Genomic DNA, 72,089 nt, shown 5'->3' with positions numbered 1-72,089 from the left:
ACCTTTAGTTTTCAGAAAATCTCTCTGGATAGCCATTTCTCTCTCGCGTCTCTCTGGGGTTTCCCGTGGTCAAAATCGTCCACGAAAATTCCTAGATGAAGGTAAGGTTCTAAAGAATTTGTGGTGAAAATCTCCCTAGTCTTATTTTGGCTGTGTTGTGCTCGGTTTTCTGTTTTCTAACATGCAGATTCTGAACTTGAAAACAGAAATCTCTCTGGATAGCCAATTCTCTCTCGCGTCTCTTTGGGGTTTCCCGTGGTCAAAATCGTCCACGAAAATTTCTAGATGTAGGTAAGGTCCTGAAGAATTGATGGTGAAAATCTCCCTAGTCTTTTTGTGCTTGTAACCAGCCCAGTTTTCTTCGTTTTTGACTTGAAGATTCTGATGTCGAAAAACAGCAAGGTGGTGATGGTTGTGGTGATTTGAAAGGGTTTTTGGAGGAGGTTTAAGGAGGGTATTTGGAGGGTGTTTGCAGATTATTTTGAGATTGGAAGGAGGTTAATATAAGGGAGGTGTTTGGTGGTAAATGGTGTGATGAACAAGGATAGTGAAGATGAAGAACCTTGAGTTTCAATGAAGAAGATGAAGATGGTTGATGGTGTTCTTCATTTAGCTTGTTGATGATCTTGGTGTTCTTCACTTCATTGTTGTTTGATCTTGGTGTTCTTCATTTTCTCCAGGGATTTGTCTTTGTTCTTGAAGAAGATGATGATTTGTGATGTTCTTGGGAGTGTTTGTAGTTTTTAGGAAGTGTTACAAGATTACAAAAATGAACACACACAAACTCATGTATACATATATGCATGAAACAAATATCTTCTAGTGCACTTGAGTATATGGAGAGTTGGCTGCAAGTTGATGTAGAGTAGGAGGCAAAAACGTGGGGGTTCTTTTGCTTCTCATTTCCTTGACTTTGTTGACCATTTCTTGTAGACTATTCAACATATATACATATATAATACATATATACATATATAATACATACATATGTATATAATACACACACACACACACACACACACACATATATATATATATATATATATATATATATATATATATTGTTGAAATTGTTTAGTCACACATATGTGTTTTCGTCATTCGCGTGTTTTCGTATTTTCCGTTTTATCACGCATTTGTGCAACCTGAAATAACTGATAATATTTGTTAGATTGTATAAAAACAGTTCATCTTATTTCAGTGATGGTCACATACTAGGTTACATAAGAACATTTTTCAACATGGTTCATTAGTATACATTTTTAGGACTTTATCCCATAAGAAGAGTTTGATAATTAATGAAACCATAAAATCATGGTAATGAAAATTGGATTGGTATTATGTTTTACAAACCATGATGTGTTCCCAAGAGGATGTGGTGTGTAATGTAAATTATGTTGCCTAATAATGGAATCTGTGCATGATGCATAATGAAGAACTCGACGCGTACTCCAACGCATAATGTCTTTTGTGAAGATGCAATATTTCACATTTTATGGGGTTTGGGTTATATATTTGTCCTAATTTCACTTCAATAATTCCTAAATAGGTTAATAAGGAAAATGAGAGTTTGGGAATTTTATGACCCAATGATATTTTGGTGATTTTTAGTAACCACTTTATCTCTTGTATGTGATGTTTTATGAAAACTTTCACTAAAGTAAAGAGTAAGTTATGAATCCAGACTTTTAGGTGAGTTATTAGGAGCACACATCCCTAATGTCATATTGACTAAATATAAATCTTTCCAGAATTGATATTTCTTACTAATTGCTACTATATGTATTGTTGTATTCATGAAATGTCATTTTTGGAAGCAATCTTATTATAAAAGCAAAAAACTGATATTCTTTGAAAAATATTTAAGCATCCTACTTATTAATTATCATGCTAGAATGGGTGTGACTTTAAGAAGTCGAGTAACCAAAATGAACTCTCTGTTTATTTTGTGAATAGATTTCTAGATAATCTTCATGTGTATAAGTAGATTCTAGCTACCACTTGTATAGACTAGGATGATGGCCTCTAGTGCCTAGTTTGTGGATATTAGTGGAAAACTTCACAATTACATCTATCATGAGCTCTACATATCCAACCATCAATAATTATGACAACTGGGAATTTCCTATCACCAATCATCACTATATATTTTTATCAACAACTGATGATAATAGAACTTTTCATATTGAAGGAAAAATATGATCAGTAAGATAATAATAGGGTCAAAAGTAAGTAACAGAAGAGTTACATCACTTGTAATAATGGGCAATGTATTTGGAAAGTACGCAACAAAGTGATCCCAAGGATATAACCATTGTAGAAAAATAAACAAAAGACAGTTAGGAATAAGTTAGATCTATTAAATGTTGCTTAAGATGTAGAAATGGATCAGACGCACAACATGTGCGATGCGTGCGAGCGCACACATCACACATTCATCTACGCGACGTGCTCCATGAACACGAAGAACAACAGGCATGGTACCATGTCGTTTTGTCCAATTTTCAACACAAAAACCATATAGGAATGTTTGAATAGGATTCTAGAACACAAATAAGTAACCCATTTCATCTAAAACATCACCAACTTACGGATTTAGCTAAAAATTTAGAAAAATTTTAAAATTTCAAAAATTCAAAATGGCGATCAGTGGATGAATTTAACTCGAAAATGAGTATCTAGGAAGTAAAATCAGCTGTATGAGATGCTAAATTATACATCTATTTCACAATAACCAACCAAAAACTCATCAACTGACAAAAACCTCAAAAACCCAAAAACTCAAATTTTAGCCTAAGTTAGGATATAGGATTAAGCCTGTAAGTCACTTGGAAGTGGGAGAGTCGAAGAAGATGAAGAAATCGAAGATTGGAAGTGGGCATGTGAAGCGTGTATCGTGCATATGGGACCTAGTCGAGGCAAATCAGGGGGGACCAGAAGGAATGTTGGAAAAGTGTTGAATGAAGCCAAAATTCTACTTTAGTGCTGATCTGCTGCAAGTGCGTGGCGTGAAAATCGTGTGTCCGACACGCATATTCAAGATTTTCAAAATTGACAATTTTCACCCCCAAAAACCTTTAGATACCCTACATATTAAAAATCTTTAGGAATTTAACCTAATTAGAAGAATTACGAGTAAGGAAGAAAGGATTTCCTTGAAATAATAAGAGGTTTCCATAATAAGTGTTGCTAGGAAAGCAATAGTAATAAGGGAACCCCGTTCATAATAAGAGTTGCTAGGAAAGCAACAGTAATACAAGAAACCTGTTCATAATTAGAGTTGCTAGGAAAGCAACAATAGCATGTCGTGATAAGAAGGAAAATGACAATAAAAGAAAACATACCAATAAAGTCTCTATTTAAGCAAGCGATAAGTAGACAGGTTCCCAGGAAAGAAATATTAACCTTGATTGACACGACCAGTAGTTAGACCATGATTCAACGTCAAGTCTCAGATGCATTACAAAATCTCAGAGGTAATAAGGATGAGGGAAGCAATAGGGAAGGTTGCCAAATGATAAGAACCTATCAATATTTTCTTAACAGTAAGCCGAGTTATTTTTTGTGGAGACAGGGGAGTCTATATTTTGATCCACTAGATAAAAGATATAGAAAGAAAGTGTGCTAGTAAACATAGAGTTAAGTTTGAAACATGCATGTTCATGGAAAGAGCTCTCCTTTGAGTGTTCAAGTCAAGGCTTTTGGCATAGACGAAGCCTATGCAACTCCCTAGGAAGAGTTAAAGAAGAAGATAATAAATGAATTCCATTCTAGAAGAGACATGGCACAAGCAGAGCATGAATTCAATCATCTGAGCACCAAGGAGCATGACCTATCTTTCTACATGATACGCTTTGAGTACCTAGTCATCATATGCCTTGAGTTGGTCAACTAGGAGATCCAGAAAATCAATGCGTATCTCCAAGGGTTAACTCCCCATATCAGAGTCGAAGTGTAATCACACCAACCTAATACCGATGAGGAAGCTAAATATTTAGCCTTCAGTCTCAAGGAGCCTATGTGTTAGAACCAAACAAGGAGTAAAAAGAAATCCAAATAACTTAAGAAAAGGTGGGAAGGAATTGTCAAGGGAAAATCTAGTCAAGCCTTGTGAAAAGAAAGAGAGGAAAGTAAGCCTCATGAGATATCACCAACTTCACCAAGGAGAAACTTGGGAAGAATCCCCTTGTGCAGTAATTGCAGACTTCATCATCTAGGAAAATGTAAGAAGTTTAGGTATAACAACTACGAAAGACCAAGGCACATCACAAACGTTTGCAAGAATCAACCAAGAGAGTAGAAAGAAATATTGGGTGTTAAAAGTAAAGTGGTTTAGGAAAATGTCTCATAGGAATGATCATGTGAAGTTTGAACAAGGGAATTAGAAACCAGTGAAGTTGTATTCAACATTATTATATGAAAAGATCTACTTTGAATATAGGTAGTAATAAACAAATAATCAAAAAATATCCTTCTAGAAATTCACACCAGTATTAAGAGAAAAGATTTAGGTTTCTGTTAGTGTAAAATAAGGATAAAATCGTAAAGGATTTCAAGAGACAAATATTAGGCTCTAATAATAAAGTTGAAGAGTTAGAAGTATGAAACTAACAAGGAAATTTAGTTACCACAATAAATAGGAAAACAGAATCGATTCTTGATTAAGAAACCGCCCTCCCCTAGTAAGATTATCTTGAGGTCTGGATTTTGGGAGGAAATTACTAAAACATGGGGAGAATGTGAGAATTAGGAATTTACTGTTACCAGTTGTCACTAGAGATTTTCATTAACCACTGATGATAATAGAAATTTTCATATTGAATGAAGAATATGATCAGTTGGATAATAATAGGATAAAAAATATGTGACCAAAGAGTTATATCACTTTTAATAATGATCAGTGTATTTGGAAAGTATAGAACAAAGTGACCCCTAGGATATAACCGTTCTAAAAATCTAACTCCGATTGGAAGAGTTATGATTTTATAGAAGATAAATATCAACCACATTAATAATGCTATTAACATAAAAATGGCACAAAGAAATCGGTTGAGTTTTTGTAGATGTCAAATATTGTTGTGAGGTGTCGAAGGTGATGGATAATTTCAATAGGTTGTTATTTTATTATAAGGGCACTTATGTATCGAAGTTTTTAGTGTTCAGTCCCTTATAGGTAGGAGTAGACACTCATTAAACCACCATTTTATAGGTAGTAACCTTATACCCCCCCCCCCCTTATAGACCGGCTTCGTGAATGAGGCCTACTAACGGTAAGACTTACTTGTCTTATACATATATATATATATATATATATATATATATATATATATATATATATATATATATATAATTATTAAACTTTTAATATTATATTAGTATAAGGGTTGAATTTTAAACTTTTAAAATTCTAAGGTTTGGAATTAAAGTATTCATAAGTGTGACTTTACAAATTCCAAAACTTGAGGGCAAGTTTTGAAACTCTTCAAAACTAATCATTTCCATAGTTTATGTGTTTAATGACTTTAAAAGAAAAAACTTTTCATTTTCCATAACTTGAGGACAAGTTACGGAGTCCATTAAAGGCATTTAGATCATTATTTTAATTAACACAATAATCAAATAATTTATCTATGATCTAGTTAAATTCATAAGTCAAGATAATGCATATCAATAATTTGCAAGAAATTAGCCTAATCATATAAACTAACAAATCTTGAAATTTTGACAATTATCTTTTAATTGGATAAGCATGACCACTACCATATCAAGAAAACAGATTTCATGTTTCAAAAAACAGTTTGTGGTAATGATCCTAATCCAATTCTAGCCAAAAACTAGAAATCCAGCACCCAGAGCCATCAACTCGACAAGTGCATGAATCTGACTACTGGAGTTGGTTTGTTACTGAGTGGACTCGTCGAGTCAGCCAGTGGACTTGGCGAGTTCACCAATCAGAAGCCAGAAAATCAATTTTTTACAAGTTGGAAAATTAATAAGCATCAAGTATAACATACAACAATTCTAGGCTCTGATACGACTGATGGGTTTTGAGAACTCTAACAACCTTATGGTGCACATGCAACCCTAGATGCTTTGGATCATTGTTTTCTCTAATTATACATGCAATTTGATTTCCAAACCATTCATCCTAACTAGCATACATTTGAACAAAATTACTAGTTTGATAACTTACCTCTTAATAGCACTTGTAGTTCTTAGCCTTCAAAAGCTTTAGCACCTCAAATGTGATGCCTCTAATGTGTCACAAAAACCAAGTGCAAAAGTAGGCTTGAGAGAATAAGTCACTTAGCTCAAAATCAATACACACTCTCTAAGAATGTTGTGGCAACCGATTTTGGCTCTAGGGGGTCTATTTATAGTGTGGCAAGTACTAGTGTTACATCCATGTAAACCCTAATGCACCATGACTCTTCATCTTACTTAGGCTCCATGGGTTAACCTCCATGGACTATCCATGTTGGCTTACCCACTCAAATAACCATGGATCATTAGCCCACACTATACGAATCGTTGATTTGCCAATCATTCCCCGTATATTTAATTAGTGTCTTTTGATTACTAAAATAATTCCAAATTAATTCTTGATCAATACTAATTAAATAATATGATTTCATATTAATACATTATACTTGTAACATATTAACAAATCACAAATAACCTTATTCTCAAAATTCTATCCTATCAATTTGCATTGAGGAAGGAAACCTAAAAGGACCATGCTACTCTTTCGTCAAGTACATACAAATTATATATATGGGCTTAAACACTAAATCCAACAGAAAACACTAAAGGAAATGGGTTCAAGATATAAACAGATACATACTTGTATCAACTATTTCATTTTATTCAGGAATAACTATTTAGATTTGAATAAATGTACCATTTATGAGGACTCAAGATGGAAGGTGGAAAAACAGTAAAATAAAAGTACTCTAATATTCTAGCTAAAGTATTATGGTACTTTCCCATCTCTTTAAACTAAAGTGCATTCCAAAGGATCTAATATGGAACAAGCTTGGTTGTGGTAGGAAAGATGATGGTCTATTATGTCACCCGAAGGACACACCAGAATACCATAACATAGATGATAGGTTCCTCGATATTGGTAACGATGCAATAAATGTACGACTTGGCATTTCAGCTGATGAGGTTAACATAAACACATGAAACAAACATCACAGTGTTTATTTTGAACCTTTGATTGATGATCTTCATGTATTAAAGGATGTTTAAGTATCAACTGTCATTTATAACTTTCCACCGTGGTTGTGTATGAAAGGAAATTCATGATGTTGTCATTACTAATATCCAGTTCACCATGTAATGATATTGATGTTTATTTAGAACCTTTGATTGATGATCTTCAAGTATTAATTGAACATGTGGGTTGAAACATATGATGCATATGCAGGAGAGAAGTTTACTATACACGCAATTGTTTTATGGACTATAAATGATTACCCTACACTAGGTGTACTATGTGGATGTCCCTACATCGGTTACTAAGGTTGTGTAGTGTGTTGAAAAAAACACACATTCTATTGGACTTCCTAGATCAAATAAACATAGTTATGTCAGTCATAGGCGTTATCTTCTATATGACCATCCATTCAGATGTTAAAACATTGGTTTCAATGGAAATAGGGAGCTGGAATAAGCCCCATAGCCTATGAATGGGGAACATATATAGAACGAAGTGCAATCTATACAGAATAAATGGGGGAATTCTACTTCACCTTCTAATGGAAAAGGTGGGAAGTGTAAGAAGAAAAGGAAAACTTCAAAAGAAGATTGCTCGACATTAGGGGAAAGAAGGAAAAGTATTGGAAAAAATTACAACACTTGGTATAAACGCCTTAAGTATTGATGGTTTCATTCCATCCAAAACTATATACTTCATGCATGTTGAAAAGAATGCGGTTGAGAGTCTTACCGGTACAATGCTAAACCTACCTAACAAGAACAAAGACGGATTGAAAGCTCGCAAAGACCTCAAAACCTTGGGGTTACAAACAGAGTTGGTACCAAAAAAAAATATAAGGTTGTTAGTTACTCATGCCCGTATCAAGATGCACATTAACTCCAAAAGAAACGGACAATTTTTTTCAAACGCTTAAATATTTAAGGGTTCCACAAGGCTAGTGTTCAAAATTTTCCTTTGGTAAGTAAAAAGAGCATAAGCTTATTGGACGTAAATCGCATGACTATCATATGCTAATGCAACAGTTTTTCCAATTGCAATATGATTGATAATGCAGAAATCCACAAGAGATGCTATTACCAGATTATGTTTTTTGTTAATTATATTTCTCGAAAATAAATGATAGGGGCAGAGCTCGATGACTTGGAAGTAGATATGTGTGTCACACTGTGCTTGCTAGAGAAACACTTTCCACCATCTTTTTTTTACTATGGTTCACTTAATCGTTCACCTTACTAGTGAAGTAAGAATATGTGGTCCAATATGTTTCTGATGGATGTATCCATTTGAAAGATACATGAAGGTAATAAAAGGTCATGTTCGGAACCAAAACAACCAGGAAGGATGCATTGTAGAAGAGAATGTTGCAGAGTAGAGAATTGAGTTCTTAAATGAATACCACAAAAACATACAACATGTTTATATTCCACATGATATGCATAACACAATTAATAATGTCGAGGAAATAGCACTATCAGAGATGTATCCGTCTGAAGTTTGTCTAGAACTCTTCATCATAACACATTTTTTATACTGCAAACCACACTTGAAGTGCATCTATATATCGAGTAAGTATGTTACTAACTATATATTCATTATTAATTTGTTTGATTAGTTGTCCATTTATTTATACAATCAAGATTAAGAGCTTAGTTCATTAATACATTATTAAAACTTTCACTTAATATGGATACATGTAAGAGTATGTTCATTAATTAAACACTTAGACCGGAAAAGTATATAATACATTTAGCCCATATATAAAATATATGGATAGCTATATATAATACGCTAACACAATGATGTATATATACATGCATAAAGTATGTAGGGGCCTTAATACATTAAGCCAATACTTTTGGCTTAACCCATTTACTCATTCTGTCCATAGCAGGTAAAAATACATATTCTAACTTTACTGTTCATCAATGTAAGTATATGTGACACAATATGCATCTGAAAAATAAACATCCCATGAAAAGACAAGCATTGCTGGAGAAAGGGCACAGTGAAGCTTCCCATCATTGGTTAAAAGAGGAAGTAAAATATTGTTTTTTTTTTTTTTAAATTTGCACACTTTTTCCCTATCGTTCATTAATTGCTTGAATAAAACAGAAACTGATCAATCTGCCCCCTCATACTTATCCTTTTAATGATATTTAGGTAGAGCACGAGATGGCAATCGACGTACATAGTATTTCAGAGGACTTAAGGTGGGTTTCTCATGGCCCACAACACGTCATAACGATATATGTTGTATATAACATTAATGGTTACCTATTTTATACACAATCCCGTGAAAGATATAATTAACCAAATAGTGGGGTTTGCGTAGAGTCGACTAGCACGCACATATCTAGAAAAGAAGAAGTATCATATGACAACACATTTTATTATGGTGTTCTACAAGATATATGAGTTGTAGAATCTCATATAAGGAAAAATCATATTTTCAAGTGTGACTCGGTTCATATTAAAAAAGACGGTTAAAAAGACTCTCTTGGCTACACCTTAGTAGACCTAGATACATTAAGACAAAAGGACGATCCGATCATACTTGCCTCACAAGCACGACATGTATTCTATGTGAGAGACTCGGAGGACAATAAAAAGTCATTTGTGATCATGTCAAAAAAGCTATACATATGCATATGAAAGAGATGATGAGGAATACAATACAATAGTTTTCCCACGCAAAGATAAATATATAATGTCACACGTAGATAAACTTGATATGGATGTTGAATCATGTGATGATTACTTTCGGTCGAACTATAAGGGTATAAAAATACGTAAGGGCAAAAAGAAGTTGTGAAGATACAGTAGCTGCAGGAAAAAACCTGACACTATTCTTTTATCTTTTATAAGTAGTGTAAATATTTTTGGTTAGTTTTTCTTTTTGTTAATTTTCAGTATATATACAAAGTATAATGAGGTTTGTTGTTGTATAACTAATATTTTACTAATAATTGATTTGATATTTTAGGTTTTTATTAAGATTTACCTATGTTAAAATATTAGACTGGTAAATTCTTCCTAGCTCGTATGATCCTTTTTTTTCCCATGAGGTTCATGAGAAGAATAATATAATTAGAAGGTGACGAAAAAACCTAACACTATTCTTTTATCTTTTATAAGTAGTGTAAATATTTTTGGTTAGTTTTTCTTTTTGTTAATTTTCAGTATATATACAAAGTATAGTGAGGTTTGTTGTTATATAACTAATATTTTACTAATAATTGATTTGATATTTTAGGTTTTTATTAAGATTTACCTATGTTAAAATATTAGACTGGTAAATCCTTCGTAGCTCGTATGATCCTTTTTTTTTTCCTCCGTATGCGTGTGGAGTAGATCATATTTATTTAGAACATGAGGTGCATCAGAAGAAGAATATAATTAGAATGTGACGAATAATTTGAATGAACAAAAAGTGTTTATAGCTAGGCTGATATTTTACATCTTGTAGTGACAAATTATAATATTATGTCCGATGTTTTTGAAACAGGTTCGAACCAGAAACCGGGGATGCGAGCGGTTCAACAACAACCAGTTTTATGTTAACTTTTATAACCGATCGAAACATACAGTTTTTAAAAACTCAGGCTAAACCGGTGTGATAAATATGTTAAAAAACATTTGAACCATTAAGGTACATATAACATAAAAAACTTGTTATAAAAGTTTACATTTGGCCACCGTTTTCGGCCGTTGTACGATTAGTTACAAGTTTTTTCATGTTAGAAACTTCAATATAAGAGTTGATCACTTAAATGAAATTTCAAAACCTTATGTCTTGCTTAATAACCGATACAAGGTAAAGATGCGTATAAAATAACAAAACTCGTCAGTACAGAGGACATTTGGCCACTGTTTTAGGTCATCACAGGACATGTTACTTATTTTTTTTATGTAAAACTGATGTTAATGTCTGAAGTCTAATTTGCAATGATAACTCATTTTCAATAAAATATTATGGAAACAATAATGTGAATTACTTTATGACTTTTAGTGATGAAAAATATAAAAACTGATCATCCAGTTTTTAAAAACCGATGCCAAAAAGCGATTTTATACTCCCTCTGTTTCAATATTATAGTTCATCATTCCTTCTTGGTTTCTCTCAAAATAATAATCCACTTTTAAAAATAAATAACATTTTTAACAAAATACCCTCTCATTATTACTTAACCAACTAAGCATTTAATGGAACATTAAATACAAAGTAATGACAAAATTATTATTTTATTGTATAAAGTTAATGATAATTAATGCTTCTTTAATCTGTGTGTTTTTATCTATGGACAATAATATTGAAACGGAAGGAATATTAATCATAATAACCTTTTTATGTTAATCGATAGGTATAATATAGGGTCTTATAACTAGTAACTAATTAATAAAAATATAAGAGCATCGAGAAAATCACAAATCACCCAAAGTTATGTTATTGACAATATGAAGTCAAATATGTCGTATAAGATAATGGATTGGTGCAATAAATTCAAAGTATGGCTAATGCATGACGAAATAGACCCACACGGCCTCATGTATATCTTTTTTCTTTATTAATCGCTTTTAATTTAATATTGAATGGCTTCACCACAGTTAAAAATATCATTAAAGAAAGGAAAACAGAATTCTTTTATTTAAGAACTAATACGTAAAAAGTTTGCTTACGACAAAATACGTAAAAGTTCTCTTTATTTTGGATTTTTAAATATTCTAAACTAATTTTAAATAGTTTTTTTGTTTTTAATTCTTTTCTAAGTCCATGCTAGTTTTTATTTATTTATTTATTTATTCTTTTTAAAACAATAAATCTAAACTATATATTTTTTTTTTTAAACCACAAATATACTATACTTTTCGACTTTAACAAGGAATGACAACATCGGATACCGTTGAACTAAAAAAATGACTATTTAGATCTGTTTTTGGAATATTTAAAAACCCAAACGACTATTTAGATTAGTTTTTGGAATATTTAAAAACCCTTCGTTGATGTGTTAAAATATAATTTAATGGGAATTCATATATTTACCTTTTTTTATTACATGTAATAAGTATTTTAGTCCGTATATGACTCTTACAAGCTTCTTTCCTTTCAAATCCCAAGTCACTTTTCATATTTCTACCTTCTTTAGTCATAATTAAGCGACTATAATTAACATGTTTATGATCATGCTTCCATGTCTATTGTATGTACACCGGATAAACAATAACATGAATAGATATATTGGTCAACAAAAGTGAATATTGGTCAACAAAAGTGAACACTTAAATCCATGTCAATAGTTGCCCTCTAAACGAGTACCAAGCGAATCTGACCTTGTGCGGTCCACACAAACATGATGTCAAAATTTTTGAATTGTAACTTTTCCATCTTTAGATCGGTTTGTGATGTATGTGATTTTAAATAAACTTTGAAATTTTATTTGTTTAAAATTATTATGGTTTGAGACCTGTATCTTATGCATTCATATTTACATATATCCCATGCCACAGGCATTTCATCTCTAACAAAACTTCTTATCTTATGCATTCATATTTACATATATCCCATGCCACAGGCATTTCATCTCTAACAAAACTTCTTACTATAGTTTATTCTTTTCAACCATAATCATGTAATACATTTCGGTACAAAATATGCCCATCGGCATAGATTGTCTAAGCTTTATCAATATATGACTAATACAGTGAATCAACTTATTTAATAGAAAATTTGTTGGGAGAGAATGGGTACATGCATGTAATACATCACAGAACGTGATTTACCCATCGACATTGATTTTTCACATGCTGAATCATAAAATTCTAAAAAAGAAAATAAGGCAAGAATGGATCATTGTGTGTGATAAGCTACGGTACATAGCCTAACCATCGACACATTGTTAAGCTCTCATCAGCGTATGGTATGTTACGTTGAATCAGTAGGCTTTTAAGAAGAATTTAAGGGCAAGAAGGGATTGATGCGTGTGATAGCGTATAGTACATAGACTAACCATCAACATAGAGTTTTAAACTTGTATCATTGCATGGTATATCACAGTGAATCATTAAGTTTTATAAAGAAGAGTTTAAGGAGATAATTGAAAGTTTCAATCATGCTACAGTGAAATCAATGTGAATCATAAATAGAGTTAAACCATCAACAAGAAGTGGTATAATCATTACATCATAAAGTTAGTTGCAGTCTAGAATCAAGATTCACCGTCAATTTGTCCAATGGTATCATGTCATACCTCAGTCTACGAGGTCAAGGACATAAGAAAATAGATTGGCTAAGAGAGGGGATAACATCCTTGCCTTATAAGAATTTTCATTTGGGACAATGCAAATATCTCTAGGTGAAGAATAGACATTGTTATCAGTTTCAATACAATAGATGGATGGCTCATTTAGTCTCAACAAATAAGATCATGACCTATTGGGTTAAAGGCATATGCAGAAACATTTGTTCTACGGAAAATGAATTGTCAAAAATTACATATTTTGCTTATGAAATGCCACCGTCAAAATATAAATGGTACAATGATCTTTTAGAAAAAATGACAAAACCTGATGAAGCATAAGTCTCAACATTAAAAACCATTTCTATCTAAGTGCCAGTTTTTAGCTCATTTGACTTTGTTAAACTTGAATGCTCCTCCTAAGCGTGTGGTTCAATAACAACTTCAGTTTTAGCTCATAAAGCATGACATCTTCGAACACATAGTTCACTGTCAAAGAGTTCTAAAATGGAGTAATGAAATTGCAAATCTTGAACCAAATTTGTATCGACACATTAGGTAGATCGTCACCAAGACCCACTTGAAACTATCTAAAAACATCACATGATTAAACATCCATACTTTCTCTTATTCAACTACGAGTCAATATCAAGATAATACTTTGTCTTTGTTGCTCCACTTTGATGATGATTCCTATATGTGCATTCTCCCTCTTATATTTCTATCAGGGTGATAGAAAATATACACCTAAAACTTTTCTCGAAAATAAATTTAAATATAAATAAAAATAAAAGATATAATTAAATTTGTTAATAAAATAAAATATACACCTAAAACTGCACAAATACTTAAAAGCACTCTTTTTGTTGTTGATAAAATAAATTTGTGTAAAATAAATAAAAATAAAATTAAAAAATAAAAGACATAATTAAAAAGATCAAGATAATTAAAAGAAACATTTATTTTAATAAAAACGAGTTTAAAAAGTATTTTCTTTATCTCAATCAAAGTAACTTTTTACCTTTTGTCTTTGTGATCTAATAAAACTAGGCCAAGAATTTCTTGATAAGCTTTCATGAGAAACCGTCAATTTGATTCAGTAAACCACATGGATCCTTCACCCAATAATGATTCGGTATAGCAGCCCTAATATCAGTCAATTTGAATGGCGATGTTGCCCCTGCATCAAAATTTCTCTTCTTTATCCACAATCTCTATATTGGAATAGCTTCTATTCCGTACTCTGAATTTTCTCCATCTACATTGCCTCCTTCAATCACATGTTTCTAAAACACTCAAAAATTTTAGTGAAATATGGCATCCAAGTCATTCAAAGTGACGTGCTCCAGTCTATCTATAAGCTCCGATGAAACAAATTCAAAGCCTACCAAACCTTTTTTCCCACTACAAGTCATATTTACCCGTTGCGGTGATCTCCATAGTGAACTCGGAAGTCAAGATTTCATGAACTAAATAGTCCACCGTCATGTCAAGTTTCCTTTTCTTGAAATAACAACAATTATCTTTTCATTTTATCCTTTTTATTGGTCTTGATAACCTACAAAAGAAAACTGTAACATCTTGTTTTGAGGTAGTTTCATTCTTGATCTTTATATCGAGATTTATTGCATATCGGTCCGTAAGTAAATGAAAGAGTGCAAAAGGGGCCCATAGTGGAACTTTGGTAAATTTGTCCATGGAAAGTACATTAAGAGTATGTGTGTACGCTAAGCGTACTAGGGCGAGCCTTAGTACGCTGGGTGTACACCTCGTATATAGGGCGTACGTGAAGTTCATGAAAACCCTAATTTTTTTATAGTTTTAGCCCTATATAAATGTCATTATAACCTCATGTCCCCTTCGTTTGTCATCCACTCTCTGTGAGATCGACCGCTAAGCAACCCTAAGTGAAAGGGTGCCTTTTGGAGCCCATTGGAGTCTTTAGAGGAGTTTTTGAATGTGGAGAGTGAAGTGTGAAGAGCTTGGAGTTGGGAAGCACTTCAGATCTATGATTTATACCTTTATTACAACCTCTAGGAGGTATAAAGCTTTCAACTTTACCACTCCATCTTCTAGATCTATACTTTTGTTCTTACAAGACACCTTTTGGTCCAAAAATGGTGCTTCTAGAGCATGACATGTTCTTGACCCATTAAGTCATCCTTTCAAACCTTAAGAAGGGTCTTGAGTCATAAAAATGGGGTCTTAATGCTTGGTTTTGCTCCATGCATTATTTAGAATGTCTTAATGTATTAAGATGTCAAGTGAAGCACTTAATGGACATGCAAAGTCACAAATCTTGAAACTTTATGATTCTTAAGGATGGTTTGGCCTTGGATCAAGAAGTTAAACATAAGAGCTTAATGCATTAAGCTCTTAATTTGTTTTTGGGAAGACTGGGCTTACTCCCTACATAATTTGAGTACGTAGTGCGTACGTGGTCAACATCCGCGGCGATAGTCAATGCTTTAGTACACCCCGTGTACCTTTAGAGTACGCTCCGTGTGTGCATTTTGTGTTGACGCGGTTGAGTTGACTTGGCCGGGTTGAATCAGTTGACTTGACCAAGTTTGACCTAGGGATATTTTTGGTATTTTGGATGGTGTTTGAGAATTTGGTCATTTGGATGCATATGTGTCGATTAGAGCTGAGATTTGGAGTCGAGACCTCGTCAGCTATTATTTAGACTAGAGGTGAGTTTTCCTCACTGTACTTATGGGTCGAATGCACCAAGGCCGGACCATTGGATTAATATACTACTATACATTGATATGTTGAGTATGGGATTAATCTATATGATTATATGCTAGTCGCTGATATGCATAGACCGGTAGATCCGTAGGACAACCTGTTATTTTTTTCTTCATGATTATATGTCTATTGCTTATGTTCGTTATCTGTTATACGTTGACACACAATGTTGGGTTGAGGTTGTTCTGCTTTGTGTTGTGGCCAACAAACCCTGAAGCATTGTAGATATGAGATGAGGGTTGGTTGGCATGCCAGACTCATACTGAAGGCTCGGGAGCATTCTAGATACCAGCAAAGGGCTAGTTGACATGCTAGACTCGTACTGGGGGCCTGAAGGAATTCCTGTCCGATGACTAAATTGTTGGGTTTTGAGCAATCTAACACTCCTAAGTGTACATGCAACCCTAAATACCTTGGATCTATGTTTTCTCTATTATACATGCAAATATCAACTTTCCAAGGTATTGTACTATTCTAGCATACAAAACTTTGAATAACACAAGTTAGAATAACATACCTTTTTGTTGGTGCTTGTCTTCATGAAGCTTGAGTACCTAGTGCCCCAAGTGTGACACCTCAAATGGTTTACACAACACCATAAGCACTTGGAATAACTTAGAGAGAAATTAGAACACTTCATGAAATCGTTTTTCCCTCACCCTCACACACATAGTGTACGATTTCTTGAGCCATGGGATTCTTTTATATGGTGGCTATTAGGGTTACACCATGTAACTCGTGACTTTATCCATTCCTTATGCTCCATGGATTTTAACCTCCATGGAGCATCCATGGGTCACCCCATGGACTTAGCCCAACATAAGGAATCTTGTATCACAAGCCCACATATATAAGAATGAATGATTTACACAATCAACCCATATATTTAATTAGTCTCCTTTTGATCACTTAATTAATTCCAAATTAATTCTTGATCAATACTAATTAAATAACCTTATTAATATATTAGAACTTATAATATATTAATAAACTTTAAGTGTTATTTCTCTCATTTTAGTCTATCCAGGTGCATGATGCCATGCAACCCAAATGGACCATGCCGGGTCGGGTCAAGTTTTACCAATTATAGTTATGGACTTAGACATTAATCCAACAGTCTTCCACTTGGATAAGTCTAAAACTATTATTGCAAGTATGACTTCAAAACTCGACTAGCAATCGTAGCTCTCAAAAGCTTCTGTCGAACTCTGACCTTGTAGATGAACTCTGACCTTTGTCAATGACTTGTCCATTAGATAAGGGATCATATATTCCTCCATTCTAGATATCATATGGCCTGAGACATGGATTATAATCATTTTCTCTGTCCATTTGTTGTTTCCCGATTTCTGATTTATGACAACTGACTAATTGAACAAATCAAATCAGTCCTGGCCCGACCGAGCACTTCCATTTGTCATCATCAAATCATCGAGGGGTCCACAGATATCGCTTTTATCCCGAAGGTAAAAGGAATGGATAAACTTCAACTCCTATGCTTGTACTAACTATTTGTTGAATCATACACAAAGGCACATTTTATAACATCGAGTTACTAATGCGTTTACGTGCAATCAATGTATAACCATCTCATAGTCAACAACTCATATCTCTAGGTTTGAAGAATATAAGATATTATCATCTCATGATTCACTCGTGATAAAATCCATGAAGTGAATCCAAATGAGCGTGGGTTAAATCCAATACTCAGCCCGTATGAGTACTCATGAATGTTGTTGCAACTATTGCATTGTCTAAAGCACTTTAGACAAATCATACAAGCCAAATTCACGACAGTCTTGATTCATATCTACTTCCAACATATGACCGACTGTGGATGGTTTGAATAACTTGGTCATTCGGGAGAATGACCTAGTTATTCTGGAAGTCAAAACATGCAAAGTGAAACACAAAATAATACTAGTCCTATATGGCCTCAACACTTTGAGCGTAAATAAAACACCTTTTATCTAAGCACCATATTGATCACTCATTATTCATGTTTCGATTAATCAACTAAATACTTGAATTGAAACAGTAGTGATGCCATGCTCCAAGCATGCATCCTATGTTTCTCTAAACAATAGCTATGCCATACTCCAAGTATGCACACTATGTTTACATATGGTCATCTCTTTGTGAAATGTATATCAATTGAACATGACTTCTATGATTCTCATTTCACAATCCCAATCCTTATTGTAAATGTAAGAATACCAAGTTCTTGTCATTTACCGTAATCTATGCAATGATCCTCTTGTAATGATATTCACACAAGTCACAAAGACTTGGCAACAAACATTACAAAGTATTCCAATGGAAAGCAATTCCATGGAGATGAAGTCTCAAATTCAAAGTACATTCCTTTGAACATCCTTCTTTGCATAGATTCAAAGAATAACTTCCACCTATGGAAAAATTTCATATTCCCATCTTGACCATCACTTTTGAACAACATTTGCCTCTTTCCAAAATATGTCAATAAGATCCTTACTCTATACTTCCAATTGTCCATGAGTAACCAAACTTTGGAAAACCCCAAATTGTTCTCGACAATTGCTTAATCATCTTAGTCATATCCAGTTCTAATCCCTTTTCCCTTCTTAACGCCTTAAGCATTAGGAAAATATAGAATGGATGAATATTATAACACATGCAATCGATCCTATATCTGAAGCATATGGGATATGATTCATGCTATAATATTTTTATTTGCCATGTTCTCATAATTTGAACTATGAAGAGGGATGCCGTAATCATAATCGAATTTTGAGAAAGCAACATATATAGAAATTCCTTATATTGAACCATTTCAACATAACATTCATATATATTCTGGACTAAAGTTGATAAAAATCTCAATCTAAGCTTGTAGAATTGAAATGAAGTATAAATTTCTCTCCCTTAATTATAGTAAAACAACTTTTTCAAAGCGAGTTGAAACTTTTTGTTTTCTATAATTAACATTGCTAACTTTCAACATAATCATCATGCTCCCACTAGCATAATGACTATTATCTATCTAGCATAACACTTTATGCTCCCACTAGCTTTGACATGTACCTAGAAATCAGTCAGATTTCTGATATTAGATTGTCTTGATAAGACTTTATCAAATCATACACCTGGAGTCTAACCCTTTCCATAGATAGCTCACATGTGAGTCTAAACCTTTGCCATTCTCATTAGTTAGTGTGCCGGTTAACCACGCACACTCCACTAACGACATGAGAATGCAAACTTCACACTTGCTATCCACTTAAATCTACTTAGTGAAAGAGTTTCCTCACTATCATTTTCATGAATCGGAGAGAAACCTTATGACACTTAGATTTAATGGTGTATGTGTTCTTATCCATGTGAATTGTCAAAACCATAGTCACAAGACAAGGATAATGACAAATCCAAACTCATATGGACTAAACTCAATCTAATTTCTTGCCACCTGGCAGCTCAAGGGCCTACCATTGCTTCCAAATTGTTATGCAACCAGGTGAGAACTCTTAAAACTCCAATGCAAAACCAACTTTAACTGGAATGGGCACAGAATATGTCAACACGATAGGTTACAAACCTCAAGTCGTGGTCTAGTGATTAACAAAACTCTTGATTAGTTCTTGAATCTATCTTAAGATCCTTTTAAGGCTCCCACTAACCTCTTGACATATAAGATTCTCTTTGTCAAGAACCATTCCTTGACAAAACGAATATTCAAGAGTTAGTGTAGATTCTTATCAAGTTAAACACTTCTCACAATTGGTCTTAGTTGGTCTTTGTTCTATCCAAAACGTCACAACTTACCAATTTCAAATGTACAAGAGTAAGAACACATTTTACTCTACATTTAACAAGTGTTATAAACCTTTCTTAAGATTATGTCACTCAAGGCTTAATCTTGGAGTATGACTCTAAGATTTAATTTTGGAACGAAGTATAATTTATCTTTTGATCTAACCATTTCAACAATTCACGATTCCTCTCCTTAGTCAAAGAAAACGAACTAAGGTGTCCTCAGAGGATCAATTGTGACATGGTTTCATAATCACTAAGATAATCATAACACAAAATACACAAGTACTCTCCCATCTCTTCAGATTGGAGAAACTTTTATCTTTCTGCCTTATTTGATTCTTCTTTTTCATTCTGCCATACATTGAAACTTTTCCAATGTTTCAGAATTACACTTAAACTTGTAAGCATAATCATATTTACTAAACTTTAGTAAATCTTATCAACCTTTGTGGTGGACCTGACCAGCACACAACCAAGTGTACCCAATCCTTTAGTCCTTCACTTGACTCACATGCAAATGTGAACAAGGAATTAGTCTTAATTTACCAAAGATGAAAATTCTCATTCATCACATAATACAACTTGCATTATTCCAAGTTTCTATCCAACTGAAACTTGGGTGATGAGAATCTTTCCTTATTTGGTAAACTATGACACTACCACAAATGAAAGAATCAAATCCATTTCCTATATTGCTTATCAATGGAAACATATAATCAACAATTTTTCACAAATGCCATTGTAAGGATACTTAAAATAAATTAAATCAAAACCATTTTTCTTTTATTTAAAACTTTGCAGAAAAATTAATCCTTACAATCCATATGGAAAACTTGTTGTTATCTATTCCTAAGCAATATATCATAACTCTTAAGTAACAGCTCAAAATTCTGATCATTGAACCATGCGATCGAAATCCATCTTCGCGATTAGAATCAGCATATACTTCCTTTAAGTTTCTTCACTTTTTCTTTGATTCTTAAAACATCAACATGTGACCTCGTCACATTATGCAATAAGAATCTCGAAATAGAAACTTAATAGAGTTACACAATGGACTTTACCTGAAGTAGAGTCAAACCTATTGACTTTGCCATCCTTAAGATGTTTCAGGTAAATTTAGCAGCTTCGCAACCAAAATCTTTCCTTTGGCAACAGAATCATATGGACTCTTTGGAAACGTACATGGAACTATCACAAACTTAACCTTTCTCTTTACCATTTGGTCAATCGAGTTGACTATGGCCGATCCCTTTCCATTGGGAAGAGAAAGTTTTTCCTGGACCTCCAATGTTACCATTTTCAATGTCCAAATAGGTTTGGAAAGTAGATCTTCCAATCCAATTTGTTTTACTAATGCTCCAAATCATTGCTGATTTAGCATCATAGAGCAAATAGGTAAGATCATTAAGGGTCTTGTCGTGAACTGTCATCAGGGAGTGACTGAAGAACCAAGTCAGCAGCCAGCTACCTCGAGACTTCGACACCTGACTCTACCGACTTGTCAATATGTGGCTTAATCCCCAAGATCTAAGCACATATAAACTTTGCTTGCCAATAGGGATTGAGTGACTTAGAACTTATCAAGTCTTAAAACTTGTAGGATAGGGAGATTTATTGGAGGAGGTGGATTAAGTGAAGTATGATTTCTGGTCCCACAAATGCCCAACAAAGGGATTGATCTTTCACCTTCATTGCCATTTGGGATATCATCTTCATTAGGAAGCTTGTTCCTAAATATTTGGGAAGACCATAGCTGTCTAAACTAGACATCTATAATGGGAGAAATTCAAGTTAGTTGATTTAAAGTCCTTAATACAACACCCAATATGAAGTATTAAGGCTAGGACCCAATAACCTATTTATAACTGGAAAAGGGATGCCGTAATCCAAGTTATAAACTAGTTAAAGGTAGGCAAATGATGATTTACCAATTTCCACCATGAAAACGAAATATTTTATTATTAGGTTTTATTGGTTTTGAAACTCCTAGATCTTTTGAGATACATTGAACTTTTCAATGGCATGTTTGAATCTCGATTGTGCCCTTTCAAATTTGTGACTGGGATGCCGAGGATCACAAACAAGGTGTGAATAACCATACAAATTGACTTGGTACCCTTAACAATATTACCTAATCGATGTGCCGGTTAACCACACACGCTCCACCGATCTATAATAAAGTCAAGTTACCCTTTGCCACTCTTACTAGTCCATATTAGTGTGTCGGTTAACCACACACGCTCCACTAACGACTTGGTAAGGTACAAAGTGTAATTTTATGGGCTAGCACCTTTTCACATTTTCCTAAATAACTAAGATTGAGAATTTATAAGTGTTTAGTTACTTAGTATTTTTCATTATACTTTTAATGAATATTTAAAGTCGTATCCTACCAGTTCGGCTAACGACCCTCCACCAGTCAAGGAAGCGGTGGGTGAGAATGGACACCCATTAAACTGCCATTTTATAGGCAGTAACCTTATACCCCCCTTATAGACCGGCTTCGTGAATGAGGCCTACTAACGGTAAGATTGACTTCCTCTTATACATATCTATATAATTAAAATTATAATAATAGTATAAGGGTTGAATTTTAAACTTTTAAAAATTCAATGTTCAATTTGGAATTAAAGTATACATGAGGAGTAATTTTTCAAATTCCAAAACTTGAGGGCAAGTTTTGAAACTATTTCAAGACTCTTTAAATCATAACTTATGAGTTTAATGGTTCATTAAAATGAAGACTCTTCATTTTAATGTAACCCCTTATTCTTTAAAAACACTTTAAAGAAGTGTCTCTTCAACATCCATAACTTGAGGACAAGTTATGGAGTCATTAAAGTATTTAATGGAAAAAACTCTTACATTTTATGTAACCTACAAACCTTTTATGAGTTTTTAATATTCATAAATATGACTTTTCACATAACTTGAAGACAAGTTACAAAAACATATTTTATGAACTTCTTTTAGACTAATATGGATTGAAAACAACTAAAACATAATTTTTCATTATCAATCTAAACTAACTCATAAATCAAGGAAACATAAAATTCTTGAAAATTCATAACTTGAGGACAAGTTATGAACTCAAAACAATTTTCAACAACATCATGAATTATATCAACAAACAATTTGCACACAATTCCTATGATCTAGCAAAACTCATAAGCATGATTATTCATAATCAACAATTTTCAAGAATAACATGAACACATATAAACTTGAAACTTTTATTATCGCATTGAAATTGGTTTAACATAATCATTACCACATTCAAAACAAGTTTTATAAGCCCAAAACAGTCAAAGGTAATGATTTTAGACCAATTCCAACACCAAAACTCGAGAATATGTTGTCTGGGGGTCCAACTCGTCGAGTGCATGAACAAACTCGGCGAGTTGGATGCATTTTGCCTTGGACTCATCGAGTCCCTTCATGGACTCGGTGAGTCTGTTGGGCAGACAGCACCAAAAGTCGATTTTTAAGCAGTTTAAGCAAGTACAACAAGAAAACAAGCCTTGGCTCTGATACCACTGTTGGGTTTTGATCAATCTACCACTCCTAAGTGTACATGCAACCCTAAATACCTTGGATCTATGTTTTCTCTATTATACATGAAAATATCAACTTTCCAAGGTATTGTACTATTCTAGCATACAAAACTTTAAATAACACAAGTTAGAATAACATACCTTTTTGTTGGTGCTTGTCATCATGAAGCTCTAGTGCCTAGTGCCCCAAGTGTGACACCTCAAATGGTTCACACAACACCATAAGCACTTGGAATAACTTAGAGAGAAATTAGAACACTTCATGAAATCATTTTGCCCTCACCCTCACACACATAGTGTACGATTTCTTAAGCCATGGGATTCTTTTATATGGTCGCTATTAGGGTTACACCATGTAACTCGTGACTTTACCCATTCCTTATGCTCCATGGATTTTAAACTCCATGGAGCATCCATGGGTCACCCCATGGACTTAGTCCAACATAAGGAATCTTGGATCACAAGCCCACATATATAAGAATGAATGATTTACACAATCAACCCATATATTTAATTAGTCTCCTTTTGATCACTTAATTAATTCCAAATTAATTCTTGATCAATACTAATTAAATAACCTTATCAATATATATGAACTTATAATATATTAATAAACCTTAAGTGTTATTTCTCTCATTTTAGTCTATCCAGGTGCATGATGCCATGCAACCCAAATGGACCATGTCGGGTCGGGTCAAGTTTTACCAATTATAGTTATGGACTTAGACATTAATCCAACATAAATGGACCCGTTGTATATTGGCATTCCGACCTGGGGTCTTCCATTGTGAGAATGACTGGAACTAGAGGTTTACTGGGCTTGGGGTATGCCAACCTGATGGTTGATTGGACCCGACATGTTGTTGTATTATTTGTGTGTTGCTACTTTGGGGGAACTCACTAAGCTTTGGCTTACTGTTTTTAGTTGTTGTCTTAGGTACTTCTGATGATCGCGGGAAAGCGAAAGTGTGACCATATATATCCTTTGTTTACGGCTTTATGATTTTGGGATACTCTGATATGGATAAACAATTTGGAAACAAATGATTTTGTAAACATTTTATGACTATAGGTTGTTTTTAAAAAAGTTTAAATTTGTTGTGATTTTATGGGATGTTACAAGTTTGTTTCAAAGCCTTGGTTTGAGTGAATTAGAGGAATACCGGTGTAAATCCAGTCTCAAACTAAGAAAATGAAAAGGTTTTTAAAATGATTTTCAAAATAATCAAGAGAGGATGCGATGTGTGCGATCAATCAGAGCCAGTAAGCAGACCCAAATTATCACACTCTTATTTGATATTGTGATATGTTAGAACAACATGCTAGTGATAGGCTATGGATCTTCAGGAACTGCATGATAGAATTTCCTGATTATATGATGCATAATATCCTAGGGTTTCCTTATATGAAATTGACATCATTATTATGGTTGCTTATTGTATGCATCAAAATTATGCATAACTAAGATCTTATAGCATCAGAATGTTTGATTTAGCCTTATTTCATGTTCCTTTTCTGGTTGGGGTCTTAGGGTAGAATCAAATATTTGACTGTCTATGGGATCCAGTGTTATGTATGATTAGCATACACAAGTGTTGTAGGGTTGGTAGAAGTTTCATGGATGAGTTATGTGGGGTCAGCCGACCAGTCGAGGTATGTCTAACCTTTCTTTAGGAAGTGAGAATAGGTTGCATGTGTATACTAGTGAGTGTTGTTAGGGTTGTTATGATGATCTTCTGAGACAAATACGGTTGGTGTGGAAGATAGTATGGGCCCTTACTACCGGAACCACAGGACCCGTATGCATAGCAGGTAAGTCGTAACCCCTAGTGTTTTGTTAGGAATTAGTCCTTATGACATTATGTGCATTTAACTGATATCTCCTTGGTTTATTTTTTGTATGGTAGTTACAAGATGATTTGAGTCAGTATCTAGATCAGGAGTTAGGACAGGTGGCCATGATGGGCCAGGATTGACTGAGGATCGAGCTAGGGAGATCATTCGTGAGGAGGTTGTTTCTATTGTACGGGAGCAGATACCAAAGTTTTTTGGGTCTATGAAGACTGCAATGATGGAGTTCTTCGACGATCGATATGTTGCACTCTCTAAGGCTGTTGCTGTTGCAGCCACCACAGTCGTTGCTGCTGCGGGGATTGGCAATGGGAGGGCTTTTCAGTATCGGGACATTGACAATACGAAGCCCCTGGTATTTGCAGAATTTTTCCTCTCAGCTTCAGGAGTTGTTAGGCAAGCAATTCATCAGACCGAGAAATTCGTTGTGGGTAGCGTCGATATTGTTCATCAAGAATAAGGATGGTGACAAAGCAGCACACATACAAATTAGCATGAGGTTCATGCTGACAGAACACTAGTACCATAAGCTATTTATGTTGCCATCATTCCTTTCCTCTACCATATGTGACAAATTGACAACAATCAGAAAACTTTGACTATAGATAGATGTTGTAACATGTCAATATTTCCAGCTCATCCCTTGAATCAACAAATCAGTGCATGCTGATATATACAACATAAAAAAACAGCCCATACACATGACTTTTACGAAATAGACCAAACTACCCCTAAGCATGATTTCTATGAACACTTAGTAATGAAACCTTTAAACCATAAGCCAAAAAATAGTTAACTAACCATTCTTCCAAACCGACAGAATCACGCTTGAAGAAGCCCTCTTTTTTTTTGCGTAAACCCAGAGCAAGAAAGAATATATTCAACCTGTGGAACTTTTCTTGACATCTCATGCCCTTTACATACAAATGACACTTATATTCCCTCAACAATTCATCTTGTGTACATCATTTATATCAAACAAACCCTTTTTCAAAAACTTGATAACTCAAATATAAAAGCATCAACTTTTCTGTGAGAGAATAGTGCTTCTTGACAGGTCACAATTAGCTCATTTTTCAGCATCTTCCTTTAGCTGACATGTGATAGAAATTAAATAGCCCATTTGTATGTGAATTCTAGTCTTTTCTTTAGCAAACCTACGTAAATTTGACTAATTCATGTAACAAGCATGCTCGACATCAAACCATTTGGTTTTATATCTATAGTAACCTATGAAACCCAATGAGAACCAACAATTTTCATACTCCTTTCATAATTGCACATAAATGCCCCTGTAGTCCTTTAATACTTTACACCTCTCTTATTAGCAGTTCCTTGTAAAATAATGACCAAACTGTCACTTCTCAACAAACTTGTTAAGTTTATGATACTCCATGCTACATGACAACCATTTCAGTAGCATATTTTATCAACAAAACAATATATATCCATAAGAACCATACATCATTACGATAATAGCATAATCTCTTTTTTCCTTACTTCTACAGAGACCAAACCATGTTCCTTGTACCTCACAACAATACCACAACCATGCATCCTCTATCAGAACTATAGCATCATGCAAACAAACTTATAGACTAGCCTTGACTGCCATGAGAATTAAGTTCCCATGCTTTTAATTGTTTTTTTACTCCTTTTGCATCAATTGACTTCAAGAAGAATGGCGCATATATTGACTTGAACATTGAGAGACATCACTAAATGACTTCATAGAGATGGAAAACAGGATGACACTGAAAAATGAGGTTTGTGACAAATACTAGAAGAGTACCAACATGAAGGTCTATCAGTGAGACTCCATCAGCGTGAAAAATCCATCTTTCTTTTCTGTTGTTCTGGCTATTCAGACAAGTACCCTTGAAAATTGATGTGTTTTCAACATTATAATAAATTTAAGTCCCATGCATAAAGACATTTCATATTTCCTTTGCTACCACATATATTGATGACGTACATGTAGCTTCACAAATAGCATGATCTTCATGTTAGCATAAGCCTCAGTATGAACCCTAAAGACAAAAATGATGCCTCTAGACATAAATGTAGATGCCGATGAAAATGAAACTAGTGAGTTTCTTGAAGCTGGGAAGAGAAGAATTTGAGGAATCAACTTATGATGTCAACGTGAATAAATGTTTGGGCATCTTCAGGAGCAATTCTTCTTGAATTTGATATCAGACAGAATGATACAGGAAAAGCTAGTAAATGACCCATGGGAAAGATGTTGAGGGTACTTCATAATTTCATAATGCATTCAATAGACATGCAACATGAAAGTCCTATTAGCTTCAACTGAAATGCCCATGACATCAGGTCATCACAGACCATAATGCAACCTTTTCAGATCAATTTCTTTCATCCATTTTTGACTTTAAACCAGCATACAATGATTTCAAAAATAAAATATGTTATACAAAACTTAAAAAGAAAATATAATAAAACACCAAAAAAAAACTTTACACAATCAGTACACAAGATAATCTTACTTTTCCAAAATCCAATTCCTTTGGCAGATTTACAAACCAAACAGTAATATACATCAGATGCAAACTAAGTTTAATTTTATAAGGATTAGAAATCTTTTCACATTTTCTTGTATATATTTTGTTATACAGGATGTATCAGAGGTACATATTTTCAATGTAAGATATAGAGAGAAAATAGGAAATATTGAAGGAGCTCGTGCTGCATTTCAGCTTTGTGATAATTCTGAATCTGATTCATCTTTCATTAATACCGCAATAAAAGAGGGTTGATCTGTAATAGCTTTGAAGCCTATCATTTTTCAAAATTCCCATCGCCTTTAATCCTCTACAAAGTTTCTCAACCTACATAACATCAAGTAATTATAAACAAAAGAAAACTCAACATATTATAAATTTATAATCATATATATTATATTATATACCTCAAATGTGATGATATTGACAACCAAAGATTTAAGTAGTAACAAATTTATACCGAGTAGCTGTGTATACGCTGGATGCTCATACCATGGTTGGAAAGTTGAATACATCTTTGTTGGTCTCTACAACCAGATGTTATGGTTGCCAATAACAGATATGACAAAGTTTATCAGAAGCGTAAGAAAGAACCTAAGGCAATTGGAGGAGGCTAAAAAGGATTTCACTTTTTAATGCATGCTATTAATTAGGAGTATTTTAATTCAAGATAATGTCTAGTTTTGAGTTTGATTCTGTTTCCAAAGTCTTGGTGATTTAGGAGATTTGCTTCCTTATTTTTGAGTAATTGTTTTCCCTATTTAAAGGGCAGTCTTTATTGGAATAAAGCATGCTTGAATTTCTTAACAATCAGAGAATAATATCAGTTTACTTGTTTGGCTTAGTCTCCTGTAGTAGGGGGCTAGGTTACTGGAGATTCACGACTCCTGTAACTGCAAGTACAGGGCCAGTCACGAGATCCAAATCCCAGGGCATAACAAATTTGGTATCAGAGCCGCTCGTGATGACAAACCAATCAGAGGAATTTATGAAGAAACTGGAAGCCTTCATGACCCAACAAACCCAAAGCACAAGTGAATTGAAGGCTGCGGTGGAAGCCTTGCAAGCCAAGCAAGCGACATTGGAGGAAGGCTTATCTGCACGGAGCCATAACAAATCCAATAAACAAGGGGGTTCGGAAGCTAGTGTGGAGGAGGAGATAGAGATGGAGTCATTCGATGATCCACCAGAGCAAAGTCAAGGAAGAGGCAGGGGGACAGGTTTCGAAACCCGACAGTGCTCGAGAAGCTAAAGGACCGACAATTACCACAGTCGTCGGACGGGGAAAGGGTCCTGTTGGGGGACAACCAAATGGATCAGGTCGAGTAATCGGGAAAGGGAATGATTCATGGCGAACTGGGCAACCACAACCATTTAAGCACAGTTGGGACCAGTACAGAACAGAAGGATTTATCCGCCAGGAGTGACCACAAAAGGAGTGGGAAGACCTTGAGGACACAGGGTACCGTGGCACCCGGGTACCAAGGTTCGCAAAGATGGAATTCCCGACTTATGATGGAAAAACTAACCCAATGGAGTGGCTACAAAAATGTGAAGATTTCTTTGAAGAACAACAAACACCAGTTGATGGATGGGTCTGACAAGCCACGTTTTTTCTGCAAGGGCGAGCCAGTGGTTGGTATCATAATCTCAGGAGGGTGAAGGACAGAATGACGTGGAATGATTTTTCAGAAGAATGCAAAATCCGGTTTGGGCCACCTATGAGCATGAATCCGCTAGGGGAGCTGACCCGCTTACGCCAACTTGGAACTGTGGAAGATTACTGTGAAGGATTCGAATCCCTTTTGGGTCGGACCACGGGGGTCACACCAGAACAGAGTATTTGGCACTTCTGTGCAGGTTTAACTAATGCAATTCGGTATGAAGTTGAGTACGCGAAACCAAATACCCTATATTTTGCCATGAACCTAGCAAGGAAAATCGAGCTCAAATTGTCAGAAGAGGGCCATGCTAGAGGGCTCGGAGCACCCCCATCAGGAAGTCGACCCCCAAATGCAATCAGAAATCGGGAAGAAACAGGGGCAGCTGCTACAAAAAAAGAACCAAGGAACCTAACTTGGAAGCATCTCACGACATCTGAAATGGCAGAACGGAGAGCAAAGGGGTTGTGCTTCAACTGCGATGAGATGTTCTCAGTCGGTCACAAGTGTGCCAAATTGTTTTGCATTATGATGGCAGATGAGGACGAAGAAGATCAGACTCAATTTGAAGTAACACCAGAAATTTCGCTGAGTGCCATACGTGGAGAAAAAATTGACAGAACCTTTCAGGTGCGAGCACTTATTGGTTCCGGAACTACATGGGTGCTTCTTGATAGTGGCAGCACCCACAATTTTATTGTCAGCAGAGCAGCCGACCAGCTTCAGGTCCCGGTGCATCGCCGCCCAGGACTTCGTGTCGCACTACCAGATGGAGGGAGAATAGTGAGTAGTGGGATAAGTCGCAATACACAAATGATGGTTCAAGGCTACGAGTTTTCAGCCGATTTCTTCGCTATTCCACTGGAAGGGTTCAACATGGTATTAGGGATTCATTGGCTGAAACGATTGGGGCGCATCCTATGGGATTTTACAGTTAGGGAGATGGAATTTACTATCGATGGAAAGGCGATTAAATGGCATGGCGGGACACCTGACACGATAACACTTGCTGCTGTTAGTGGTTCTGATGAGAATGAGCCAAACCTCGATAAATTATTGGAGTCCTTTTCGGATATTTTTGAAAAACCCCAGGGTCTGCCCCCCTCTCGGTCATGTGATCACCAGATCAGGCTTCATTCAGGCACCGAACCAGTTACGGTGCGACCTTACCGATACCCCCATCTCCTAAAGGATGAAATTGAAAAACAGTGTGAAGAGATGTTGTAGAACGGAATAATTCGGCCTAGTCAATCACCTTTTAGTTCTCCTGTTCTCCTGGTTAAAAAGCATGACGGATTGTGGCGTTTCTGTGTTGACTACCGAGAATTAAATGCCAAAACAGTCAAAGACAAGTTCCCTATCCCAGTAGTAGAGGAACTCCTTGATGAACTACACGGAGCGATGTTTTTTTCTAAGCTTGACTTAGCCTCCGGGTACCAACAGATCCGCATGTCACCCTTGGATATCGAGAAAATGGCTTTTCGCACTCACCACGGACACTTCGAATTCCTTGTCATGTCGTTCGGGTTGTCAAATGCCCCATCGACATTCCAAAGTTTAATGAATGACGTCTTCCGTCAACAACTGCGCAAGTACGTCTTGGTCTTTTTTGATGATATTTTAATCTATAGCCGAACAGGGGAGGAGCACTTTCATCACCTCCAAACAGTTTTCGGCCTGTTACGCGCACACAGAATCTTTCTAAAAAATTCCTAAGTGCTCCTTCGGTCGCAAGGACGTCACATATCTAGGTCACATTATTCACCAAAAAGGGGTTTCGGTTGACCAAAGTAAGATTGCAACAATTCAAGATTGGCTAAAACCTCATAATATCCGAACTCTACGCGGATTCCTTGGCTTGGCGGGCTATTACCGAAAGTTCATTAAAGACTATGGCAACATTGTCGCCCCATTAACTAGCATGCTTAGAAGGAACGGTTTTACATGGAGCAAAGATTCAGAGGCAGCATTCACAAACTTGAAACGTGCATTATCAGAATCACCGGTTTTAGCATTGCCTGATTTCTCAAACACTTTTGTTGTCGAGTGTGATGCATCAGGTAGTGGCATCGGCGCAATCCTTCAGCAAAACAACCACCCAATTGCTTTCTTTAGCCGTAAACTTGCAGACCGCCACCACAAACTTCCGGCATACGAGAGAGAACTAATTGGCTTAGCTAAGGCCGTTGCCCATTGGAGACCTTACTTGTGGGGCAGACCATTCCTGATCAAGACAGATCATTATAGCTTAAAGTTTTTGCTGGAACAACGCCTCACAACCTCGCCACAACAACATTGGGTCAGTAAACTTCTTGGCTTTGATTTTTAGGTTGAATACCGTGCAGGGGCCCTCAACAAGGCAGCAGACGCCTTATCCAGGCGGGAAGAAGAGATCGGGGTGGGTGAGCTGTTTGCTTTATCAGAAATCCGCATAGATATTTTTTCTTCCCTCAAACAAGAGATCGACACTAGTGCGGACCTTCAAGACTTGCGCCAGCGGATTATATGCGGTACCGAGGCGATCAAGTGGTCAGTCCGAGATGGACTCATTTTTTAAAATAAACGAGCATATTTGCAACCAACTTCACTGCTGGTAGAGACAGTTCTATCAGGCATTCATGACTCGGCTCATGAAGGGACTCAGAAAAGTATGGAGCAGATTCGTCGAGATTTCTATTGGAAGGGATGGAAAAAGATGGTTTAAGACTATGTTCGTAATTGCGTGGTCTGTCAACGCAATAAATGGGAAACACTACAGCCTGCAGGTCTTTTGCAGCCCTTACCGATCCCTACTACGATCTGGGTTGATATTTCAATGGATTTTGTTGAGGCTCTCCCTAAGGTGTTGGGAAAATCGGCTTTACTCATTGTCATAGACCGTTTCTCTAAATACGCCCATTTTATTCCCCTCGGGCATCCGTACACGGCTGAATCAGTTGCACGAGTGTTTTTTTCAGAAATTTTCCGGCTGCATGGTCTTCCCGAAACCATTGTGTCTGATCGGGATAAAATCTTCCAAAGTGCCTTTTGGAAAGAATTATTTCGTCTCTCTGGAACAAAACTCTCTTTTTCTACAGCCTACCATCCACAAAGTGATGGCCAAACAGAGGTGGTTAATCGCACCATCGAAATGTACTTACGTTGCTTGACAGGGGATAGACCACGTCGTTGGCTTACATGGATACCTCGGGCGGAGTACTGTTATAATACATCTTACCACACAACTCTTAAGGCTACGCCTTTCAAACTTGTTTATGGCAAGGATCCACCTAGTTTGCTTAATTATGTGAGAGGTCACTGTAAGGTGGATGCGGTAGACCAAGCCTTGATCGACCGTACGACCTTCCTGCAAGAAGCACGCAACCGTCTAGCTGAAGCACAACAACGCATGAAGACAACTTATGATGATCACCATCGCCTTCTGGAGTTTCAGGTGGGTGATTGGGTTTGGCTAAAACTGCAACCTTATCGCCAGATGTCCATTTCTAAGAATACTTTTAATAAGTTGTCTCCTAAGTTTTATGGACCTTTTGGTGTTATTGAAAAAATCGGGTCAGTCGCCTATCGGTTGGCATTACCAGAGGGGTCTCGTATCCATAACGTGTTTCATGTGTCCTTATTGAAGCCACATCACAGGTCCCCACCTGATATGGTTACCGAACTTCCACAGCTCTTGGATGGAAAGACTCTATGTACTCCTATCAAAGTGTTGCGTATGCGGAATTTGCAAGGCAAACCCGAGTTGTTGGTTCAGTGGGCTCCTGATTCTATCAAGAGTGCTACTTGGGAAGATCAAGCCACCTTCCAGGAAGCTTATCCAGATTTTGAGCTTGAGGACAAGCTCAATGCGGAGGAAGGGAGTAATGTTATGGTCGCCAATAACAGATATGGAAAAGTTTATCAGAAGCGTAAGAAAGAACCTAAGGCAATTGGAGGAGGCTAAAAAGGATTTCACTTTTTAATGCATGCTATTAATTAGGAGTATTTTAATTCAAGATAATATCTAGTTTTGAGTTTGATTCTGTTTCCAAAGTCTTGGTGATTTAGGAGCTTTGCTTCCTTATTTTTGAGTAATTGTTTTCCCTATTTAAATGGCAGTCTTTATTGGAATAAAGCATTCTTGAATTTCTTAACAATCAGAGAATAATATCAGTTTACTTGTTTGGCTTAGTCTCCTGCAGCAGGGGGCTAGGTTACTGGAGATTCACGGCTCCTATAACTGCAAGTACAGGGCTAGTCACGAGATCCAAATCCCGGGGCATAACACCAGATAATACACTTCTCTCTAAAATCATAAAACATCATGAAATTAATTACAAAAATTATATAATATTATATAAGTAATAAGTAAAACTGTGTGCGAGTTGTGACAAATGGAAGCATACATGAACATCCGAGAATGTGTCACATGGAGGCCAAGTACTAACATACCCATGTAACTCACATCCAATATCCATTAAAACAAGCTCTCCATCTTTCACCTGTCAATCAATAACATCAACTTTGAAAATAATGTTTTAAACATTAAAAAAAGAATCTCACATTCGGATCGTTTCATGAATAAGGAATAACACTACCATTGGGCCCACCACCAACCGCAGGGTTAAACCTGGGAACACATTAACTAGTATTTGTTAGACAACAATACTCAATATAAAAAAAAGTGTATGTGAATAAACTTATAAAAAGTAAATAAATAAAACTTATGCCATTCTCTGGGCCCTCTGATTCTGCACTCGTATTAAACTTTGGCTGATAAGATATTCTCGTAAGGAGATATCTTGGATTGCAGCATAGTCTGTAAAAGAGCATATTTATATTTTAAAGGGGAATGAATAATCTTAGTGGTGAATAAAAAATGATAAAAAATAATTGTGGGAGTTTTTGAGATACTTGGCAACCTATGGAAGCAGATTGCCTCATGAGGTTAAGCTCAGCTAATGATTTGATCCATCTTGCTTCATGGGTGTATATGTAGAGATGATAGAGTTTACCACTATATGCAGCTTTCTGGAATGCCTCTAACTCTTTATAAGTTGGGATACATTTCTTCACTATGATATAACTTTGAACAATTTTTTATCATGTTTGGAAGGACCTTCAGTAAAACGAAATAAAAGTGAGTAAGTTAATGATGTTGGGTTTACAAGATTTCTTTTCCTACAACATGATTATAAGCAGAAAAATTCAAAGTTTAAAAGTCAACCAGTGGAGAAAAGTTCAAGCCTCATAGTTGTCTCCTAATTTTAGGGCATGCGAAAATGCGCATCCTCAATCCTTCAAATTTATAGAGAGATGACATTATATTTATTTCTCATAAATTGTGTGTCATTAAAAGCCTGTTTTGTTGTAGTGACTTTAAAAGTTTCCATTTATTTCTCATATCTCTAGATTTAAGAAAAAGTGTTTTAGAGACCAAAAATAGATTTGGTTTAGAAACAGTTACATGGTGGTATCTCTTAATAGTAGAAGAAGGAACACCATGTTGCAGCATCTAAACACTCTTCTTTACTTGATGAAGATTTTTGTTTCTAATGAATCTTTCCAACTTCACTTGTTGCCTTTCATTCAAAATTAGGAGATGTACCTTTTGAAACCAAAATCTTCTTTGGTTTTGTGTGACCCAACATCTTTTCTTTTTGTGTTTCACTTTGTAAAAAAAATTATTTAAACAAGAATATGCATTAGAGAACTTACTCGATTGAGCTGTTCTTCTTTTCCTTTTGATTTTCAAGGTTCTGAATAGGGTTTGAACTTTTGAATCTTCAACAGATGTTAGAACAAAATTTCTAACCATACTTTCGTAAATTTATGATCGGATAAAGATATATTAACTTCAGATGTCTAACCTCTTTTCTTCTTTTTCTTCTTCTTCATCTGATTTTTCGAGTTTCTAAAGAAAGCTTGAACTTCTAAATCTCGAATGTATCAGAAAACCCTCTCTGGTAGCAACTGAAGGTTTGTATCGATCAGATACACTCAAGTATGAATAACAAAGAACAAACAAGTAAAGTAAACAAAAAATAGAAGAAACTCAAGAGCACGTATAATCACAAAGATACTTTCACTAAGAAAGAAGGGTTCTCACAAAGAGAAAGAGGTCACAAAAACGGTCACCAAGACTTGCATTAGTGTTTAATGTTGATTATATACAATTACAATAACTAGTATCAAAGTATATTGGGATGTATAACTATCTAAGTAAAGGTATGATCCTAATCACTAAGATTACAGATCATATATTTATTATCTATATATAACATATAATTGCCTAATATACAAAGATTATGAAGATTATGAAGATCACGTTGATGCTAATAAACTAGGATTACCTTTGGCGCTGGTGATGGTAGACAGCTTGAAGTGTTTGACTCATCAGATAAAAGTTGTGACCTTACATTTTTCAATAGAATCTTCATAGGTTATTCACAGATAATTTACCCTTTGTAGCAAAGAACATATCTGGTGAGAGGGTTATAATTTCATGTTATGTCACGAGTTTACCACCTGATTACATGCTTGAGGTTAAAAGACCTCCTATATTAGATATAAGGAAATCGTAGTTATTCATAACAAGGAAGATGTGCTTAACCAAAAATAAAAAGAATGAATGTAAGTAAGTGGGAAAAGAAGGTTGCAAGGCATAATGGATCCAAGTAAGAATATCCAATATTTCTATAGTAATAGGAAGTTAGATCAAGAAATATGGAGAAAAATATGAAAATATAGGAGAATTGTAAGGGGAAATGGTGGGGCTGACAATATAGTCATATGATTGTAAAAGATCGTAATTACTAAAAAACTTTATGTAAATATTATATTATTAAACTACTTTATGTAATATTTATATTGAATTTTTTACTATCTTTGTATCCTTTGTCAAAATTTTCAGCTCCTCTACTAGAAACTACAACATGTCAAGCTATTTGGTTAGGAAGATTAGCATATATGATCAGAAACATAACAAAAGAAGGTTAGTGTGTTATGTTGTAATAGTTAATATGTTGTGGCCATGATAAAGAATCCTATAATGCATGGAAGGACAAAGCATATAGAAATAAAATATCACTCCATAAGAGATTTAATTACAGCTATAGAGATAAAGTAAGAGTTTTACAAAATGAAATATCATCTAACTGATTTGTTCTTGAAAACACCTCCACAAGCATGCTTTGAAAGTTTTTAAGCACAACTTGCCATTTACAACTTTAATTCAAAGAAGAGTGTTGAAGATTAATTCAAAGTACCTGAGTTAATTTAGTAAATATGATTTTATTAGGTGTGATATGTTAGATATAGGTTTTTGGAATAACAATTAAAATTTGGATAATTTCTAGGATCATATTTGCAACACTTTCAGAAAGTTGTAATTTATCCTTATTTCCTGGATTACACGAATTCAGATGTGAGATAATCCAAGAAATACAATTCGACTTACATGCCTAATTCGAATCTAGAAACATAGAATACCTTTATGCGATGCGTTCATAGAGACAAAATTGTTAGAAGAAGATAAGAAGATTGCAATTTGTACCACCCGTTACCCATAATGGATAAATGGATGATATAAAAGAGTCAAAGGCATGGTTTTTTAGGATAACAATATGATACAACGTGATGCATGAAGTGTCATGATGTGGCATGTAAGATGTAGAACACGTGTTTTGGGTAAGTGCCACGACGTAGCAAGAGAATGGACACAATGTAGTGAGTATTGTAGCTCAAGCCCATGGATTTTTAGGGTTTCTCCTACATTTAAGCACCTTAACTCCCACTCTAGGAGATCATTTCAGCTTCCATATTCCCAAACAAAATCCTAGCCTATCATCCATGGTTATGAGCTTGGTGGCATGACTTTGAAGTGGTTCCTCTTGTCTTAGTGTAGCATTCAAGTTTTGGTAAGTTTATTTTTTATCCCTTTATGCTAAATTGTTAAAATTTTGGTATCATTTTTTTATGAAGGGCGTACTCAATGAGTATGCTTAGTGTACTAGCCATCCTGAAGATCGCGGGTTCCACCCACATACGCAGGGCATACGTGGAATACGCATGATGTACGCAAGGTTGGGAAAAAACCCTAATTTTTAGGGTTTGTTCCCTATTTAAACAACTTAAACTCATATCTTGGACATTTTAGATCAGCCTCCACCTTCCTTTACCCTGAAATTAAAACCCTAGAGTGATTTTGTGAGTTTGAGCTTGAAAGAGTATTTGTTGGTGGTTTGTGAATGAGAAGAAGAAGAAGACCACTTGGAGGAGTAGCTTGGGCTAGTAGATCTAGGACCACCTTCTCTTTTGCAATCTTTTTAAGGTAAAAACGCTCGCACCTTGATGATCATTTATGTTAGATCTACTTTGTAGTGTTTCTTTGGTATTTGGGTCTTTTGAAGCAAATATGAGCTTTTGATCTACTCCAGAAGCAATGGATGCTAAATCTTTGTTCTATTCAGTCCCCATGTTCATAAAAATGCAAGTTGTATGGATGTTTTTGGTCTATGCATGTATTAAGACCTTTATTAAGCTCCTTTTGAGCCTTTGAGTCCCATAATGGCATGCATAAGTATACATTTGCTAACTTTACATGATAAGTTCCCCTTTAGGACTAGATTTGAGACTTTAGCTTGAGGTCTCAAACGATTAAGGGCTTAATGGAGTAGGTTGGAAAACTGGGGAGTACGTTGGGCGTACCCAACTGGTGCATTGCACATACTAGCCCTAGATGGAGTATGCTAAGCTTACGAGCTGAGTATGCCCCGTATACTCAGCAAATGGTCTTTTGTGCTTAACGTCCTTGGTATTAGGCCATTGTTAGGTTTGTAAGTTTGGGCTTGGTTTGGCCACTAGAACTCTGTTTTGTACTTAGCTTGTTGGGCTTCCTTGGATATTAGGCCCATGATGGGTTTTGGGCCCAATTTGGAAGATAGGGCCATAAATTAGGCCTTAATATTTGGGCCTTTTGAATAGTTGAGTTAGGCCTTGGCTTTGGGCCAAGTTAGATAAAGGGTGAAATGGTTTTTTACCGTGGTTATGGGCCAAGTAGTTTAGACTCTTGGTTATGGGTCGGAATCCAATTAATAATTGGATGTTATTGATTTTGATAGTACGGTGACTTTTGAGGCTAGTAGTCAGAGAATCATTCGAGTGATTGAGCAGCTAGAGGTGAGTTTCCTCACTTTGTATAGCGGGTTGAAGGCACCAACGATGGCCCATGGTTTATTATGTTAGGATGCTAAATGTCTGCATGACTCTTGCATGTGTTATGTGTTTGTATGCTCACCGAGCAAGGCTCAATGTTGGGCAGGTCCAAATGACTATTTTGTATGCTATTATCATTGTGATTATCGCATGTTTTGTATGCTTACATGTGTATATGTTTTTATATATACCGGGTGGGGCCTGATGATTGACAGATCTGTATACCAAGTTGGGCTCAATTCCGGGTAGGGCCTAATGATGGGCGGGGCCCATTATGTGTTTATTATGTGTGGTACGTGGTATTTTGGGGAAATCACTAAGTTTTGTCCTTAAAATTTTCAATTTATGTTCCAGGTACTTCTAGTTCTAAAGGGAAGAGTCTGGGATGATTGTAATGCACACACCACCTCGTTCTGTATTTTATGATTACTCTGATGTTTCATGATGTATTTGATACAGTTTATGCCATTTTGGTTTTATGATGGTGTTTTAGATTACAATTTTATTTAATTTAAGAACGAAACTTTTTGGTCGTAATTTTTGGGACGTTACACTTAGTGAAGCTTGTGAAGAAAGGAGCTCCTTCTTAGTGGAAGGAAGCATAAAGCAAGACTAGATTCATCATCCTCTTCAAGTTTCTAGACCTTTGGAGGTAAAAAGCATGCACCTTGACCTTGTTCTTTCAAGATTCATGTTTGAGGTCTTTAATGAGTGGTTTTGGTCCCTTCTTCGAAGCTCTTGGAGTTTGGAGAAACTCTAAAGCTTATTATGGGACTCTTGTGGTCATGAACTTCTGTTAATGGAGAAAAAAGGGGTCTTAGCTTGAGTGTTCTTGGTCCTATGTTCAAGTTTTGGTCATATTAAGAGCTTTATGGATTTAGGGTTTAAGATCCTGCCTTGGAGAGGAGTCCCTATGGATAAAGTTGGGAACTTAATCCATTAAGTCATTGAGAAGAAGTATATCTGGAAGTATGAGCCTTAATATATAAGGATTAAACTATCAATGAGAGAAATGGTGTTATGTTAGTGGTCACGACGTGGCCAATGGATAGCTACAACTTGGTGAAGTTTAGAACCGAAAATATTTTGTCCTGGCATTACCAGGATGTGGCCAAGGATGGCCCACGACGTGAAAATGTCTTGTATGTTGAGTGTTTGTCTTGACATTTCAATGATGTAGCCACAGAGGGCCCACGACGTGGTGTTGACTTTGAATGGGTTGACCATTGACTTTTGACATGTTTGACATAGGGTGAAACTTGTAGGATTTGGGTTAGAGATTGGGAATTTAGATGTCTTGATGATAGCTGATCTGAGGGATTCCTTAATACAAGGATATAATGTGTTGTTGTGCTTCTCTGGTTCTATGATTCAGGTGAGTTTCTCACCATGCCACGTATCCCATTGTATATCTTTTACATGGTGTGATAGAGGTACTGTTAAAGTACAAGTATGCTAGTGTCTTAGGGTGAATTCTTGTTATGACTTGCAATTTAAAACACTTAGTGATTTAGTATGCTAGACTAGTAGGGTTTTGACTGTTGATCATATGATTCTCTTTGGAGACATGTTTGGTAGGGTAACTAAGGAAGGCTAGTTGCCAAGGGAACGTACTATGTTAGTTACACATGTGTTTATGCTATATGCTTATGTGGTAGTGGTAGCTTGGGTCCTATGTGGTTTAAGTTGGATAACCTGAGACCTCTTGGTCTAATACCTAATTGTAATGCTTTTGTCTAATTGTTCGGTATCAGGTGGGTCATTTGTTCGACTGCTACCTGATTCCTGACTACATATGACTTTATGTCTTTAATGGAAGACCAGGAGGTGGCCCCTGGTAGTGGAGGTTACACTAGGCCCATTATCTCCCTGGACGGGGCCCATTATGTACAGTTGGGCGGGGCCTGTTATGTATTGTTATATGTGAGTTGGGCTAGGGCCATGATACTTTTGGGTTGGGCTTGTTACGTAGATATATGTATGTGACTAGGAGTTTTGGTTGCTCGGTGCTAGAGTCGAGATGTTGTGTGGATGCATTGTATGTATGATGGAATATGGGGTGTACAGAGGAACTCACTGTGATTTATGATTATAGTTGTGGATTAAATATTTTTCAAGTCGTTTATGAGAAGTGCTTGGTGAGATTGTACACACACATCAAAGTTTTTCATTTATGTGGTTTTGTAAATTTAACTATGATAATGTATGATTCCAATTGTTCGAATGTTACTGAATGATTTCTGAAATAAAGATTTTAATAGGTTAATTTATTTTGACCATGAAAATTTTCTTTATAATTTTTGGTACGCTACATAATTTGGTTTGTTCTATGTCATTTGTAACGTTAAGAACTTGGTTATATACAAAGGTTGATCAATATACTGACCCCACATTACAACTAGTAATAAAACGTGCAACAATATATAAGAGAATCGTAACCAACTTTGATGTTAATAAAAACGGATAACATGTTGGTTATTTTAGTGTCATTAACATATCTTAATGTAGTTAATACTAATATCGAGATAAGCTGAGTTCAACTAGAATCTTCGTTTATACTAGCAGAACCCCTGCCAGGGGCTCTGCCAGTTGGACCGGGTGCTGCCCCTTGGAAAGACCATCGCATTCCCGAGTTCACGTTTATCATTCCGAGTGTGCACACTCACCTTCAATCTCAGGAGATCAATTGAACTCATTTTGTCTCGATATTGATATTAACTATACTAAAATAACCAATATGCTATCGTTTTATTAACGTCAAAGTTTGTTATGATTTTTCTATATTTTCCTGTAAGTTTTTTTTACTAGTCAGTCATGTAGGTTCTATATATTGACCAACCTTTTCCATTCGTTAAGTATGTCTAAATATCGTTCAATGTTGTTTTTGGTTTACATAATTATTAACCATTTTTAACTTATCTTTAACAAATAACACCTTCTTGGTCACGTTGCTGTAGCAAAAAGAGTTAAATTGTAATATTGTCAAAGTAAAGGATGTATATTGCATTTATTTAAACTATTTGTCTCGATATTAATCTATCATAGCAAACCAAAATCATTTTGCCACATGTTTTTCATTTTTTTTCCACATGTTTTTTTCTTGTTTTTTTTTGAAAATCTATTTTTGGTTTTTTGGTTTTTTTACTTGTTATTTTTTTTAGAGTTTCTCATTTTCTTACATTAAATTCCTAGAATTTGTTTTTCATTCTATTCATATAAAGTTATCATTATATTAATTTGACAATAAATTCACATAAATGTTATAAACATATGGATTTTTTTTTCAGTTACTTTATAAAATATTTAATATTTATATATTGATATTAATTTTTTATTTTTAATAAACACATATAACATATGACTCTCACACCTAATATTAATTTTACTAAAATGCTATTGTTTTTTATTAACTCAATGTTTGTTACCATTTTCCTATATTTTGCTATAGTTAGTCATCCAGGCTCCGTCTATTGACCAACCTTTTCCATTTATTAACTATGTCTAAATATCGTTCAATGTTGGTTTTTGTTAGGAAGTGATTTGTACACAATAGTTTTTTGCCGTACACAACAATTTATGCATTATAGAGTTGTACAATACAACACTTTAAAGCACAAGTTGTTGTGTATGGAAAAAAAAATGTTGTGTACGAATCAGTTCCCTTTTTGTTTACATAATTTTTAAACCGTTTTTAACTTATCTTTAACAAATAACACCTCCACGGACTTAAGCTGTAATATTGTCAAAGTGAAGGGGTGTAAATTGCATTTATTTATTTTCCAAAAGGATATATACCCCACGGCACATACACGCATTTCACAAACCCTTTTAGTCCTTTCCGCCATTCTAGAGCTCAGAAGGAAATCCATGTCGATAGCAGAAATCCATCAAGATATCATTCAAACTCACATCTTGACCAGACTCAACGGTCAAACTCTCGCAGCCGCCAACTGTTCATCTTCGCTGCTACAATCCCTTTGCTCCGACGAGAAACTATGGTCAGATATCTGCTCTTCCAATTGGCCCTCCACCGATGACCCTTTAGTCAAACAAGCTATTTCCAACTTCCCCTCCGGCCACCGTTCTTTCTTCTCCGACTCCTTCCCATCTCCCTCCAACCACCTCTCCACAACCTCACCACCACCACAAACTTCCCAAATCATCTCCTCCGTGGACATCAGATACCACGACGAGCTTGTTTTCTCCAAGGTTGAAGCCACAAATACCACACCGAGCGTCTGGTTCCAATCTTCGCCGTTTCGAATTGACCTACTCGAACCCAAAGAACTCATCCCATCGGTGGTGAAGTTTTCCGGCGATGATCAGGTAATGCAATCGAATCTTGAAAAGCACATGACTTTGAGTTGGATCTTGATAGACCCATCACAGAACAGGGCTGTGAATCTATCCAGCAAAAAACCAGTTTCTGTTCAACGGAACTGGTTGACCGATGAGATAGAGTTGACTTTTGCCTTTGTGGCGGTTTACGGCGTTTCTGTGCATGATAACGACTACGTGAACTGCAACATAGAGATTACATGCGGGGTTAAACGAACCAGCGGGGAGTTATACGTGAGTGGGATGAGTTTAACTGTTCAGGACATAGATGGGAAGTGTTTAAGCGGGAAGGCTAGTATGGAAGTTCTACAAGGACTTACGGTGGCTGAACGGCGGAGCACAAGGTTCAACGGCGGAGGTGATGACCTGAAAGGGAGATACGAAGAGTATATTCAAAAGAGAAGAGAGAGAAAAGAGATGATGGAGATGAGAGAGAGGCGGCTTGACCTGGCTTGTGTTGCTGGTGGAATAGCTTTCTTGATGGCATTTTGGTCATTTGCTCTCTACTAAATTACACCATCAATGAAGATGCTTTTTTATTCAAATCCGTGATTTTTAATCTGATACTTTGCTTAGCCCTAAGGATTACAAAATCTTTGGTTTCGCCAATCATGTACATTGTAAGAATGCTAGATACAATATTCTCTTTTAATTTGATTTTTTGGTTTGATTATTTTGGTATAGGTTTGTATATCATTTAAATAAAATACAATAAACCAACGGTTTATATTTAAGGACTGAAAATTCCATCATAGTATTGATGTCTTTCCTATAGTACTTTATGCTAAGTTTCCACATGAAAATTTGTATATATTAATTTAAGGATTGAAAACTCCACCATATTATTGATGTCTCTTTTATATTATTTTATGCCAAATTTCAACATCCAAAATTTTATATATGTTATGAACCTATTTTAAATTATAAGTGATTTGTTACAGTGAAGAAGCAACAAAAGAATATTTTAATATTGTAAGATGAGTTTAATATGGAAATTAAACAAAACATTCAAAGGTTAATAAATAAAGAGGAAGTGCATATTCTTTATTGTGGGTGAAAATTGACTTGCAACAACATTTTTATTTTCTCATAAAACGATATGTAAGATAGACATTGATGTTTTAAAAAGTTAGTCATTAAAAAAATATTAATAACAACGTTTAATCAAATCCATTTCCCACACAAATCCTGTATAATAGGCATTGTCGTTTTCAAAAACTTATATTCATTAAAAAAAATTATTAATAACGGTTAATCAATCCATTTCCCACTAGAAATTCTATATAATAAGTTAAATCAGGTTAATCAATCCATTTCCCACTAGAAATTTTATATAATAAGTTTTAATTCTATCTACGTTCGTACTTTACCGTTCACTAGAAAAAAAGGTTATTTAGTGACAAAACCGAAAATTCCATATAATAAGTTTAATCATGCTTGCTACATTCCTACTTTACCGTTCACTAGAAAAAAATGCTAATTAGTTACAACAACGATATGGTCAGAAACAGTAGAAGAGTGGTGACCAAAATATTGGTGTTCATTTTTCGTCACTATAAGTCTATAAGTCCCTAAGCTGATTAGTAACCAAAATGTAGTGGTTACTATAAATGTGACGACTCATTCCATCACTAAAATAGTCACTCATCAATAAAAGTTGTTACTATTTTCTCCATTTAGTTACCATAAAAAATCTTCGTTGATATTAGTGACCATAAAAATCGTCACTCTTTTAACCAATTAGTGGCCATAAAAGGTTGTCGCTGATTTACCCAATTAGTGAATATAAAAAGTGGTTATTGTTTTATCCAATTAGTGATCATAAAAAATTGTAGTTAATGGCTTATAACATAACCAAATATCAACTTTAGGGAAATTTGTGGTATGTTTCTAATCATAATATTTGGATTCTATCGGTTAAATATATAATGAAATCCTAAAGAAATAAATACATGTATTAGACCTAAATAAGTTGTCTTATTATAAGAATTGCTGGTGTCGTTCTAAAACAAAAAATAAAAATAAAAATTGCTAGACTATGAACATGTACACTGTATAAGACCTCCAGTTGCCTCTGTCTAAAAGCACATCATATATAGTCGGTCCACTACCTAGGTGAGTTGGGTGGAGGCCTGAGGCATCAAAGAGAAGAATGTCATAAATTTAGTCTAACATGTTAATATTGTCGGGATTTTGGCCCAAATGAATTCATCATATCAAGACCTCGACTCTGTCGTTTAGGCCGCAGTAAATGATGTGACACTCCTTCATTTTATGAGTCATCCTTCATTTTATGAGTAATGTAGATGTCACATCATATTTTATCATAAAAATATGGTTTCTTGCCACCCTGCTTGTTTTTTTTAATTATAAATAAAAACTTTAGTTTTAATTAAACACATAATATTTCATTAATTAAAAGTAAAACTCATTACATAGCATTACTTGAAAAAAAGTATAACATCACATTAAAAACTATCCTAAATTTCTAGCTCTTCCCCGGTCAGGTTTGACATGTCTATCGTTAGTATTTTCAAGTTATTTTCCCTTTCTTTCCGAAGCTCTCTTTTGGAAGCAATTTGCAAAATTTTGTCTCATCTATCTTATATACCCTTCATATGGCCCCGATGTCTTTCAAATCATCTGAATCCGACCCTTTGCATTTTCGTTTGTTTTTTTTGTTTTGTCCCTTTCCATTGGTCGGGAAGGTGGTGAAATTTGAACAAGTTCATCTTCATTGAGGTCGAAATCAACACGAGCATCAGATTTAGTGTGTTTGGATTTTGATGTTCTTGACCGTTTTGAAGCACTCTCGATATGGTCGTCGAATGTTTTGTTTAATTGTCATTTTTTCTTTTCTTTGACAAGATTACAAACTTCAAAAAACTTGAAAGATTTCTTGTTTTCTTTTTGGTAGACTTTTAAAGCTTTCTACAAAATCACATCATCGATTTCGCCGCTTCTCTATTGTTGTTTCATTTTGTTATACAAATCGCTAAACAACATGACTTCCTTGTTTATCTTCCCCCATTTCGATTAAACTTGGTTGTAGGATTTCAAAGTACTCCATGGATGATGGCAATGGGCCCCTTTGATGAATTGTAGGTTAAAAGCCCAAGACTTGTCGTTTCCCTATAAATTGTCATGTATTATTCATAAATAGGGTTAACAGTAAGGCAAAATGTAGCCGCCACGTTGTGAGGTTTCTTGTGTATTTTTAGTTACTTTTGTCTATGCTGAAAGTGTAATATATTCCTCATATTTTGAATAAATCGAGTGATTATTCTACATATCTTCATATTTGTATTTGTTCTTATTTTCCGCATCTTGTTCATCAAATCACAATTAGGGTTTTAATCCTAACAAATGGTATTAGAGTGAGTCTTTAATGAAGTGTTGAATCGAGAAAAGTAAAGTAAATCAGAGTAATGAAAATATGAACACCGAATGTAAATATGATCTGGTTTCAGCTCATATTATGCTTTCAATGTTACAGAGAAAAAATAGACAACTTCCCTGAAAGTCCTCATCTAACTCTAAGTAACACTCCTATTTATAGGAGAACACAAAGCATACAAAAAATTATAAAGGACTAGTCATTAAGTTTTGACACAAACTGCATTTATAAAATAACATTACATATTTCGACATATTACAATCTAACATCGACCTCTATAATCTCCCCCTTTGTAATTAATGTCGAAATCAGTTGATTAATAGTTGACCTCCCATATGTAATGTTCTTCGGATTTCAACATACCAGTTCATCACTTTCTTCAGTTCGGCCTTGTCACCATCATTATTCTTCTTACAGTTGTTCATACGAACAATTAAGTTCGTATAGTGTGCAGTAGAATGTCTTTCGATTTCACAAGTTTGGAAAAAATACTTCATCGACTTTCCCATCTTACTTTTCCTAGAAAAAACAACTCCAAATGGTTGCATACAAATTTCGCCATCAACAAACTTCTTCATTTTCGCTTCGCTAAACACTTTTTTCATAGGAACATTTATCTCTTTTCCAACAGAAGCAACCAACTCAACATCGGTCAAAGCAAGACAATCATAGTAATTATCTATAAACAGTTTGATATGACCAAATCCCAAATGTAGATCTTCTTTGCAGGTATTTTGCAGTTTTGAAGCATCTATGTCTTTAAGCATGTAGGCCACTTGAATCAAATCATTCGAGTTCATCAAGAGAAAATCGGCAATGGAAAACTCGAAAGGAACCTTATTCACCCTTACTAAATGATAACGAAAGTTTTGTAGCATATTCTCAAATAGTTCACCTTTCGAAATGCCGAGAACTTGTTTTATTTTCGCCAAAGACCACACATCCTGTTGATCTTTTCCCAGAACAGCATGAAACCTTAATTTGTGTATAAAATCCTCCTTCTTCTTAAATTTTTCCACCACCTTGTATTGTGCAGAAAGAATCTAAATCTCGTTGACTGGAAAATCAAGCTGATTCAAATTAGAATTTTCGATAGAATAACTTTTCGCAGGCTTTTTCTGGAACTCGTACATCTCATTAAAAGATACCATGCCTTCAATATTCTCATAGCTATGCAGCTTTCTTGGATCTTCCTTATTCATATTCGGAGGATCATTTTGTCTTTGTCTCAAAACACTTGCAATCTGTCTTTGAAAATCCATTTCAGCCTTTCTTTCTTCTTTGGACTTTTCAATGTGAATTTTCTTTCCTCTGTCTTGCATTACAGGAGTTTCATTTGGCTTTGACTGACTTCCCCCTTCACCGGAAGAACCAATTACAATACCCTTCGTTATTAGCCTTCTTGTTACAACAGTTGAAATCACTGGCTCTGCTTTCGATATAATTGGTTTTGATTTCGGAATCTAAGTAGTGTAAACCTTGCCAACAACCTTCACTTCTTCATTAATCACATCGGATGCACCTTCTCCTTTACCAACCTTTTCTTGTTCCCCCTTGCACCTCTGTAACTACAGGTGGGGCATTTGTTGGTAAAAGACCGAGAATTCGTGATAATGGTGCCAGTTGTTTGTGAAGAATGGATTCAAACAAAAAAAAAATTTGAGATAAAAATTCGGGTGTGATCATAGGAGATGAACCAAGCTTTGAGATTAATTCTTTCAACTCAATTAACAAATTTGTGATCTCCTTAAAGCTTTTACTGTCATTTGAAGACAGTTGAGTAATTTGAGGACTCAAAGCTTCGTATAATTTGACAAACTTCATCACCACGTCTGCAATAATATCCATCTTCTAATTGAGAGATGCATAGTCTTGTTGTGTAGTAGCAATCTCTTTATTCATGTCTTCACGCAGTTCATGAATTTTCCGATTAACATCCTCCCTCATCTTCTTCACATCTTGAACAAACATGACATGACGTTCTTTAGCAACCATTTTTAAATCTTTGACTTCGGCATTGAAAGTTGAGGACTGAGATTTGATCCTGAGCTCATTATTCTTGTCATTGGCATCCACCTTCTCAAGAATTCGAGATTTAGAAGCTTGAATCAAGCTAGAGAATCTATTGGACAATTTAGCTTCGTGTGCTTTGAGCATCACATCCACATCAACATTGGATATAGAATTGTTGCCCCTGCATCTGCTTGTGATTGAATGATCGAGTTAAGCTTCTTGTTCAGAATCTTGAATTGTTTCCCTGACATCAACATGTGATCCAGGGTGTCTTCTTCTTCTTCTGGATCAAACTCAAGTGCATCAAAATTTCCTCCAAATCCTCCATCATCAGTGTTAGTATCATTAATGGATTTTGGTGGATCATTAGATTAGGAAGAAAATAGATAAGTGAAAGGTTGATTGAGAATTTGAGTAAATGTTGGTAAAGATGAAATTGGATGTGTAGGAATAATAAAGGGTGGTAATGAAATAAGGGTACTAACTGTAGAAGTTTCGATAATACCTTAAGTAACCATAGGAAATCCTTGATTCGACTCTCCTTCACCCATAGTGACATTTACAACCGTATCAGATACGTGTGTAAGAATGTCAGAGGTTCGAACCTCCTCATGAGATGACTTGGTTAACGAAACCTCAGGTGGAATAATTGGAGTTTGCTAAGAAGTTGAAAGACTTTTTGAAAGTATAGCTTCAAGAGTTTCAGGAACTTCTTCTTCTTCGGAAGATACTTTTTGAAGGACCAACTTTCTCTTTTTACTATATTTTGAAATATGCTTTTCCATATTGGTAGCTCTTCTCTTCTTGGACGATGGGGACACAGGAGCTTGAACTTCGTGAATAATAACTCCTTTTCGAGTTACATGAGGCTTGCGAATGAATGAAGAAGAAAAGCTTGAATACCTTTCAGGAGACATTCGAGAAGGTTGAGCTTTTTGCTTGATTTGTTTGAGGACTCTAGACTTTGAAGGAATATACTCTGTATGAGTTTCGAAAAGTACAGGCTCAACAGCCTCAGTTGTAGGTGTAGTCGACTTCTCATCCTTCTTAGGTCTTCAAGATTTCTTTGAAGACCTTGCATCTGATTTAGCCAACAAAACACCGGTGACTTCATCTGGATTAATCGAAGCCAAATATGTCATCAATACAGGACTAGTTGGATCAACATGCTTGAGCATAACATCTAGAATTCGTGCAACATTTGGAAAGACTTCTGCATCATCTTCAACCTCCTTCGGAAAATTGTATTTTAAAAATTCAACAGTTTGTTCTTCAGCAGGTACCTAAATCCCTTCCTTTTCATACATGTATCGAAGAATTAAGCTCTAGTACCTAGCACAAGATATCCCTTGAACAACATTGGTATTCTCAATACTCTTCAGAAACTCTTTCCACATCTGATTTGAATAATCCACTGCAAGATCATAGTAAATTCCTGCAACCATAACATACACTTCCATTCGTCCGTTGTCTAATCCAACACTCCGACCAGTAAGGCATCGGAGAAAATACCAAAAAGGAAGTTCCAGATAGAAGGAAGACTAGACTTCTTAAACTGACTGATCTTGGTAAGTGGGGGTTGATGAACCATTTCATTGAACATATGTATCACTTGATCATTTGAAATAGCACAATATGGTGGAGAATTAGGAATTTCTAGAATTTGACAAAAGAGTTTCTTAGAAAGATGAACCTTCTTGTCATTAACCAAGTTAAAGGTAATAACATCAGGAGCTTTACTATACATTGTTGTAGATCATGCTAGAGATAGCTAGGACAATGGTGATGGGTTTTGAGCACTACATCATGTTGGATATAGTGTCTAAGTCCATAACTATATTTGGTATGTACTTGACCCGACCCGGCATGGTCCATTTGGGTTGCACTTCACCCGAACAATTTATGGATAATATTTGAGAATAGTACAAGTTATGATTTATTAATATATTATAAGTTCTAATATATTAATATAAGATCATATTATTTAATTAGTATTGATCTATAATTAATCTAGGATTAATTTAGGGATCAAAGATATTACTAATTAAATATGGGCTTCTATATTTATATAGTGTGGGCTAATGCTTATTTGGAATGGGCTAGGCTTGCATGGAAAAGTCCATGGATACTCCATGGAGCTTTAACCCATGGTTCTCATGGAAATGAAGAGACATGGGTATTAGGGTTTACATGGATGTAACCCTAATCCACCACACTATATAAAGGAGGCTTTGGTTCTTGAAATCACACTAGTTGACACTTGTTGAGGTGAGGGCCGATTTCAAGATAGTAGTGACTATTCTCTCAAAGTTCCAAGTTTGTGGTGATTTGTGATTTCCATTTGAGGCATCCACACTATTGGTGATAGGCTCTAAAAATCCAAGCAATCAACTCCTACTACAAGGTAAGTATTTCTACTAGGTTTATTTGATTCATGTTCCCCATGCCATGCTAGTTAGGATATGAACCTTGGAAAAATAATTATTTGCATGTATCTTAGACAAACATATATCCAAGGTTTATTAGGGTTGCATGTACACTTAGGAAGTGTTAGAATGCTCAAAACCCATAAGTGATATTAGAGCCTAGGCGTGTTTGTTTGATACTTGATGCAATATATTGGAAAAAGTTGAAAAACTTGCTGTTCTGCCTGATGAACTCGCCGAGTCCATGGGGGGACTCATCGATTTCATGTGTATCTTCAACCTACTCGCTGAGTAGGTTCATGCACTCAGCGAGTAGGAGCCACAGAGTGCAGATTTTCGACTTTAGTTGCTGGAAATGGACTAGAAACATTACCCTAAACTGTTTTGGTACTTGAAAACTTGTTTTAGATGGTGTAATGTCTTTGCTAATCCATTTACAACAACTAGTTATCAAAATTACAAAGTTTTAAGTGTAATTTTTGATTAATGAAAGTGTTCATATTCATGTTCTTGATCTTATGATGTTTAGATGATCATAGGAATTATTTGTAACCTATGTGGTAGTTTAATTCTTGATCATAATGTGTTTTAATGGAGTCCATCACTTGTACTCAAGTTATGGAAAACCAAGAGTCACACTTGAATTAAAACCATTAAAAGAACACAAGAGTTAGAAAAATGAAGAGTCTTCATTTTATTACTCTATTTAACTCATAAGTTACAAGAAATGAAAAGTTTTGAAAGTTTACAAAACTTACCCTCAATCTTAGTTACTTTAGGAAAAATGTGAATAAGGTGCTAATCCATGAAATTACACTTTACACTTTGTCTAAGTCGTTAGTGGAGCGTGTGTGGTTAACCGGCACACTAACTTGGACTTAACAAGGTAGGTAAAGGGTGACTTAATATTTATCATAGTATCGATGGAGCGTGTGTGGTTAACCGACACATCGATTGAGGGGTAATTTATTAAGGGTACCAAGTAATTTGCATGGTTACTTCACACCTCGTTTTGTGATCCTCGGCACCCCAGTCACAAAACTTGGAGGGCACACTCGAGATTGAAACATGCCTTTGAAAAGTTCATTGAATCTCAAAAGAATCTAGGAGTTTCTAAGAACCAAATTAAATATTTTAATATTTCGACTTTGGTGGAAATTGGTGAATCGTCATTCACCTACCTTTCAAATATGTTATTACTTAGATTACAACATACCTCTTTTAAGTATAATATATTGTGATTGGGTCCTAGCCTTAATACTACATTTGGGTGTTTTATTAAGGACTATCTCTATATCTAAACTAATCCTTCTTTCTTCTTTTATCAGATGTCTGCAAACAACGCTGCTTCTGGCTCTAATCCTAGTGGCTCCTTTTCTCTTATGAACTTGTGTGGGAAAGTCACTTTTGATGGATCCAACTTTAATGAATGGATCAGAAACATCAAAATGATTACTCGCTATGAGGACAAGGTATATGTCCTTGATAAGGAGCTTAATGAGATTGATGAGACAGTTGCTACTCCTCAAGAGATCGCTGAGTTTAGGGTACATGAAAGGGATGCCACCAAAGTGGCATGCAACATGATGGCCACTATGACCACGGATCTTCAAAAATCCTATGAAGATTTCTACCCCTATGAGATGCACCAATACTTGATGGAAAGATACCATCAAAGTGCTCGTCAAGAGAGGTATGAAATCATCTCCTCCATGATAACTACTCGCATGAAGGATGGTGAACCCATCACGGCCCACATGCAGAAAATGCAAAGATTTGTGGACCGTTTGCTGAAGCTAAATGTGAACTTCCCTGAGGAGCTTGCAATAGATATCATTTTGCACTCCTTACCTTCATGTTATGATCAATTCCGCATGACATACCACATGAACAAGGAAGAGGTCACACTCAACAAACTTCAAGGACTCTTAAAGACCACGGAAAGTGGTCTTAAGGGTAAGGAGATTGTTACTCCTACTCCTACCAACATCGCCCCTGTCTTGGCAATCAGGAAAGGACAGGGGAAGAAGAGAAAGAGTTCTTTGAAGGGTACCAAGGTTAGGACCCTTGATGGCTCTTCTTCAAGTGGAACCAAGAAAGGTTTCATCACTCCTTCTTCTGACCCAAAAGAGGTTGAATGCTTCTATTGCCATGAAAAGGCACATTGGAAGCGGAACTGCCCAAAGTACCAGCAAGATGTGAAGGATGGGAAAGTTAAACCCAACCATGCAGGTATTTACACTATCATTTCTAATAACTCACCTAATTCTAACTCTTGGGTCCTTGATACCGGTTGTGGTATTCATATTTGTTGTGACTTGCAGGGACTAAGAAGAAGTGGGAATGTGGAGCAAGGAAGGATAAACTTAATCATGGGGAATAGGAAAGTTACACCTGTCACCAAGATTGGAGTTTATACTTTGTCGCTAAGTAGTGGGTTAAATTTAGATTTGAATAAATGTCGTTATTCGCCAGAAATGGCAAGAAACATTATTTCCTTTCATGCATTGTATAAACAAGGTTTCACCTTTTCATTTGATAATGAAGTTGGTTCGATTAATGCTTTCTTTAATAATGTTCTTTATTTTAAAGTAGTACCTTGTGATGGCGTGTATGAAACTGTATTTGTGGTTGATAACTTAGGAAATAATGTGTTGTGTATTGATTCTGTTAATAATAATAACTTGGATAAAGCATCATTATGGCATTGTCGTCTTGGACATATAAGCAAGAAACACATAGGCCAACTCCAAAAGGATGGAGTCTTGGAGTCATTTGACCTAAAGTCAGATGATAGTTGCGAATCATGCTTATTTGGAAAAATGACAAAGTCACCCTTCACAGGCTCTTGTGAGAGGGGTGAAGGTTTGTTGGACCTTGTACACACGGATGTGTGTGGACCATTCAAACATGCCACAAGGGATGCTAATCGTTATTATTTGACTTTTACTGATGATTACAGTAGATATGGATATCTCTACTTAATCAAGCATAAGTCAGAGACTTTCGAAAGGTTTAAGGAATTTAAACAGGAAGTCGAGAATCAATTGGGCAGGAACATTAAGATGCTTCGATCCGATCGAGGTGGTGAGTATCTTAGTTCAGAGTTCCTCGACTATCTTAGGGAATGTGGGATTGTCTCACAATTGACACCTCCCAGGACACCATAGTTGAATGGTGTAGCTGAGAGGCGTAATCGAACCTTGTTGGATATGCTTCATTCAATGATGAGTCGAGCTACGCTACCAATGTTATTTTGGGGGTATGCCTTAGAGACTGCCGCCCATATTCTTAATCTAGTCCCTACAAAGAAAGTTGCCAAAACTCCTCACGAGATGTGGACTGGTAAAGTACCTAAACTAGACCACATCAAGATTTGGGGTTGCGAGGCTTTTGTGAGGCGCGAGACTCATGACAAGCTAGAACCCCGAAGCGAGAGGTGTATTTTCATTGGCTACCCACAAAGATCCTTTGGTTACCTCTTCTACAGACCTAGTGATAATGTGGTGTTTGTAGCAAGAAGAGGAGTCTTGAGAGAGAGAGAGAGAGAGAGAGAGAGAGTTTATAAGCCAAGGAGGCAGTGGGAGGCAAATTGATCTTGAAGAAATTCAAGAGTCAAGTGGTGAAGGATTACTACTTTTGCGAGTCATAGTGTTGTCCGATCATCTTCTGATCAAGTGAGTGTATACTACCTTTCATAAATGCAATAATAATACAAGTATGGTTTGAGTGTAATAAGTTTATTGTCGTTAATTTATACGCGTGAATGCGTTGTTACTTTCTTCTAACGCATAATTATGAAGTAATTTATACGAGATACGTGTTATGTGTATATTTTGTTGTTATGTGTTTGAATGTATATTCACTTTCTTCTATCTTACAGATATGATTATTTCTATATGAAATACGTGTTATGTGTGTGTGTGCCTCATCTGTTATATGGAAAATGTATTGATCAAGCATGCTATACAGGTTTTGAAAATATGTATAAAAATGTATGTTTTTATCTACTAACATGTTGGGAAAAACATGGGTAGATAGTTGGTGTGTAATAAACAGACGAGAGGCCTCGTTGTTGTTTGATCCAGTCATCTAGTGGAATTTAGATGACGACCACAGACTTTTCTAGATAGTCCAGTGGAACGCTATCAGGCTCATAACCTGTAGGTGTTAATGAACTTGGGTGTTCATTCGCTGTATTCCATCCTCCTCATGGTTGCCTTATTTGACTTATATTGCTGAGGAACCCCCGCAGCATGTGTTGTCACCCCGATGAAAATATTCTTAGATTATGTCCCTTGTGTTAGTTATTTTAGGGACGTAAAGTGAGAATAACGGGAATGGGTAACTAGGTTATTGTTGGTTGATAATAATTAATTTAATTATTTATTGTGGGTTGAAAACCCTATATGCTCACCAGGCTCCCAAGCCTGACCCACTCAGTTTTATTTGTATTACAGGAAGTGGCGGAAGGGCATGAGATGGACGAACCATCAAGTTGTTTTGTTTGCAAGTCTGCATATGTTTATATTTGTTATATGACTTGTAATGTATTCGTTTATGCTTATTGGTCTGTATCGGAACATGACACCCCGAGTTTTGATTATAATGAAAATACATTTCTTTTATGAAATGCTTTGGTAAACATTGTTTTATCATGTTTTGTTTTTGGGAGCAAATTCTGCAACTCTTTCAAATCAAAAGGATTTACTCTGAAAATATTTAAAAGCATAAATGAAAATCGGTCTTTTCTGGCCGAGATTTTGGGGATGTCACATATACCTATTATAGTTTATCAAGAGTGTTTTATGTTTTAATGAAAACCTTTTATGCATGGCTTTGTATCTCAATAAAAATGACATTGAAAATACTAAGTGTAAATCTTACACACCTTGCTCAGCATGTTACAAGGTGAGAATAACTCTTAAACTTGTTTTTGACAGTTTTACCCTTAAAAGTCACTGTTTTAGAATATTTATAGAAAAATCATCATAAGTTGAAAATAGAATTCGTAAACTCTGAGAGTTTGAAAAAAGAGTCTACCGTGTTCATAGATTTTCCTATAATTTTTGGTGGTCTCAAACCAGTGTGAAAATGTTCATCTTCACAACCTGGTCCGATTTTGTTGCTTCAGTGATAGGCAGCTTTGTAAAAATCACCATAAATTTTAGAAAAATCATATGGAGAAGTGCAAGTACTGGCAAGTATTTCTGCCATTCTCAGCCAACGGCGTTGCTGTCGGAGTGTACCATCAGCCTCCTAGCGTCGTTGCTACTCCAGTAGCCAATGAGGACACGAGCAGTCGCCTCCTTCTCCTGTCGTTGTTGCTGTCGTCATGGCTTGCTGTCGCTGTTGCCACCCTCTTCGCTTCTTTTTCTATCCCGTTGTCAGCCACGACCTGCCGCCGCTATCTTCGACCAAGGGCGCTGCTGCTGCTGTTTCCGTTAAAGATGAGTTGTCACCGGTTCGTGGGCTTTCAGCTCGCGTATGTTGCCGTGTTTCTTGACCGGGAACCAAAGAGAAACCATCACCACCACCGTGAGGTGGTGCTGCCATCGCTAAAACCGTCGTTGCCGCTGTCGTGAGCCACCAGTTGGGTCGCTAGGTTCTTTGTACAAATCAGAATCGCATGTGTGTGTTGTAGGTGGTGTTTGATGGCCGGAAAATGGAGTAGATACCCACCATGGTCTCCAGCCATGGTGGCTGCCACCATGTACCAGCACCGGCCACCACAAGGGTGGTTGTGTGTGTATCTGTGTGTGTTGATATTAGTGTGTGTGTGTGTGTGTTATAATGAAAAAAAAAACTCTTAACCACCACTGTGAGGTGGTGGCTACCGCCTCCTACCGCCACCTGCCGCCATGTTGGATGGCGGTGTGCTTTTGCTTGTGTTAGACTGTTGGATTAGTGTCTAAGTCCATAACTATAATTTGTATGTACTTGACCCGAGAGTAGCATGGTCCATTTGGGTTGCATATCACCAGGACAATCTGATAGGATGGACTTTTGAGAAGAGGTTATTTATGGTTTATTAATATATTATAAGTTATAATATATTAATATGAAATCATATTATTTAATTAGTATTGATCAAGAATTAATTAGGAATTAATTATGTGATTAAAAGAGACTAATTAATTCTAAGGGGTTGATTTGGTAAATCATGCATTCTTATAAAGTGGGCTTATGATCCATAGTTCTTCATGTTGGGCTAAACCCATGTGGTAACCCATGGATACTCCGTGGAGGTTTTAACCCATAGAGCATGAGGGATATGGAAAGTCATTAGGGTTTACATGGTGTAACCCTAGTTTGTCACACTATATAACAACCCCTCTAGCTCATGAAATTGGCACTTAAGTTGAAAACTAGAGGGCTAGTCGATTTGTGTGTGCAAGGAATCTCTTCTCAAGTTATCCTTTATTCTCGGTGTGTTGTGATTCCATTTGAGGCATTCATACTATTGGTGCTAAGCTCTTGAAAGTCCAAGCAACAAGCTACAAAGAAAAGGTATGTTATCTAGCTTGTTTTATTACCTAAGTATCAAATTTTTGTATGCTAGTTAGGGTAATACCTTGGAAAGTTCAAGTTTGCATGTATAATATAGAAAACATAGATCCAAGGTATTTAGGGTTGTATGTACACCTTAGGAGTGTTAGAATTCTCAAAACCCACCATAGACTGTTTTTAGGATGCTTGGACATAAATGGACTAGAACCATAACCACCACCATGAGGTGGTGGCTGCCGCCATGAGCCGCCGTTGACCACCACTACCCGAGGTGGTAGTGGGTGGTGCCCAACTTATAAAACTCTAATCGGCCTAATGAAACCCTAACTGATCCAAAGACTTAGTTATTGGGCCTAATTGGGTTGTGATTCATTTGAAAACCCTAATTAGGGTTTAGAAAATCCTAATTTTGGAATTATTGGTTTGGACTTATCAGGACCCGCATTTTGGGCGATTGGAATGGAATTGTGAATTACAACCGATCACACCATATGATTTATCTAGTAGAGTGATGGACTTAATGGATTAAGTCCTTAATGGGTTAAGTGAGAAACACTTAACCCTAATTGTCATTTTATGTGAAAACCCTAATTTCACTTGGGCTTTGAGTTGGACCTTTCTATTGGGATTTAGTGATTGGGATATTGATGGGCCATTTAAGAACAATCATATGAACTAGAATATTTGGATGGGCTTTAAGGTAAGGCCTATGTGAGGGGTTTGGGCCCAATTTGGAAAATTAGGCCATAGATGGGCCATAACTGGGCCTTGATGATTATGAGGTACTGGACCATTGTAATGCCACATATTTGGAATAGAATAAATGGTTGGGCCTTAGTGCCATATATTGGGCTTTTATTTTTATAAGTTTGACTTTTGGGCCTTTAGATTGGGCCTTGATCTTGAATCAAGCTAAGATGGGGTAAAGTAGTCTTTTATCCCCAAGCATGGACTTATGGTTATGTGTTGGATCCCAATTATTAATTGGGTATTGTTTTGATGTTGACAGTTCAGGAATCTGTCATCCAGCAGTCTGTGTTTTCGTTTGCGGGACTTCAGCAGTACGAGGTGAGCTACCTTCCAGTAAAGGTGGGTCTAAGGCACCAATACCGACCCACCAATAGGTGATTATGTATGAGATGATTGTCTTTGTCATAATTGTCTGGTTTGCCACTATTTGATATGTTTTATGTGCTAGGATGCTCAGATATATGTTTTAGTAGTAGTAGGGGTGAAATAGTCCCTGAATACTGGTTGAAATATACCGAAGGGGTAGTCAGTACCCATGCATGCCTAGCAGTATGTTCATGATATGTTATTATGTGGTAGTGGTAGGGGTGAAATAGTCCCCGGATACCGATTGAAAGATACCGAAGGGGTAGTTAGTACTTGTGTATGCCTAGCAGTATGTTTATGTCTTTATGATATGTTATTATTTGGTAGTAATAGGGAGTGAAATAGTCCCCAGAACCGGTTGAGATAAACCAGAGGGTAGTTCGGGCACCCAGATATGTCTGACAGGGGTAGGTCGGACATCTCGGTATCTCTGACTGGGGTAGGTTGGGCACCCCGATATGCCTAACAGGGGTAGGTTGAGCACCCCGATATGCTCAGCAGGGTAGATCGGGCACCCAGATATGCCTGACAGTATGTTATTGTATGGTATGTGGTATGATAGGGGAACTCACTAAGCTTCATGCTTACGGTTTACAGTTTTGATTTCATGTACTTCGTTTTCATAAGAAAGGAGCCGGCTCGATCACAGCGCATCACACTACGATTTCCGTACATGAGATCATTGGGATTACACTCTGATATTATTTTACAATAACTTGTTTTGATTATTAACACTTTGGTTTTGACATGGATATTATTACAGATGTTTTTATACCGTGGTTTTTATAATAACTTAATTAAAAATGAAATTTTTGGTCTTGAATTTTGCGATGTTACATCTGAACTTTCGTCCCTAATTTTAAAAAACCTCATAGATGGTCCAAGTGGTTTCAAAACTTTTAATGTTTAGTCGTTCCGGCTCACTCCGTTACCATTTAACCATTAAGTCTTTTTTTCAACATTATATTGTTGGGGCAATTTTGTCCTTTCACTTGTAGCATTCACTGTTTCAATATTACATGTTATGGAATTGTGCCCCTTGTTATGACACTTTAAACAAGTGACTGTGAGATATTTCCTCCTCAATTTACCTACTTGGCTGTTGGGCTCATCAACACCCCTCTTTGTCTTTTTCTTTACCCCTTCTAACCTACACATATTGATATATTATAGTTAAAAATTAACCAATTTCATGTTCACATTTAAACTACATATTAGGCCTAATTGAAATACAAACCTGTTTTTTATGTTTTGGTGGATTTAAACTGAATGGGAAATCACTTTTGGGCCACATTCCATTAAGTGGATAAATTTTGTTGAAATACATGGTTTTCCATTCATCAACACGTAGGGCATTTTCTCCATTTTTAAATTTGTACCATATAGCACAAACAACATGTCTACATGGAAAACCTGTAATCTCCCAAAACCTACAACTACAATGTTGCTCATTCAAGTTTACCACATACTGATCTTGCCATGTGCTTGACCCATGGTACTTTCCTGCTATATTATATTTAGCTATATACTTAGATGCATCAGTCTTAGTTTGGTCAAACATTGTAGTTGTTGTAGGGGTTAGTAATCCTTCACACTTATCTATTCCCTTTTGCACCATACACAATCTCTGTTGGATAGATGTCTAAGCCCATAACTATAATTGGTATAAATTTGAATTGATAGTAGTACAGTCCTTTTGGGTTGCTTCAAACCTGACAATGAATATGATGACAATTAGAGAGAGAAGACTGGTTTATTAATTTACTACTTGGTTAATAAATTAATTAGAAATCAAAATAAATGATTTATTAATGTATTATGGAAATAATATATTAATTAGAAATCATATTTTTTTAATTAATATTTAATCATAAATTAATTTGGAATTAATTTTAGGGTTAAAGGAATTAATTAAAAGTAGAGGGACTAAAAGTGACAATGTTCAATAGTTAAATCATATGATATATGGTGATTCCGACTCCGATTGCTAGTCTTTCAGAGTTTCCATTATTGAAATAAGGGAGTGACCATGCTAGAGTGAACCTTAATGGCTACTTTCCTGTGTTGACTTGGGTGTCTGAGCTAATGCACATGCCGTTTTCTTGAGCTTGAAAGAGATCACAACATGCGGCTTGAGGAACTTATAGAAGACTTTTATTACTATACATGTATTGATTGTGATCTGAGAAACCCAAGTAACAAATTTTAATATATGAATATAAAAAAAGTTTAGAAAAATGACAATTTTGTTGGTTTTTAAAGCAAGGATGAGCATGAAAAGCTTAAAATCTCTGTCAATTTTTAGCATTTTCTTGTTATTGACAGGTTCTAAATCATTTTTCTCGAAGATGCAATGTTACATCAATTTTCCAGTTAAGGATAAAAAAAATAAAAGTATTGCATATTTTGCAAGTTTCAGCTTGGATAAGGTTGTTATCTGTGAAAAAATGTTAGTATGTTGCTAAAATGGGTAAATAAATTGCATTGCCTATATTAGGGAGAAAACATAAAGTACGTTGCTAATTCCACCAATTAAAGTTTACTGGTATTTGAAGAGAATATTTACATACCAACCGTATTGAAGTTGAGATCAATTAAAGAAGATACTACACAACCTCCAATCCAAGGTGTCGATCCCTCACGAAAGTACAATCTCACCCGTCTTCTCACATATGCTACTTCTAAATGGTGTATCCACCAACCCATGCTTTCTTGCAGAAATAAACTTGCATCACTCATCACATCAATATTGAATCATGTCACATCCAAAGTTTAGTATTTAGTATCATCATCATCATCATCATCATCATCGTGGTCTATCTACCTACATGTAAGGTAAGCATGGGAGGGAAAATACAAATGAAAATTAGATGCCATCCATCCCCCTGCTTCTTTAGTGATCTTGAATCCATCAACCTGCTTTCCTACTTCAAGAGTACCCTGAATTGCAGCATACATTAGCCCTGCTCCAGCTGCTGAGCATGAAGGACATCCCAAGAGCTTTGCAGTCTAGTTTAACAAAATCAAAACTCATATAATCTGTTTTTTTAAATAGAAACACAACACAAAACAAAAATATAAATATAGAAACAATCGAATCACCTCTATTTCCAATTCGTGTGTTTGGATATAATGCTTATGTCTTGTCTGGCCCCATCTTTCCATAACTCATTCTTCACTTTCATTCACACATACATAACCTAACCACCTTATCAACTGCTAAACGATCATACATTAATAATTCTCTCTTTAAATATTGAACAAAAATCCCAATACTTTTACTTTAGTTGGTAAATCAACCAAAAAAGAAGCGAAAGAGGACTCTTGGTTTAGTCACGAAAGCATGACTTTTTTTTTTTTTTTTATCCTTAATTTCTTCCTACAAAAAAACGACAAAAATAGGGGTTAAAACAAAACAATCATGAGAATATATAGTATCAAAAAGAAAAATTGTAAAATGATGCAAGGGGTTTAGTATTTCAAATTTAAAAATGACTAAAAGAAGATACTCTAAAACATATACAAGGAATTCAGGATATTGAGGATGTATATATTCATGAAAAAGTTGGTTGTGAGTGATAAGTAAGGTAATATTTTAGATGTCAATCACAAGCTTTCTAATACATTCAATATGGTCCCTTGACGCTATTCCTTTTTATGCCTTGAAAAAAGTTACATATTTGTGAATTATAGATCTTGATTTGTCACCATACTCTAAATTCAGTGTCATTTAATGACAGGAGAACAAAAATCAGCTAACTCATCAAAAACAGGAAAACTGACCTAAAAATCAATTCATAATATAAGAGATACTGGTTTAATGAAAAAATTAGTCTTCTTGTTAACGAAAACATGCCTAAGTAGAACTCTGCAAACTCAGTGACATCACTACAGTGAAATGAAAATATGAAAAGCAATGCAGCATAGAACTCTGCAAACACAATCAGATGTCTCAATTTCAGTGTGGGAACAGAATCTAATTGTCAATTAAATGAAAATATTATAAAACAAAAACCCATGATAATGTCAACATATACATTCATATCAGATGACACACATATACACAGAAACCTACATATCAAAGTAATGAAACATATATGATCAAATGATGAATGTATGAGCACAATCTATAAACAATTAAACAGTTAAAATCAAATGTCAGTCTTATTTTCTCTGGATTGTAGCTAACAACTTACAAACAATCACACTTCAAATTCAACCAGAAAAGAAAATTTTGAAAAATGAATTTCACAATTATGCTTGATCTGTGTACAAAGATCTTAAATCAATTTGGAAAATCAATAACTGGATTTTCCATAAAACCATCAGATTTGTACTACATTGAAATGAAACTATGAAAAGCAATGCATTTACATTAGAACAAAAGAGCCATAGAAAAAAAAAAAAAACAAACAAACTTTATTGTTGTGTAAATCTTGGTAAGGGTAAGAGTTACAAAAAAAAACCTAATTTGAAGATCAAACCTAAAATTGGAAACAGGGAAATATGTAAGAACGTCGATAAGAAGTGGTTGATGGGATTTGAAAATAACTTATCTTCTCCAAGCCAAACATGTTGACTTCAGCCATTGACAGATCTGTTTCCTTGGTCCATTCATCAGTTTTACTGAGAAAAAAAAAAAAATTCAAAAGTGATGTTTTTTGGTTGATGATGAATTTAACTTGGGGTGGGGATCATTGATCGAAGAAAACCTCTACCAGGTGAGAAGACGACGAGCCTTAAATAAAGGGAAAAAAAGACTCCAGAGGGAAATTTGAGGAATACAATGGGCGGCATGTTTCTACTTATGTTTTCCATCATCTCCGACAACAATCTTCATCATAAAAGATCATAAAATGAAAAAGAGAAATATCAGAAAGAAACTAATCAACTGGAGTAGCCGTACGGGTGAGGGTGTCGAGATTCGGGAAGGGAGCGAAGCAATGACCTAGTAGAAGCAGAGAAGAGTCGTTCTTCCCACTTGTATTAGATGATTTCTGGATTAGATGATTTCTGTATTAGATGATTTCTTTTCGTTGCTTATTTGAAATATGGATTCATGTTGCACACCAATTGTTTGATTTAATTCCTCAAAGAAATCATCTAATACACAAATTGCCTATGTCCGGTAGAAATCTCCCACTTCTTTGTTGTAGACTTCACAGAAGAGAAAAGAGGTATTCGTCATTGAGAGTAGAGAAGCCATAACCGCACGACGACGGCGTTGGCGATTTCTACCGATTACAAATGGAATGGTCAAAAGCGGGGGAGCCAAAAAGAAAGAGCTTTGGAATAAGAATGAATTTAATTGAGGGAGAAAGATAATGACTGATGTCCATGGCAGATGTCCATGGTAATGCAACATCTGCGTGGATGGGAGAGGCGGTGGAGGGAGCAATCGACGCAAAACAAACGAAAATAATGTCGAAAATAATGTGTGAAATTGTAACAAAAGAAAATAAGGAGGGGAAAAAAAAAAAAATAGAAACTTTTGTGGCCAATTTCATAAAAAAGGAAAACATTGGTGGCAAAGGTAGCAAAAAGCAAAAAATAAAGCAAAATCTATTGCATAATCCAAGTAAAAGTGAACATCTCGCTAATCAAAATCATCATCACGAGCAGTAGCTGAAACTGCTAGTCGATCTACCGGATCAACTTCTGCCTACCCCGCCCGGTCAAAGATCGTCGAGTGTCTTTATTTTATTTTATTTTTTGAATAGGAAAAATGAATGAAAATAAAAGCGGAGGCCCGCCATCTGCTAGCATTGTGGTTTAGAATCGATTCTTTATCAATAGCCCACCCTTTCTTTGAACCTTGTTAATGATCGAACTTAAATTAAAGATATGAACTGAGTGCCATTTGATGAGATTCCACCTCTGGAAAGCACCTACACCTAATGGCTTAAGCCGTTGTTCCCATTTCCTCGCTAACCCATCATGCAAAAGTACATCGTTAGAGTGAGTGCGCTTGCTGCTGGTTCAGAACTCCCCTATCTATTTGAATTGATTTACAACGCCTATTTTCAAGCGGAATTGCTTCTCTTAACTTGAAAGAGGGTCTCTCCTGTCCGGCTCGATATGAACAAGGTGGGCTGGTAGGCTTCTATCCGACTATTAGTACATGCAGTTCTCCCCTTAGCCTTAGGGCAGGCAGGAAAGAAATTAACAACTTCTAAAGAAAAGAGGACGACTTAAGACAGCAAGAACAGGCAAAAGAAGTAAGTCACTTGCAAGCCCGAAAAGCAACCAGGTTCTACCACTGTAGGGCCAAATCATAGTCAAAAGAAGAGTTTGATCCTGGCTTAGAAGGAACGCTAGCTATATGATTAACACATGCAAGTCGAACGTTGTTTTTAGGGAGCTGGGCAGAAGGAAAAGAGGCTCCTAGCTAAAGGTAGCTTGTCTCGCCTAGGAGGTGGAGCTCGATGAAGAAGTCCTCGCCTTTGCAGAGGTGGACTCTCTACTTCGATGGATCTAGCACTTTGGGGGCTGCAGGGGCCGGAGACTGGTACAGGCAACAATTCAGGTGGCTTCGGAATACCTCCGTAAGCGGGATGAAGAAGACTGTTTTAGATAAAGTGATGTGAATCAAAATACCGACTTCCGTACTAGCCTGACCACCTGTTTTGAGAACAAGTAAGCTCCAATACATGCTTCCTTAGTCAAACTATCATGAGTTATAAGACCAAAAGCTACGCGAAAATTTTCATTGGATCTCGGTTGTTCTTAACAGCGATGGTTATTCATTTAAGTCTTCGGGTAGCACCACTAGACCTTCAACAAGGTGGAAATTCTTGTATTCCTTATGTACATGTTCCTGCGGCTCGGATGAGTATTCTTGTTTATATCGCTACGGCTATACACACGTTCTTGTTCCTATCAACACAACATCCCCTCTTTCTTCGCTCTTTCGGAACCGGTACAGAAATGGGTGCTTTTTCTATGTTTTTTACCTTAGTTACTCGGGGGTTTCGAGGAAGACCTATGTGGGGTACCTTTTGGGTGTGGGATGCTCGTTTAACCTCTGTATTAATCTCGTTCCTTATTTACATGGGTGCACTGCGTTTTCAAAAGCTTCCTATCGAACCGGCTCCTATTTCAATCTGTGCCCCGCCGGGGCGATCCAGTTACCCGGTTCACTATTATTCTAAAACCATTAAACCGTACTAGCTTCGTTACAGACTTGATAATGAACTGTTCACCATCCGAACATTCGCTAGCTGTCAACACAACTTTGACCACCCAAAAAAAGATCTCAAGTGATTATGCGGGGACAGGATTCTAACCTGTAGTCGTCTACCTTCGGGAGAATCTTACCGAACGACTTTCAAACCTGTCCTCTTCGCTTCCCAAGAGATTGGATTTGGCCAATTGCTCGAATTTTGTTTTAGATTCATATTCCATTCCAACCGGTGCAGAACTCTTAACCTTTCTAGGACCCTCTCTACGGCAAGGTGCTGCTCTACTCTTTCCACTTGCTCCCTCGTGTATAGCGGTTAAGTTCTTCGCCTCACGGTTTGGCTACCCATCGTCATTCCCTCTCTATCTAAAGTGAGAGGGGTTCTCTACGCGCAGTGTAAGATTACTTTCTGAATGGGGTAAAAGAACTTGGGGTCGCCGATCTCTTCCTTAAAGATGGGGATGGTCGATGGTGTGAAAACACTTCCTGATGTCGAATTCCAAAAACCAGCTAGAGGTTCCCCCACTCTTCTTTGATCCGTCTTAGGGCCGAGTGGCAGCCTCGAACTGTAGATAAGGCTCCCACAATTAAGTTTATATATAATTATTAAATCAAAGTTTTTAAATTTTAAATTTTAAATTAAAATTGGTTTTTTAATTTTCAGAATTTTAAATAGATTTGAAAAGGGAAATTTTCAATAAAGTCCTAAAACTTTTGTCCGGTTTATGTTTTAGTCCTAAACTAATTTTTGTTTACGAAAAAGTTCTAAAACCTGCAAAAGTTTGCATTTTGACCCTTTTTGACTGGTTAGAACCGGTAACAAATTAATTTGAGACTATTTCATAAATTGATATAAAATATTGGGATTTTTCTGCAAAAACAAAAAATATTAGGGTTTTTTTGCAAACAAAAGCTTTATTATTATTATTATTATTATTATTATTATTATTATTATTATTATTATTATTATTATTATTATTATTATTATTATAATATTATATATATATATATATATATATTATTTTTTAAATTTGTTATCATTAATATTATTAATAATATATTTAAATATATTTAAATAAAAAAATATTAAAAACATTTTATAAAGGTGAAGGTTGAGCAGATAGTAATGTTTTAAGCATTGAAATCAAGAATGTCTGTTTGTATATTCTAACTTTGTATTATTATTATTATTATTATTATTATTATTATTATATTAAAATATAAATAATTATACTATTTTTTAAATTAGCTATTATTAATATTATTAATAATACATTTAAATTTAAAAAAAAAATATTAAAGATATTTTATAAAGGTGAAGGTTGAGCAGATGATAATGCTTTAAGCATTGAAATCAAGAATGTCTGTTTGTATATTCTAACTTTGTATATAGTCATTTCACATTTGTTATTATTGTTTTTAATTCAGAATATTAACATTTAACAGTTTAAAAGAAGCTATTGATTTTTCAAATTGTTTACAAATACTGAGCGTGTGATTTGCGTGTATGTCTTGTGTGTAAGTATTTGAATTACCAACATGTGTGTTGCTCTTTTTCATTACTTTATCCTTGTGGTTTTTTTGGAAACATAACAGATATAGTGTGATAAAGCAAAACAAGTCATATTACTTTCTATTAAACAAGATATTGTAATTAATACTTTCGAATTTTGATATGGACCACCAATGTAAATATTTATAATGGATCTGTTGGATTTGAAAAGAAATAATTCTACCTTAAAAAAATTTATATACCAAGTGATAAATCCTTTTATCTTAAACTATTTATACACAATTTTACAAATAGGCTAAGTGTTAATATTTTGAATTGAAAACAATAATAAGAAATGTGAAATGATTATATACAAAGTGAGGATAGATATTCATGATTTCAGTATTTAAAGCATTAGCATCACCACCACCTTCACCTTTAAATAATTTCTTTAATATTTTTTTTTATTTAAGTGTATTTATATGCATTATTAAAAATATTAATAATAATAAATTTAAAAATTAGTATACTTGTTTATATTTTTAATAATAATAATAATAATAATAATAATAATAATAATAATAATAATAATAATAATAATAATAATAATAAGGTTTTTGTTTGCAAAAAAGTCCTAATATTTTTTTTTTGCAGAAAAGTCCCAATATTTTGGGCCATTTTGTGAAATAGTCCCAATATTTTAGGTTAGTTTATGAACTAGTCCCAAATTAATTTGTTGCCGTTTCCAACCGGTCAAAATGCATACTTTTGCTGCTTTTTAGGATTTTTTTTATAAACAAAAATTAGTTCAGGAGTAAAACGTAAACCAGGCCAAAATTTTATGACTTTATTGGATATTTCCCATTTAAAAACCCTAATATTTTGTAATGTTTAAAATATACCATTATACTATATGTAATATTAATAGTTCAAATATTTACTATATGTATAAGAGAAGTCAGGCGAACCGCTAGTACGCTTCATTCACAAAGTCGATCTATAATGGGAGTTTAAGGAAGCAGCCTATCACATGATTGTCATTGGGTATCCATTCTTGTCCACCACTCTTTTGATTGGTGGAGGGTCGTTAGCCGAATGGGTTTGATAGGACATAACCTCATTAAAATCATAAGAGTAAATTACTAAAATTGTGACAACCGTCAATTTCCGGTCAAGTCAAAGTCAACCGAAGTCAATAAGTCAAACCGTTCGACTCCTTTTGCACGTGGGTACTAGAGTTTATGTTAGGTAAATACTAAACAACTCGCTATTCTAATGAGAGATCGTAAATCAAAAAGTGCGAACATCTAGATCTCCTTAACCTAAAACTATGGTACGTGGCGAGCCAAACCGAAAAAACAATGTTGCATACTCATCGGGGGTATGTAAGACCCTTAAACAAGGCTTAACAGGGTTTATGAACCTTGCATTGCGAAGTCGGACACTCACAAATGCCACACATGAAACCTCTCTCAATCGTTTTCACTCTATCTCTCTCTATGTCAAATCTCTCCCAAATCTCTCCAAGTATGTGAAATCTATCTCAAATATCTCTCTGTATGAGAAATCTCTCTAAGAATGCCAAATCTCTCCCAAATCTCTCCAAGTATGTGAGACCTCTCTCAAATATCTCTCTGTATGAGAAATCTCTCCAAGAATGTCAAATCTATACCAAATCTCTCCAAGTATGTGAAATCTCTCCCAAATCTCTCTCAAACATCTCTCTGTATGAGAAATCTCTCCAAGAATGTCAAATCTCTCCCAAATCTCTCCAAGTATGTGAAACCTCTCTCAAATATCTCTTTGTATGAGAAATCTCTCCAAGAATGTCAAATCTCTCCCAGATCTCTCCAAGTATGATAAATCTCTCCCAAATCTCTCTCAAAAGTTTCCCGTAACTTTTTAGAATCATTCAGGTCATTCCGACCCTTAACCGGGTCAAAAACGGCTTAAAACGGGGTAAAAACGAGAAAAATGGACCTTAGGAACCGAAACCCTTCTCAAGGAGCCGAAGCTCCTTAAGGCCGAGACCCTGGACCGAACCGAGTCTCTGCTTGGCCAAACCCCGAGAACCGAGTCACTGTAGCGAAGACCGAGTCTCGGTCTCTGTCTCTCTTCCCCTCTCGGTCTCTATCTCTCCGCGCCTATCTGTCTCTTCACCCCTCCCGCCTCTCTGTCTCCTTCTCACCTCTCGGTCTCTGTTCTCTCTTCTCTTCTCTCGGTTTCTCCTCCCTTCTCGGTTTCTGCCCTCTCTCCTCTCGGTTCCAGCATCAGAAGACCGAAACTCGGCCAGATTTCGGAATTTTGTCACTTTTAGCCCATTTTTGATATTTTTAACATTTTAAGCCCGTTTTTCGTGATTTTAACGTGGGATTTTCTCCAGAAATTATATTTTAACATAATAAACCCTAAATATTCATAATTTAAATATATTTTCATGAAAATCATTATCTAAATAATAAAGATCTAATAGGGGATTTATTTAAGGTGGAGTGTTGACCTTGCCTTAACTTATGTCACAAGCAACCACCCCACACCCACTCTATGACCAGCCACACCTTCCCACCTTACCTAGGTCACTTCAATGTCCCTTACACTCAATTTGTACTCATTCCCACGTTTTTAGAGCTGGAACAAAACACCCTCTCTCCTCATTTCTCTCATTTGCTTTCATTTCACTAAGTATCAAACACCACTTTTCTCTCAAACTTTTTCTCCACCAAATTCGAGATTCAAGGCTGATTTTCAAGTGTTCTTCCACTATTATTAAGTATAATTCATCCTCCTTATCATTATTTCTCTTCATTCTACTCAAATCATTGATTGCTTACACAAACTCCATAACTATGATGTTAGATTCTCGAAAATCTTCAAGGCATCTCCAACTGTTCTTGAGTTAAACACTTCCATTCTTCAACAATCATCTACTGAAATCACTTAAGGTGAGTTCATACCCCTACATTTTAATGTTTTCTCAAGTTTTTAAGGGGGGGAATACAAGTTAAAACACCAAGAACATAACTAAGTTTTTCTAACAGCCTTCATCAGAAAAGTTCAACTCCATTCACGGAATGTTTTGGGCAACTTAAACATTTTTGTTTTCAAATCTATATAAGTTGCAAATAGTTCAAGTTCTTAGCTTTAAAATGACTACTTGCACATCTCCATACGAGTTTTCTACAATTTATGGTGATTTTTACAAAACTGCCTATCATTTCAAACAACAATCCGGACTAGTCTGTGATTTTGGACTTATTCACCCAAGTTGGAGGTCATTAAACATCGTAATAAAAATTATGAGTAAACTAGACACATTTTGGGAACTCTCAGAATTTACGGATCTAGTTTTCGACTTCGTATGATTTTTCTATGATTTTTCCAAAATAGTGAAGAATGGTTAAAGTTAACTAACAGCATATAAATATCATAACACTTTGTATTATGTTGAGCAAAGTGTATAATCATAAGTTCTAATTATTGAATGTGTTTCTTTGTTAGTTTATCATCATGAACTGAAACTAAGTCATTCATAATAAATATTATTCATTCATTTTAGAACACGTATAATAAACTATAAAAAGTATAGTTTAATGGATTCATAACATTAATGCATTTCCATAAAAGAGTTCTTACATATTACATACGTTTTAGATAAACTATAATAGGTATAGTTTATGATACATCACACAAAACACTCGTACAAAAAGGGTACGTTCATACAGAAAAGATTTACATTCACACACATTTCACATAAACTTGTTAACCTAAATTGTGAGACATTCTCTTCCTGTACGTCCGAGTGCGGGATATAATTCCTGGTAGTTATAATCAAAATCTACTGGAGGGAGAACGTGATACTTGTATATAGATCTATATTGGGTTTGACACCCCACACCTTGATGCTAGCTACAGTGGGACCTGCAGGTCTACGGGTGACAAATGTCATTTCAGTTTCGCGACGCCTGAGAAACGTCGTGGCAGGTTCACATAGTCATAGTATGATTATAGCGACTCACATAGGGATATAACAATCCATAAAGTTTACGGGATTTTATTTATAAAACCTAAATGGGTTTTATGTCGATTTAAAATCACTTTTTATCTTAATGAGTACAAATATTACTGTACACCTTCGGTTTTGGTAATTATGACTACACATCATTTGAAACCACATTTATATCTTTACGTATGGCCAATACTTGTTATTTCTCGGTGCTCGGATTTAGGACTACATATACATAAAGTGTTAACAAACATAAGAATATACGGAAATTTCATTTAATTCGAACGCGTTCATGTCCATTTAAACACATATCATTTTCTATTAGTAAGATAGGTTACTTATACATTTTGGTCTTCGGTCATAAGACTACATTACACGGATTTTAAAGAAAATATCGGATTTTCTGGATACATATTCTAACGCTTTTACAAGGAAAATGGTTTACTTTTCTAACGAAATCTCTTATGAACTCACCAACCTTTGTGTTGACACTTTTTCAAAACTACTTGTATTCTCAGGAATTCAGTGAAAACAGGAAATCAACAACGTTTTGAGGATGGGATGATAAATCGTCAAACAGTTCATTTTGTATCATAATGTAATTAATGTGAATCATGTAAACATGTGCTTTGATGTAACGTTTTCAATTATATTTGTGATGGTTGTATTTACTTTGAGCACTATTATACTCATTGTTGTGATACTCTACATGAAGTCCTCCACCCCCGAACGTTTCCACCATCCTTGGTTTGGGGGTGTGACAGATTGGTATCAGAGCATTGTTTATAGTGAACTCAGTATATCGAACCACATAAGATATACAAACT

The 72,089-nt window shown here is 35.5% G+C and overlaps 1 long non-coding RNA gene and 1 pseudogene across 1 annotated transcript; one reads left to right on the top strand and one right to left on the bottom strand.

Moving 5' to 3' along the window:
- Positions 1-42,611: 42,611 nt before the first annotated feature.
- LOC145041159 (F-box protein At2g27310 pseudogene) lies at positions 42,612-43,859 on the top strand (annotated as a pseudogene).
- A 15,680-nt stretch (positions 43,860-59,539) lies between these two features.
- Positions 59,540-63,998, bottom strand: LOC145041153 (uncharacterized). Its single transcript, XR_013679965.1, has 7 exons — positions 63,306-63,998; positions 63,140-63,213; positions 61,690-61,966; positions 61,158-61,596; positions 60,631-60,769; positions 59,825-60,299; positions 59,540-59,737 (listed from the first exon to the last, which is right to left on the bottom strand). It is a non-coding gene; the product is annotated as an uncharacterized LOC145041153 (long non-coding RNA).
- Between the last annotated feature and the right edge of the window lie 8,091 nt (positions 63,999-72,089).

Source organism: Lactuca saligna, chromosome 1 (genome assembly GCF_052625555.1).
Source record: "Lactuca saligna cultivar CGN05327 chromosome 1, ASM5262555v1, whole genome shotgun sequence".
Classification (NCBI taxonomy): domain Eukaryota; kingdom Viridiplantae; phylum Streptophyta; class Magnoliopsida; order Asterales; family Asteraceae; genus Lactuca; species Lactuca saligna.
This window is presented reverse-complemented; position numbering and strand designations above follow the sequence as displayed.